The 72,089-nt window shown below is 36.5% G+C and overlaps 1 protein-coding gene across 1 annotated transcript; it reads right to left on the bottom strand.

The window, feature by feature from the left end:
- Positions 1–26,021: 26,021 nt before the first annotated feature.
- Positions 26,022–53,176, bottom strand: LOC145164378 (putative protein phosphatase 2C 12). Its single transcript, XM_079083103.1, has 9 exons — positions 52,835–53,176; positions 28,001–28,057; positions 27,515–27,703; positions 27,266–27,306; positions 27,077–27,195; positions 26,818–26,983; positions 26,669–26,732; positions 26,448–26,555; positions 26,022–26,141 (listed from the first exon to the last, which is right to left on the bottom strand). Exons 1-9 carry the CDS (start codon positions 53,174–53,176, stop codon positions 26,022–26,024), a joined length of 1,206 nt encoding a protein of 401 aa, XP_078939229.1.
- Between the last annotated feature and the right edge of the window lie 18,913 nt (positions 53,177–72,089).

Below are 72,089 nucleotides of genomic sequence, written 5' to 3'. Positions count from 1 at the left end.
CTAACTGGCCATAATATTTCTTTTCCATTCTCACCCATCGCTAGAACCCTTGAGTTTTGTGTTTTGCGTTGTGCATCACGACTAAGTACCATAAACCGAACACCATTGACTATTCATGCAGTGTAAGTATAAACATCCATTTGTGAACCCATTGAAAGGGTCAGCAACTCTTTGTGGAATTCTACAGAGTTTCTTTTTCCATCTGAAAAAACGTATAAACATATGTTAATGTGCTATGTATTCTTGATTCGTTATATTGATCAAACATATTTGGTTGTTAATTATTATTACCTTTTCAAGAAACCAATTGGGAAATTCGGTATGTTCATCACTTTCAGGATGTTCAGATTTGAATTTTCTATATTGAGTAAGTGTTCTTATATTTATCTTTCATTATTTATTGCTACTTTTTTCAATTCATCAATTATATATATATATATATATATATATATATATATATATATATATATATATATATATATATATATAATTGATGAATCGAAAAAAGTAACAATAAATAATGAAAGATAAAGATAAGAACACTTACTCGATGTATTGTGTGAGTTCTTGACAGATATTAAATTAAACCATTCTATATTATGTTTTTCCCTTATATCAAGATGTTTGATTTGCGTTGTGTTGGCCGGTCGACACTTTGTGACAACCCGAAAGATATTCCGTTAACGTAGCCCATTCCGTTAATAAAAGTTATTTTATTTTGGGTTTTCCGTTAACTTTCAAATTAAATAATTCATTTAAAATTATTACTATTATTTCCTATGTGTTGAAACGAAATATTTATTTGAGTGAAAACACTCTAAATAATCTTTTGAGAATTTCTAGACTACGACTAATACGGGTAATGGTTATTTACCCGGGTAGAATATTAAGCTCCGTTTAATGTCCGTATTGGGTGTATTCCCACCGGGTCACCAACTCTAGTCATATACATAAAAGGGTGGAGTGACCACCATTTGAGCTTTTCCCACACTTGAACTTTCTCTCTCTACTCTCTCTCTAAAATCGGATTTCTCTCAAGGATCTTCACTTTCAAGCTCCAATTTGGTAAGTGATCCTTCCTAACTAGTTGGTTATCCTAACATGCATACAAATCGATGCCTTAAACTCTCAAATGCATCACAAACTCGTGTTTACGGTTTTGGGGAGCCTCCCAAAAACCGTAAACTCCTTCAATGGGGGGGGGGGGTTTGAAGCCCCAAAACCCTTCCAAACCTCTTCTAATGCTTAGATCCTTACATGCATGGAGTTAGAACCACAAGATCATGAGTTTTTGGCCATGAACATGAGTTTACGGTCCTTGAATGTTCAAGAACCGTAAACACCCTTTAATGGGGTTTTGATGCTCCTTAACCCTTCCAATGCATGTCTAATGGCCTTGAAACTTGTTTGAATGATCTTAGAACCCTAAAACATGTCCAAAGAAGTGTAAACATGAGTTTACGGTTTGGGAACGTCTCCCAAAACCGTAAACACCTTCCAAGGGTGTTTTAATGCTCCAAACACCTTGCATGGCTTGTAATTGAGTCTAGAACTTGCATGAATGGCCTACAAACCACCAAAACACATGGAAAATGGACAAACATGGACAAAGGTGGGTTTACGGCCGTAAACCCATGTGTTTACGACCGTAAACTCCCCAAGGGTGGTCCCACGACCGTAAACCCTTGAGTTTACGACCGTAAACTCCCCAAGGGTGGTCCAAGGACCGTAAACCCTATTTCCAAGGCCATTTCATGTCCCGATCACTTTCTAAGCCATAGAATCAACCTTAGAACCTTCCTGTGTGCAAGATGAGACCTTGGATCACTCAAACCACCACACCCATGAGTTTACGGCCGTAAACTCATGGGGGATATGGTCTTTGGACCGTAAACTCCCCTAAGGGTTTACACTTGAAGAGTAAACACCTTATCTAGGCCCTACACTCCTTAGATACAACCCGTATCATTCCTAACACTTGAATTGAAGTGTTTTCGTGCCTCGAAGTGTATTATCCTACTATCTTGATAAATCAAAGTCTAATTAGATACAATTATGTATCTCTTCATGTTACATAGGAACCTCACGCGTGTTCAAGCCCTAAACGAATACTTAGCATCTAAATCGGCATATTCTCGTCAGGTGAGTTCATACCCCTACACCATTTTCTGTGTTTTTCATGTTTTCAGGGGGGGAATACAAGCAAAAAGTACAAGGAAACTTGTACTCAAACCTGTTATTTCGTATAACATAACTACATGTTCAATATGTTTTAAACATTGAAAATCCGTTTTAACCAACAGTCTAACTCGTGGAGTTAGTTTTCAAAACCAATTGTGAAACTCATTATAAAATGTTACATTTTTACATTTCACAAGGATTTCATGTCATTTCATAAACCGGGATTTTCTATACTATTACTTGTAAAGCTCATTATTCTTATGATTGGAGACACGTCCTCGGTAACACTCCACACGGATTACGAGAGTGGAGGACTACTCCCGTAACCAGAATCTCTTGGAGGGAGAGCGTGACTTGAGTGTATAGATCTATACGGGACTGACTACCCCGCACCCTGCTGCTAGCTACAGTTGGATCGTCAGGTCCATGGGTGACAAAAGTCATAAAACGACGATGGACTTCTTATTGCCATGTCTAGTCTATCGTATGGTTATGGAACTCGCAACTTAGATAATGGAGATTTACTGATAAAGTAATAACGAACCTAGTGAACTAACCTTCTAGTAATAACTGTTTTTGATTACTACCAGTTCACTACTTACTTATTAGTTTTGTGTACGTGTCAAAACTAATATGCTTACTACGGGATACTAGTCATTCAGTATGTTTCACTCAAACGATACAAGTATGGTAGATACTTGTACACATCATTTCAGAATCGATAACCAACGAATGTTTTACATAAGAAAACACAGGGTTTTCTTGGGATAACGAAACTTTTCATAAACAAGGTTGTATGGTACATCGAACGAGAAATCAAACCTTATTTTCATAAGGAAATTTGCAGGATTTTCTTAATTCAAATTGTGTAACAAAGGGATAACCAAACTACTTTTATAAGAAAATACGGGATTTTCTTGGATATCAACTGTTCATGAAACAAAAGGAAACTGAATCTTTTTCCAGAAAACAAACCGCTTATGAACTCACCAGCTTTATGCTGATATTTTAAAACTGCTTGTATTCTCAGGGCATCCATAGACAGGTACTCCTGCTAACCTTTTGAAGAAGACGGAGCATATAGAAGACTCGTCTTTACTTTTGTTCTAACCTATGTATCTAAGAAAACTTGTAGTACTTTATTTTCAAACAAATGTAAAACTTTCTTATGTAATGTAATGGTTGTGTTTACTATGCTTGCTATGTACATTGGTTGTGATACTCTACATGACGTCACCCCGCCCCGGAACGTTTCCGCCATCGGTTTCGGGGTGTGACAGATTGGTATCAGAGCTCTTGTTTATAGTGAACAAAGTATACCGAACCTTACATGGTATACAACTATAAACACTAAGGGGCCTAAGTGCTCTAAACTAAAAGTATGCTTTTAAAATATAAGTATTTTTATAAAAGTATACAAGTATACCCGAGTACCGAAATCCGTATCGCGAAGAGAACAAAGCATAAGTAATTTGGATGTTGTGCACTGTAGTTAAACCTGGGCAGTTATGTAGTCATGTCTAGGGTCAATATAGCCTGATCAACTATATTCATTCGAGACACGGCCAACATGTGCTTGGGAGTGACTGTGGTGTATAGCAGGCCTATAACTTACCTAATATCCATTCAACATAAAATACTATGGGAGTATTTTAGTCCGAACCAAATACCTCATGGAAATCCGTTCCGAGTGTTACTACTCATTCCTCCCTTAGCGATAGATTACTTACTTTAAGTAATGTTCCTATCCTATCGCTTAGTAGAACACTCTAAAAATCATTATGAGATATATCCTTGTTTCATATCTCTAAATTCCATCCTCCTGTTTCTTGGTCATTTCAGATCAAGATGCCTCCCCGAAGGAGATCTACCAGGAGAAACAACGACACTCCTCCACCACCGCCTTCTCCCCAATTTGATCCTGTCATGTTTCAGGCAGCTGTTACTTCTGCAGTGGCTGCTGCCATGTCGCAAATAAATTCTGGTGGATCTGGTGGTCAGGGAGGTGGTATGCATTCTTAATTTCAGGAAGGTGGTCAGGGACGCCAGAAAGAATGCTCTTATAAAGATTTCATGAACGCGAAAACCCACATCTTTCGACGGCAAAGGAGGTGTTATTGCTCTGACTCAATGGTTCGAAAAGATTGAGTCCATATTCGAAATTTGCGCAGTCTCTGAGACTAACAAAGTGAAGTACGCCGCTTGCACTTTCCTCAACAAAGCATTAACCTGGTGGAATGGCCGGGTCAAGTCCTTAACCCTGCCAGTGGCAAATGCCATGGGTTGGGACAAACTGAAGGAACTCATGATAGCCCAGTATTGCCCACGGGGCGAGATGCAGAAACTCGAACACGAACTCTGGACCCTAAAGATGAAGGGTTCTGACATTGCCTCCTACACTTCTAGGTTCGAGGACCTAGCACTCCTTTGTCTGGGAATGGTATCCCCGGAAAGCAAAAAGATCGAACGATTCATTTGGGGGCTGACCTAGCCAACCAAGGGAAATGTTTTGTCTGCGAACCCGGAAACCTTCGATAGCGCCAAGTGTTTGGCACAAATTCTGATTGATCATAGCGACGATCCCGAGGGAATAACCACCGCCTCTGATCCGGCTAAAGGGAGCGGTGAAAACAAGAAGAAATCCTGGAACAAACGAAAGGGTCAGGGTTTGCAAGGATCCTCAAAGAAACAACAAACTGTAGCGGTCCACGCTGCTACTACCCCTGTTGTTACTCCTGCCACTCAGACTCCTACCAGCAGGTACACTGGCACCCTTCCTTGGTGTGACAAGTGTAACTACCACCATAATCCCGGCCCGTGCCGGGAGATGTCATGCACAAGCTGTGGTAAAAGGGGGCACACGATGCGATTTTGTAGAACCCCAGCCCAACCAACAAATCAAGCCTCTGGAGCGGGTGTTGGTCGAGCCTGCTACAGCTGTGGGGAGGTCGGACATTTCAAGAGGGACTGTCCCAAAGCAGCAACAACCAACAACACCGGGAGAGTTCTAACCATGGGACAAGAAGAGGCAGTCGCTGACCCTACCGTTGTCACGGGTACGTTCCTCCTCGACAACTCTTATGCATGCATTCTTTTCGATTCTGGTGCTGAAAGGAGCTTTGTTAGTCATGCATTCAAACAATTTCTTAAACAAAAATCCCAACCATTAACCGAAAAGTTTACCGTCGAAATGGCTAACGGTGAGAAAGAGAGCACTAACGAGATATACGTAGGTTGTACCCTATCCTTAAACGACCGCTCATTTCTCATTGACCTTATGCCAGTCTCCATAAAAAGCTTTGATGTCATCATTGGCATGGATTGGTTGAGCCTCAATCGTGCAGACATCCTTTGTTTCGAAAAAGCTATCCGTCTCAATCTTCCTTCGGATGAAACTCTTGTAATCTACGGGGATAAACTCAGTTCAAATCTTCGCATCATTTCGTGCATCAAAGCCCAGAAACTTCTGCGGAAGGAGTATCATGCATTCTTAGCCCATGTCGTTAACGAAAAGCAGGAAGTTAAAGGCCTCGAGAGCATCCCCGAAGTCTGCAACTTTCCTGATGTCTTCCCAGAGGATCTCCCAGGAATTCCTCCTGAACGCCAAGTGGAGTTTCGTATCGACTTAATCCCCGGAGCTACCCCCGTAGCCAAATCTCCTTATCGATTAGCTCCGGCAGAAATGCAGGAGTTATCTAGTCAACTCAATGAGCTACTCAGTAAAGGATTCATCAGACCGAGTTCCTCGCCGTGGGGAGCCCCGATCTTATTCGTGAAAAAGAAAGATGGATCTTTTCGAATGTGTATCGATTACCGAGAGCTGAACAAGCTCACGATCAAAAACCGCTATCCTCTTCCTCGAATAGACGACCTCTTCGATCAACTTCAAGGAGCTAGCTACTTTTCCAAAATCGATTTAAGATCAGGGTACCATCAGCTGCGAGTCCATGAGGGTGATGTTCCCAAAACAGCCTTTCGGACTCGATATGGTCACTACGAATTCGTAGTTATGCCCTTCGGTCTAAGCAACGCGCCGGCGGTGTTCATGGATTTGATGAACCGGGTGTGTCGTCCATTTCTGGACAAGTTTGTTATCGTGTTCATCGACGACATAGTTGTCTATTCCAAAAGCGAAGAGGATCACAAACAACACTTGAGGCTAGTGTTGGAAACTCTTAGATCGGAGCAACTGTACGCGAAATTCTCCAAATGTGAATTCTGGATCCGGAAGATTACTTTCCTTGGTCACGTGGTAAGCAAGGAGGGCATACACGTGGATCCTTCAAAGATCAAAGTGATAGAAAACTGGTCAGCACCGAAGACACCAACCGAAATCCGTCAATTCTTGGGCCTCGCTGGCTACTATCGCAGATTTATCCAAAATTTCTCCAAAATTGCCAAACCCTTAACCACTCTAACTCAGAAAGGTGTACCCTTTTGTTGGAGCGAAAAGCAAGACACTGCGTTCCAAACACTGAAGCGAGCCTTGTGCAGCGCACCTATCCTGTCCCTTCCCGATGGGACGGAAGACTTCGTTGTCTACTGCGATGCGTCCAATCAAGGTCTCGGTTGTGTCCTAATGCAACGAGGCAAGGTCATCGCCTATGCTTCCAGGCAACTGAAGGTACACGAAGTCAACTACACGACTCACGACCTAGAATTGGGAGCAGTAGTCTTCGCATTAAAAATCTGGAGACATAACCTCTACGGAACTAAGTGCACTATCTTCACCGACCATAAAAGTCTACAGGACATCCTCGACCAAAAGGAGCTGAACATGAGACAACGGCGATGGGTTGAACTACTCAACGACTACGAGTGTGAAATCCGCTACCATCCCGGCAAGGCCAATGTGGTGGCAGATGCCCTCAGCCGGAAAGAATACTCAGGTCGTAAGGTGAAGGCACTGACTGTGACTATCCATTCCCACTTATCCGCGCAAATCAAAGAGGCTCAGCTGGAAGCCTTAAGACCAGAAAACGTATCAGGCGAAGCCCTGAGAGGAATGGATAAGAATCTTGAGATCAGAAACGACGGAGTCTATTGTTTCATGGACCGGATCTGGACCCTAATTTTCGGAGGCTTCAGAGAGGTTGTCATGAACGAAGCTCATAATACAAAATACTCCGTACACCCAGGTTCGGATAAGATGTACTTGGATCTCAAGAAACTATACTGGTGGCCAAATATGGAGGCCGAAATCGCTACCTTCGTGGGCAAGTGCCTGACTTGCGCCAAGGTGAAGGTCGAATATCAAAAACCCTCCGGCCTACTCCAACAACCTGAAATACCTGAATGGAAATGGGAAATGATTACTATGGATTTCATTACCAAGTTACCCAAAATATCCGAGTGGGTACGACACCATTTGGGTCATTGTCGACCGACTGACCAAATCTGCTCACTTCCTTCCTATCAAGGAAAACTTCAAAATGGAAAGACTCACGCGAATCTACATCCAAGAGGTGGTCCGACTGCACGGTGTACCTGTGTCCATCATTTCCGATCGGGATAGCAGGTTCACTTCTAGGTTCTGGCAGTCACTATAGAAGGCTCTTGGAACTAAGCTGGATATGAGCATAGCTTACCATCCTCAAACAGATGGACAGAGTGAGAGAACCATCCAAACCTTGGAAGACATGCTGAGAGCCTGCGTCATCGACTTTGGCGCGTCATGGGATACTCATCTTCCTTTGGTTGAATTTTCTTATAACAACAGCTACCATACCAGCATCAAGGCTGCGCCGTTCGAAGCCCTCTACGGCCGCAAGTGCAGATCCCCTCTGTGCTGGGCTGAGGTGGGTGACACGCAGCTGGTCAAGGGACAAGTCCCTGACAGCACTCTCACTGGTCCAGAAATCATCCGCGAAACCACTGAAAAGATCGTACAAATCCGAGAACGACTTAAAGCCTCCCGAGATAGACAAAAGTGCTACGCCGATAAACGACGAAAACCCTTGGAATTCCAGGTTGGAGACCGCGTCTTGTTGAAAGTCTCACCCTGGAAGGGCATGATACGCTTCGGAAAGCGTGGAAAACTTAACCCAAGGTACATAGGACCTTTCGAAATCCTAGCCAGGATTGGTCCCGTAGCTTACAAACTCCGTCTACCTCATGAGCTTAGCAATATTCACCATGTCTTCCACGTCTCAAACCTTAAAAAGTGTCTTTCTGATGAGACCCTTGTGATTCCTTTGGATGAGATCGAAATCAACGAAAACCTGAACTTTGTGGAACAGCCCATCGAAATCATGGATAGAGAGATCAAACGAACGAAACAAAGCCGCATCCCGATAGTGAAGGTTCGCTGGAATGCCAAGCGGGGACCCGAATTCACTTGGGAACGCGAAGACTCGATGAAAACGAAATACCCGCATCTCTTTCCAATTCCATGATTTGTACCTAAATTCTAAATTTCGGGACGAAATTTCCTCTAACAGGGGGATAATGTGACAACCCGAAAGATATTCCGTTCACGTAGCCCATTCCGTTAATAAAAGTTATTTTATTTTGGGTTTTCCGTTAACTTTCAAATTAAATAATTCATTTAAAATTATTACTATTATTTCCTATGTGTTGAAACGAAATATTTATTTGAGTGAAAACACTCTAAATAATCTTTTGAGAATTTCTAGAATACGACTAATACGGGTAATGGTTATTTACCCGGGTAGAATATTAAGCTCCGTTTAATGTCCGTATTGGGTGTATTCCCACCGGGTCACCAACTCTAGTCATATACATAAAAGGGTGGAGTGACCACCATTTGAGCTTTTCCCACACTTGAACTTTCTCTCTCTACTCTCTCTCTAAAATCGGATTTCTCTCAAGGATCTTCACTTTCAAGCTCCAATTTGGTAAGTGATCCTTCCTAACTAGTTGGTTATCCTAACATGCATGCAAATCGATGCCTTAAACTCTCAAATGCATCACAAACTCGTGTTTACGGTTTTGGGGAGCCTCCCAAAAACTGTAAACTCCTTCAATGGGGGGGGGGGGGTTTTGAAGCCCCAAAACCCTTCCAAACCTCTTCTAATGCTTAGATCCTTACATGCATGGAGTTAGAACCACAAGATCATGAGTTTTTGGCCATGAACATGAGTTTACGGTCCTTGAATGTTCAAGAACCGTAAACACCCTTTAATGGGGTTTTGATGCTCCTTAACCCTTCCAATGCATGTCGAATGGCCTTGAAACTTGTTTGAATGATCTTAGAACCCTAAAACATGTCCAAAGAAGTGTAAACATGAGTTTACGGTTTGGGAACGTCTCCCAAAACCGTAAACACCTTCCAAGGGTGTTTTAATGCTCCAAACACCTTGCATGGCTTGTAATTGAGTCTAGAACTTGCATGAATGGCCTACAAACCACCAAAACACATGGAAAATGGACAAACATGGACAAAGGTGGGTTTACGGCCGTAAACCCATGTGTTTACGACCGTAAACTCCCCAAGGGTGGTCCCAGGACCGTAAACCCTTGAGTTTACGACCGTAAACTCCCCAAGGGTGGTCCAGGGACCGTAAACCCTATTTCCAAGGCCATTTCATGTCCCGATCACTTTCTAAGCCATAGAATCAACCTTAGAACCTTCCCGTGTGCAAGATGAGACCTTGGATCACTCAAACCACCACACCCATGAGTTTACGGCCGTAAACTCATGGGGGATATGGTCTTTGGACCGTAAACTCCCCTAAGGGTTTACACTTGAAGAGTAAACACCTTATCTAGGCCCTACACTCCTTAGATACAACCCGTATCATTCCTAACACTTGAATTGAAGTGTTTTCGTGCCTCGGAGTGTATTATCCTACTATCTTGGTAAATCAAAGTCTAATTAGATACAATTATGTATCTCTTCATGTTACATAGGAACCTCACGCGTGTTCAAGCCCTAAACGAATACTTAGCATCTAAATCGGCATATTCTCGTCAGGTGAGTTCATACCCCTACACCATTTTCTGTGTTTTTCATGTTTTCAGGGGGGGGGGGGGGAATACAAGCAAAAAGTACAAGGAAACTTGTACTCAAACCTGTTATTTCGTATAACATAACTACATGTTCAATATGTTTTAAACATTGAAAATCCGTTTTAACCAACAGTCTAACTCGTGGAGTTAGTTTTCAAAACCAATTGTGAAACTCATTATAAAATGTTACATTTTTACATTTCACAAGGATTTCATGTCATTTCATAAACCGGGATTTTCTATACTATTACTTGTAAAGCTCATTATTCTTATGATTGGAGACACGTCCTCGGTAACACTCCACACGGATTACGAGAGTGGAGGACTACTCCCGTAACCAGAATCTCTTGGAGGGAGAGCGTGACTTGAGTGTATAGATCTATACGGGACTGACTACCCCGCACCCTGCTGCTAGCTACAGTTGGATCGTCAGGTCCATGGGTGACAAAAGTCATAAAACGACGATGGACTTCTTATTGCCATGTCTAGTCTATCGTATGGTTATGGAACTCGCAACTTAGATAATGGAGATTTACTGATAAAGTAATAACGAACCTAGTGAACTAACCTTCTAGTAATAACTGTTTTTGATTACTACCAGTTCACTACTTACTTATTAGTTTTGTGTACGTGTCAAAACTAATATGCTTACTACGGGATACTAGTCATTCAGTATGTTTCACTCAAACGATACAAGTATGGTAGATACTTGTACACATCATTTCAGAATCGATAACCAACGAATGTTTTACATAAGAAAACACAGGGTTTTCTTGGGATAACGAAACTTTTCATAAACAAGGTTCTATGGTACATCAAACGAGAAATCAAACCATATTTTCATAAGGAAATTTGCAGGATTTTCTTAATTCAAATTGTGTAACAAAGGGATAACCAAACTACTTTTATAAGAAAATATGGGATTTTCTTGGATATCAACTGTTCATGAAACAAAAGGAAACTGAATCTTTTTCCAGAAAACAAACCGCTTATGAACTCACCAGCTTTATGCTGATATTTTAAAACTGCTTGTATTCTCAGGGCATCCATAGACAGGTACTCCTGCTAACCTTTTGAAGAAGACGGAGCATATAGAAGACTCGTCTTTACTTTTGTTCTAACCTATGTATCTAAGAAAACTTGTAGTACTTTATTTTCAAACAAATGTAAAACTTTCTTATGTAATGTAATGGTTGTGTTTACTATGCTTGCTATGTACATTGGTTGTGATACTCTACATGACGTCACCCCGCCCCAGAACGTTTCCGCCATCGGTTTCGGGGTGTGACACACTTGGACTCAAATATCCAAAACTTTGTTTTCTCAATGACAACATCTTTGTTTCTTTCAGGGCGATTGAATTGAGTCTGCACATCTCGAATGTACATCAAACAAAATGATAAAGCTTCTTTAGCAACATAACCTCTCCTTATTTCTAACATAGTTTTTTAGTTTTTTCATATACCTTTCAAACGGATACATCTATATCATACATATTTGATGGGTTTTGAGCATAACAACAAACTTATGTGTTCATGCAACCCTAATTGCTTTGGATCTAGGTTTTTCACTCGTTTAACATGCAATCTTGAAAACCGAAGCAAAAACCCTAGATCTATTACATAATTCGAAATTTTCACAATGAAAGGGTTTAGATGTTTACCTTACTTGTTATGTAGTAATAACAAGAACACCTTTGAAGATCTTTGACTCTTGAAAAGCAAGTGCCTCAAGTGTGACACCTCTAATGGCTTACAAATACTCTTTGCAAGAGGATGAGAGGAAAGAGGAGGGAATACTCTTAGAAATCGGGTCCACTAGGGTTAAAGGAAAGTGTAGGCCAAAACTCCAAGAGGTGGGGTCTTTATATAGTCGAGGGCTGCTAGGGTTTGTTGGAAGAAACCCTAATTTCCTGCTTAAGGTTTAAGCAACCCATGGACCATCATTAAGGAGTCTTGGACGAAAACTTATAGGGCCTCCCTATAATCTTCGTCCACTCCTCTCTAAGGAGTCCAGTAGCCCAGTTTCACAACTATCAGTGATTTGCAAAACAACCCATGTTCCTTTAATCCTAAAATTAATTCAAAATTAATTTATGATTAAATACTAATTAAATAACATGATTTATAATTAATATATTATTCTCATAATACATTATTAAATCATTTATCAACCTCTCTCTCCAAAAGTCATCATGTCAAGTTGCTAGAGTGAAGGAAACCCAAAAGGACCATGCTACTATTAAATCAAGTACATACCAACTATAGTTATGGGCTTCGACACCAAATCCAACAGTCTCCCACTTGGATAAGACTAATAACTATGATTACAAGAATAACCTAAAATTTTGACTAGCAATCGTAGCTTTCAAAAGCTGTTGTCGAACTCTAACCTAGTCATTTACATGTCCTAAGATAAGGGATCATATATTCCTCCGTTCTACAAGATATCGTATGGACATAAGACATGGATTATAATCATTCTCTCTGTCCCAGTACTAGAAAAACAGCCTTTTACGACGCACAATGCATGTCGTAAAACGCTCAGACGACACACAAATGTGTGTCGAGGAAGGCCCTGTCATAACGAAAGACGACATGCTTTTGCGCGTCGTCTATTTACAACACACATTTATGACGCGCAGTTACGACACGTATTTAGGACGCTCATTTACGACACGCAATGAGTATCAAGGAAGGCCTTGTCATAAAGGAAAACAACACGCATTTGCGTGTCGTAACCTTACGACATGTGTCTAGGACACGCATTGCGTATCATTAAAACCCTGTCATAAATGAAGATGACACGTATTCGCGTGTCATAAACTTTAGCAACATTTACAATATGCATATACGACGTGCCTTTACGATACTCTTTTACACATAATACAAAAATATTGAAACAAATATATACCAAAACAATCATTTTCATCCAATAACATCATGTTAAAAAATTGTAATACGTTGATTTTAAAGGGATCTGATTGTACATTGTTATTAAGAGGTTTTCCTTAACTATATAACCTAATTCTACATTGCTATAAAGGGGCACCTTCTTGTTTCAATAACTCATCATTAAGCTGTCTTAAGAAGCTCTGAAACCGTTCATGTATCCAACCAATCATCATGTCTCTTAGTTTCAATATCAATCCCAACTCTTGATCAAGAACACAGAAATCCTACACAATAATCATGTCAGTTGTACAATATCAATATCAACTAATAAATAATACACATGGTATGTATGTATCTATGAGAGTGGGATCAAAATGATCTACCAATAAGAGTTTTGTACTACCTTGAATCAAAGTATTTTTGGTGGCCTCAAGAGCAGCTCCTAAAGGATACTCCTTGCCTGTGTCTGGCAGTTCAAATCAGAAAAGAAAACCATCCAAACCATTACACTTTTATCCTTGTTCATATTAAAATATTCCTTTCTATACATATACATATACATATCTAGAGACTGACAATTAATTAGCACAAAACATACCACCAAACCTGGAAGCCATCCCTGGCACAACCAGTGTAAGGATCATGGAATGATGAATCAAGAATGAAATCTTTTTGTCCTGGATTTTGTAATATAAACTGAAGGACCCTGGAAATGGTTTGGTCTAGGCTTTCATTGTTTTGTGTTCAGAATGAGTCTGTTATAGTGTTTATGGGTTGTTTGTTGATTGTTGAACTTTTTGTGTGTTTACGACCGTAAACTGTGTTTACGGCCGTAAACACGTTTACGACTGTAAACTCTGTTTACGGTCGCAAACCCAGTTTATGGTCGTGTCTTGTATATATAGAGGAGGTGTTAGTCTTTTAGTGGTTGTTGATGCCATAGAGTCCTATCGAGTTGTACCAGACGATTTTTTCAATATAATCGTGTGCAAGCTTGATTTCTTTTCATCTTATTCTTATTCTGTGATTGATTGTTGCTTAACTACTGGTAAAGATCCATATTCGGACCTTACAATTGGTATCAGAGCTAAAACCGGTGTTAAAGCTTCTTTCAATCGATTTTTGGGCTATTTCAACCGATATCTTTGAAGTTCGAACCTGCTGTTAGTGTTTACGTAGTGAAGGGAATCGTTTCTACTGAAAAATCGTGTCATAAGGGTTTTCTGGGAGTTTGCTGTAAACCGTAAACTCCATTTACGGTTGTTGAATCAAAAACATCAAGAATCGTAAACACTGAATCTTCATAAACCGTAAACCAAGTTTCGAGAACCGTAAACACATAAACCGGAAACTCACAAACCGTAAACTGTTCAACCGTAAACACAGTTTACGGTCGTAAGCTCAGAACCGTAAACTCCGTTTACGGTCGAAATCATCTGGACCGTAAACTCGGTTTACGGTCGTAAACCCTTTCAACTGTAAACTCAAATTTTGAACTTAATTTGCTTAATTTGCTTAATCTCAAATGGATTCTCAAGGTCAAAATCATTTCCATGAACTTGACGCTGTTATGGGCACCACCACACGAATTCCAAGATTGATGTCTGCGGATGGTTTCCCCGAATGGAAGTATAGAATTGAAAAGTACATCAAAATGAAGGACTTTAAGGTATGGAGAAGCATTCTTAGAGGCCCTATTAGAATCACTACGACAGTTGCAGGCCAAGTGATTGACAAAGAGGTTGAAAACTACACTGATGAGGAGTTTGAGAAAATAGAAGAGCAAGAAAGAGCTTTAGCCACTTTAACCATGGCATTATCTCCTGATATTGCTCAAGGTTTTCGTGAGTACACTTCAGCTAAAGATCTATGGGAAGCCCTAATTGAAGTTTATGAGGGCAATGAGGATATGAAGAAGAGTCGCCAGGACATGTTGAGGCAAAAGTTCAACATGTTCAACTACATTCCAGGAGAGACTCTTGAGGCTCAATTGCAGAGGTTCACAACTCTCACAACGGATATGAACATATCTGGGATTTACTTGACCAAGTCAAAAATCAACAAAAAGCTTCTCAATGCTCTTCCCAGATCATGGGATATGAATGTTGCTGTGATCAAGAAGACTAAGGATCTAAACCGCCTCACTCTTGCTGAAACCATGGCAATCATCAAATCTTGTGATATTGATGACAAACAGAGAGAGATCAATCACGTGAGCTCATACTCTACTACAAATCTTGGGATCTCATCCAACAATGCTCTTTCCTCAATCATGTCCTCTTCGGGTCAAGGGTTTACTGCTAAACCACCTCAAATTCAGACCTTCGCTGCTGCATCACCTATTCCTCATCCTCAGAATCAACCATTTATCTCCCCACAAGTTGTTCCTTCCCCAAATGTACCTACTGTAGCCTCTTCCTCAAACCCTAAGGATACTGATGAAAATCTGGCTCTAGCTACTGGGCTTGTTAACTGCTATAATGCTTTTGTAGCTGGAGAGCTTCCACCTCAGCTGTCATTTGCTGACCTGGACCAGATTCATCCTGAAGATGTAGAAGAGATGGACATCACATGGCAGATTGCTATGGCTGTTTTCAGGGCCAAGCAGTTTGCTAAGAAGACTGGGAAGAGCAATTGGGGCATGAATGCTGACAAGAAGGTGGGATTCAACAAGAGCACGCTGAGATGTTTCAACTGCCACGAGTCGGGTCACTTTGCTCGTGAATGTCCTAAACTAGATCGCAGGGTCAACAACAACAAAATGATGGTAGCAGTGGGAAACAACCGTGCAGGTGCTGCAGCTAATGGTGAGACCACTATGGTCGCTCAGTCTTTTGACTGGGAGGACCAGATTCAGGCTTTGAACATTTCAGGGCCAGAAAATGCTCACCTTGCTCAGATCGATGATGCCTCATTAAAGACTGATGAAGCTGATCCCGAGGCAGAAATGATGGAGCTACAGTTTGCTTTCATGGCGTCTACTTCTTCTGAGCCCAAGAGAAGCGAAGTAACCCTACCATCCTGTTCTTATGCATGTAAAGAATATGTTAAAGTTCTTCGTGATGAAGTCCAATTATTGCGTAGAGAAGTAGAGGACCTTAGATATGAGGGCTACCAACTTAGGAAAGGACAAAAGCCTCTTAAAGTCCAATTAGAAGCTAAGATAAACGATTTTAGAAGAATCCAGGCAGAGTACAGTGAGAAATGTGAACTGTATAATTATGTTAAAAGACAATATGATGTGCTAACTGCCGAGCTTGATACATTAAAGGAAAGGTTTAGGATATGATAGCGTGCCTCCTCCATATAATCATACCTATCAGTATCAACCCTTGTCCAAAGATGAGATTGCCAATGAATCTTTTATGGTTTATGGCAATCCATCTGGCTTCGTTTCAGGAGGATTTATAAATGTTGGAAGTACTGACGCTTCTTCTTCCTCTGCAGATCATCCTTTAGATCAGGCAAAGCATGGAGTTGGTGTTTCTGTTTCTGTTCCTATTTCTGATGTTTCTATTCCTATTTGTGATTCTGATGTTAAGACTGATAGTATTTTGTGTGATGTTCCTATTTCTGATTCTGTTGAATTTAATTTCTTTGATATGTTTGATGAACTTTTTGGTAATTCTGATGCTGGCAATTCTCATGAAAAACCATCAATTCCACATGTCATACCTTCTGAGGCACCCTCACTTATATCACAATTTGTCTTTCATGTATGCTCCTCTGAGAAAAGTAAGAGTGTCCATCAAGAAAATAAATCTGATAAATGTAGCACAAGTTCGAATAATAAACAGACTTGTTTTAATTGTGGCGTTGGTGGTCACATAGCTAGGAATTGCCATAACAGGATCTTTGTGAACTATCTGTCACCAAGAGGAGAGAACGAATCTCGAGGAAGGTCTTTAATTAGAAAATCCTCAAGAAATTGTTCTCGAATTGATGATTGGAAAGATGACCGAAGTAGAAAAAGAGCTGTTTTTCAAAAGAATAAAAAGGTTTTTATCAACAAAACTCAAAAGAGCTTGCCAAAACCGAACAAGGCTCCGCCAAGATCGGTTTCGTCAAAAAGCAATTCTAGATCTTCAACCACTTCTGGTAGAACATCCAGAAGCTTTGTGCAAATTCCTAAGAAATCTATTTCAAAACCACAAGAGAATGTTGTAAAACCTAAACTTCAATGGAAGCCTAAATCACTTTCTAATCCATCTTTGCCACCCTCTGAAGTAATTACGAATGAGGATCCTAGTTTGAAATCTTTAAATGTTAATTCATAGAAAGTAAAAAGGAAATCCAGGACTGTAATGACCTGGGTTCCTAAATCTAAATGATTCCGCTCATTTTGCAGGGACAGTTGCGGAGGAATGTCGTTCGTCCCTGGTACGTCGACAGTGGCTGCTCCCGGCATATGACTGGAGACATATCCCAATTGAGCGAAATTCAATCCTTTAATGGGGGGTATGTTTCCTTTGCGGGCGGAGATGGAGGAAAGATCATGCAAAGAGGAACTATTACAAATGGAGTGTTAAGCTTTGAGAATGTCAACTTCGCTCCCGAGTTAAAGCACAGCTTGTTGAGCGTTTCCCAAATTTGCGACAAAGGCTACTCCACCCACTTTACCGACAAGGAATGTATGATCTTAAAGCCAGGCATTGTCATCCCGGAAGAATGGATCCTCGTCAAATCTAAGCGGGATGGGAATGCTTACATTATTGACATGAACACCAATCTCCCTGAACAAGTCACTTGCCTCTTCTCAAAAGTCGCCGAACAAAACGCAATGTTGTGGCACCGAAGGCTCGGTCATGCTAACGCGAAAAACTTGAATCGTCTTGCCAAGAATGAGATGGTTCGAGGCCTACCCGTCAGAGAATTTATTACATTTGAAAAGTGCGTTTCCTGTGCTCAAGGCAAACACCATCGGAAACCACACCTGCCCAAGCATGTCAACTCAATCAGTCAAGTGCTCCAATTGTTACACATGGACCTATTTGGTCCGGTCAACGTCCTGAGCATCAACAGAAGCTCATACTGCCTCGTTGTGATCGACGATTTCTCTCGGTTTACGTGGGTTTTCTTCTTATCCAACAAAGCGGAGGTTGCTGACCTGATAAAGAAGTTTGTGGTGCTGATTGAGAAACAGACCAACAATCAAGTGAAACCGCTTCGTACTGACAATGGAACTGAGTTCAAGAACTCTGTTCTTGACCATTTTTGCGCAGAAAAGGGGATAGTGCGTCAATATAGCTCTGCTCACATGCCTCAACAGAACGGTGTTGCTGAAAGGAGAAATAGAACAATGAAAGACGCCGCAAGGACGATGCTTTGTGATTCCAAACTACCTGTTTTCTTCTGGGCCGAGGCGATTAATACTGCTTGCTACGTGCAGAATCGTGTTCTAATCAACAAAGCACAGATGAAGACACCGTATGAAATTCTCTATGGACACAAGCCATCTGTCAGCCATTTCCGTGTATTTGGCTGCCCCTGCACCCTTCTTCATTTGGAATCCAACCCTAAATTCCACGCCAAAGCCGATGATTGTTACTTTGTAGGGTATGTTGCGCGCACCGCGTATAGGGTTTACAACAAGAAGACTAAGCAGATAGTCGAATCCTATGACGTACGCTGGCTGGAGGAGAATGAAACAGACGCTCGAGTGGGTCCTGACTGGTTATTTGATTACACATCGCTTTTCAAATCTTTAAATGTGTCTTCAAATAGTTCAAGTGGATCCTCTTCTGGTTCGAAGATCGTGTATGAAGACGAAGACGAAGAAGTTGTCTACAGACCTCCAACGGTTGAGGGGGAGTCCTCTGCTCCATCTGGGGAGGAGTCCTCTGCTCCACCTGAGGGGGATCCATCTGATCAACCTAATAGTCCAGAGTCTAAAGTTCAAGATGGAACTCCTAATACTGATGCTACACCTCTTACACCCGTTGAAAGAGAGTTCATGTCCAGAGACGCTTCCGCTGTCAATCCAACGTTTATGGAACTCCTCTTTCCCAAAGAAATCGCAAATGAGTTCGAAGCAGATTCATCTAATGTGAATCAATCAGTAAATGATGGAAGTTTCAATATTCACACTCTTCCTGTTTCTATCAATGATATCAGCCAAGACATTCCCTCACGTATTCAACGCAATCATCTGATCGATAACGTCATTGGCCAGCTGGGAGATAGAGTTAAAACCAGAAGTTAGAGTGGAGACGTTAATGCATGTCTCTACTCTTGCTTTATATCTCAAATAGAGCCGAAGAATGTTGACATGGCTTTGAATGATCCCAGCTGGGTGGATGCAATGCATGAAGAGCTGAATCAGTTTGAAAAGCTCGGGGTTTGGAAGTTGGTTGACTTACCGAAGGGCAAAAGGGCTCTTGACACGCGTTGGGTCTATCGTAATAAGCAAGATGATTCGGGTGTGATCGTGCGAAATAAAGCAAGGCTGGTGGTTCGCGGGTTTCGACAAATTGAGGGTCTTGACTATACTGAGGTATTTGCTCCCGTGGCTCGGTTGGAGGCTATTCGCATCTTTCTCGCATATGCTTCCTACATGAATTTCACGGTCTACCAAATGGATGTCAAGACTGCCTTCTTGTATGGCAAGGTGAAGGAAGAAATTTATGTTGATCAACCCCTTGGGTTTGTTGACTCAAAGTTCCCTAATCGTGTCTACAAGTTGGACAAAGCATTGTATGGGTTACATAAAGCTCCTCGAGCATGGTATGCGACTCTAACAAAGCATTTGCTCGAGCATGGATACTCTCGCGGCACCATTGATCAAACTTTGTTTATCAAGCATGTGGGTAATGATCAGATACTAGTTCAAATCTATGTTGACGACATTATCTTCGGGTCAACCTGTCCACAGCTTTGCAAGGAATTTGAAGGTGTGATGAAGAAAAGGTTTGAGATGAGTTCTCTTGGGGAGATGACCATGTTTCTGGGGCTTCAGGTCAAACAATCTTCTACCGGAATCCTAATTCACCAAGCGAAGTATGTGGATGATATGCTGGAGAAGTTCGGGTTCCAAGACGCGAAACCTGCTCTTACACCCATGGCGGAGAGACCTTTACTGACTCCTGATCTTGAAGGCGAATCCGTAGATCAGACGTATTATCGATCAATGATCGGATCGCTTATGTATCTGACTGCCAGCCGCCCAGATGTAATGTTTGCGGTCTGTCAATGCGCACGCTACCAGGCCAATCCTAAACTCTCTCATCTAATTGCTGTTAAACGGATTTTTCGGTATCTCAAAGGTTGCCCAAAACTGGGACTTTGGTATCCGAAAAATCCCGAATTTGACCTTTATGCTTTTGCAGACAGCAACTATGGCGGGTGTGAGCTTGATAGAAAATCGACTTCAGGAGGATGCCAGTTTCTTGGAGATAGACTGGTCTCATGGCAGTGCAAGAAGCAACATACGGTCTCAACCTCAACAGCAGAAGCGGAATATGTAGCTGCGTCTGCCTGTTGTTCTCAAGTCATATGGATCCAACATCAGCTGTTGGACTACGGTTTGAATTATCTAGAAACCCCAATTTTTTGTGATAATGAGGCTGCTATTCAAATCGCTAAAAATCATGTCCAACATTCCAAAACCAAGCACATTGACATCAAAATTCATTTTATTAGAGATTGCTATGAGCGTTCGCTCATTAGGCTAGAACATGTTCACACTGATAATAATGTGGCGGACTTGTTCACAAAGCCTTTTCACAAAGCTCGATTCGATGTGCTTGTGGGATTTTTAAAAATGATTCGTTTTGAGGATTGTTTTTTAGGTTTTTCTTAGTTTAAATTTGAGCATTTCAGTCATTTCATTCTCTTCCATGCACAAATTTAGGGGGAGAAATAAACAAAAATCCAAAAACATTAAAAATTTCAGAAAAATCAAAAATATTGTCTCTAACAGTTTTGCTTGTTGATAAAAGACTGGGAAGTGATATTATCAAGTGATAACAGGCAATCTGAGTCTGCGTAACGTACCCAAAATTGAAGGGTCTTTACTCTGGGCTGATGCGTTGGTAGGCACGAAAGATTATAAATGGACTTGACTAGGCAGAGTTGAACTTAAGAAATTCTTAGACTTAACAAATCTTGACCTAGTTAGATCCGTTCAGCCTGACAATACGATGCTTGGATAGGTTGAGCAGGGAGATATATATGGGAATCGACTCGTCACATTAAATGAACCCGTACTTGGAACCGTGGATTAACTTCTCCTCGATGTGCGGATTCTGTCCTTAAATCCGGTATTGATGGGGCGACTGGTAAATTCCGATAAGTTAGGTCTGTAGAAAATTGTTTTCTTTCTCTTCCTATCTGTCAGTCATATGTTGCCTCCTCTGCGTGATTGGAAGAGATCCGACCTGGACCGCAACATATGCAAATCTATCTCTTTGCATATTAAATCTATGAAATTCTTCCCATCTGTTAGCCATATACTGTCTCCTTTGCGTGACTCATAATCCGAACTGGTACACAGTATATGCACCCTTCTACATCTTAATCCCTCTAAAAACTATAACTAATAATAGTCTGAATTCATCCTCTCTCTTAATGATTGTCTTCTCACCCGATGTAAGGAGTACTCTGGAAGTTCTTAATTACGGGGGCATATCAGGAAGCGGGAAACATGTTCCGGTACAATTAACAATTGAACTCTCAAAGATTGTCTATAGATCTCGCTGCTCAATTTAGGTGGACAACAATATCCCTGGTCGTCGTCAGCTGAATGGTCCTTAAGATATAGTATCTAGGAACTTAAGCTCACCTGTCTTGTAACAAATAGTAATGTCCAAAATCTGTCACGATTTTTCGTGTTTAAGTAGACCACAATACTGGCGATCGACCAGATAAAGATGTGAAGATGAAAGGTACCGACAAGCGGATTAAGGTTGTCTAACAACTTTGATCCCAGTGTCACAAGATCTTGTTAGTAGTGTTGAAATAAATTTTGTTTGTTCAAAATTTAAATTTTCCTTTGTTTTATTTTATTTTTAATTTTTATTCTAATTTTATTTTATTTTTTATAATTGTCAAAATTTATTTTTTAAATCCTTTAATTCTTAAATTTTAGAAATTAGTTTATTTTTAGTTTAATTTTAATTTTATTTTATTTTTATTTTTATTTTTATTTTTATTTTATTTTTATTTTAAATAAATCCTCAAGAGATTTATTCTTAAAAATTTTATCGGGATAAAAGACTGGGTTTTACATTGTGTGGGAGACTGGTTATTTCGAGGAAGTATAAAACAAAGAGTTTACTTCCGTAAACCCTTTTCCACCTCCTCCTCTCCCTTTACAGCCGCAATCACATTCTCTCTCTCTACTCTCTCTCATCGAAATTTTTGTTGAAGTTTTTGAGAAATCGGCCTAGTACATCTCGAAGGTATGATGAATCCGACCAAGGATATGCTCTCTATTCGCCATTCCGACCAAAAACGAAGGAGTAATCGAAGTTTAAAGTTCCGTCGGCGTTTACTGTTCACGAGGAGTTTACGGTTTCGGATCATTCAAGAACCGTAAACCTAAAGTGGTCTTACGACCGTAAACCCGAGTTTTGGTCTTACGACCGTAAACCCGAGTTTTGATCTTACGACCGTAAACCCATGCTTGACTTCCTTTGACCGTAAACTCCAATGTTTGACTATTTTGACCATAAACTCCAATATTTTGTAGTCAAACTAATTTTTAAAAGCCAAAATAAATTGTCTAATTGAGAAAACTAAATGATTTAACTTGTTAAAATCCTGTGTTTTCTTACTTGGCTTGTTTAGTGCAAAAAAAAATGGCCAATCTTAAGTTCGCGGATATGCACAATTTGGCGATCGTGTTGGATGATCCTCCAATCGCTCATGCGGAGTTCAAATCCATGATCTACAGGCTAAGGGAGTGTTGCTTATCCTATGCCATCACAGTAAATCCCGTCATTTATCAAAACATCATCCGGGAATTTTGGCAAACTGTAAAAATGGAAAAGGTCAACGGAGAGATAACAATTGAAGCCATAGTCAAAGGTTGCAAGATCACTATTACGGAGGAATACATCAGAAATACTTTGCTTGTCGTTGATGAATCTAATTTCCCTACTGAAATTGGAATTGAAGATGTACAAAGGGTTCTTGAGAGGATGGGATACGAGGGTATCTACCCTCCCACAGTGAAGAAGCTCCTGCCTCCTTACTGGCGATTCCTGGCACACGTGTTCGTGAGCTGCATTTCTGGCAGGAGATCAGGAGCCGATGAGATCTCTCTCAGAAACACCGGGGCAATTGTCTCCTTGGCTGCTGGCATAAAGTTTAATTTCTCAAAGTTCATTCTTGATGAGTTCTCGGTGAACATTAATGCCATTACCCGGGGGACCAGAGATGCATTTCTTCTTTATCCAAGGCTTATCCAAGTGTTTGTCAACGATCAGTTTCCAGAAATGGTCAAGGATGGTGACAAGTTGGATATCAAATCCTTCGGCCCTCACACAGTTCGTCTTATCAAGCAAAATAGAAAGGGCAAAGTCGTTTTTCAAGGATTGCATCCTCTGGTCAAATTTGGAAAATTTGCTGAAATTGACGAGTCTTCTGAGTCGCATGGAACGTCAGAGAAAATGTCATCTGAGCCAACTTCCTCCGAGAGGGTCATTTCTGAAAATGTCATCACTGTCTCATATCATGAAGAAGAAGAAGATCCAGCTGTTAATGCTGATGTAGCTTCGGAACATGAATTGACATCCGCTTGGGTTCAAGAAGATTCTCACAGGGGGTCGGGGTCAGAAACTGACTTGTATGAAGACCTGGATCTCACAGGTTTTGACAATGATGAAATTCCTGTTAATTTTGGGAGTAACGAGGATTTCCTGACAGGGGTAAACCTCAATGAGTTGCTCGACAATGTCAATGAAGTTGCTAAACCGGCAACTGAGACAAGGGAAGAAGAAGATGTTCTTGAAGCTACACCTCCACCAACCAAAACATCGGCGGAAATAGCAATTCCTATGGTGGTGACGTCAGGGATTCCTCCCCTTGATGTTGTCTTACCTACATCTGCGCCGATGGAAAGTGATCCTCCAGTCACTCAAACTACACCTTCTCCTAGCAAAAGACGAAGACTTAACCCAAGACTGGTGACTCAAAGTGCTTCAGCTCCACCAACAACAACCCCAGTCATAGTCTCAGCTGAGCCAATCAGTGAAGGTCCCAGTACCTTCTACGAAACCGGTGGCTCGTCCTTCCCAACGGACTTCTCTCTCCGAGGCCAGAGCACGACGCTACCTCTGTCAAGTTAGCAACGCTCTTGGCCAGAGAACCATTTTCAACATCACCCTTGCGTGGCAAAGGAATTTATATAGGGGGTGATAACACAGGAGAAGAAGGTCTTACACTTTTTGGTCTTCAGAAGCAGGTCGATGCTCTGAGTCAGAAAAATGTTGAGTTGGATCAGAGGAATATTGAGCTTGACATTAAGGTCGCAGGCCTTCAAGCTGAAAACACACAGCTCAGTATTCAAATGGCAGAACTTAATGAAGAAAATGCTGCGAAGACCAAACAAATTACAGATCTCTAGACTCATTTTGGCTTTCTGACCGCCAGTTACTATGACTTGAAGAAAAAGCTGGAAGATAAGTTTGGGGGCGAATTCAAGTCATCTGTTGAAGAGCCACAGATTTATCTTCCTAATCAAGATGCTCCCATTGCTCCTACAACTATCAGAACCACCACCGTCGTAGACCGCTTTGAAAAGGAACCAGAGCAAGCTCCACGTGGAAAGGCCTTAAAACGCAAGAAGTCGACCCAGGAATCTGAAAAGGGTCAACTTCTATTCAAACGAAGCGCAGATCATAAGGCGCCCTGGGATAAACAACAGGTTACTGTTACGGATCTGGGCGAAAATCGCTTCAGAGACATTTATGGTGACAGGTCTGGAATCATCTCATGGGGATTCCATGACACGATGAACATGTTCATGGTAAGGAGAAAGAGCGGCAAAAATGAACTATACAAAGACGCTCACGACTTTGACTCTTTTACCAAGATTGATCTTATTGAGCTGTCTAAGGCTCCTTTCTCCAATCCTTCAAATAATCCCAGGGCGAGCCAGTTTAAATCGTTTTTGGAAGATCAAGTTGCCAAAGGATTTCCTTCGATGAAGACTGCTCAGTCAATCGTCAAGGTTCACCCCAATGTGCTTGATCCCAAGACTGATCAGCCACTTAAACAAGTGATGTGGCCAGCTACCGCACAAGTGAAACAAGTCCCTGTTCTTCAAAACTACCCTGATGGTTCTCTTGCATCCATGCTGTATTGGGTATATGATGAATTAACAGATGTCGCTGTCATCAAGCTTAAAGATGATTGCATCCGTCTTTATGAGACAAGGGACTTGCTTCAATTTCACAAATGGGACATTCATCATCTTGCTACTCAGCAGATTAAGGTGGCTGAAACAATATTCGAGCCCGCGGCGAAAGAATACACGGCGATGGTGGCTGAGATTATTGAAAATAAGATGTGGAATGGAGCGATGGGAACGTCGGATGTTCTGGTGGTCGACAAGGATTGAGTCTAAGCTAGAACCAAACCAAGGGGGAGATTGAAGGACCCTGGAAATGGTTTTGTCTAGGCTTTCATTGTTTTGTGTTCAGAATGAGTCTGTTATAGTGTTTATGGGTTGTTTGTTGATTGTTGAACTTTTTGTGTGTTTACGACCGTAAACTCTGTTTACGGCCGTAAACACGTTTACGACCGTAAACTCTGTTTACGGTCGCAAACCCAGTTTATGGTCGTGTCTTGTATATATAGAGGAGGTGTTAGTCTTTTAGTGGTTGTTGATGCCATAGAGTCCTATCGAGTTGTACCAGACGATTTTCTCAATATAATTGTGTGCAAGCTTGATTTCTTTTCATCTTATTCTTATTCTGTGATTGATTGTTGCTTAACTACTGGTAAAGATCCATATTTGGACCTTACATAAACTCAACCACTTATTGACAGATTCTCTTTCAGAAGCCACTTATCAGTTGTGTCATATGCATTATCTGTAAACACACAATAACCATCACCCCACCACCTTTTCTCCAAAATCCACATCAAACACTAATTTACAAGTTTTTGTGGTATCAGTAGAGAAGAATAAAAAAAAGAAGTCAATCTCATTCTTCCTTTGTTTACTAAAAAGACTAAAATACCCTTATTATAAATACATGGAAATAAATAAAAATAGAAAATTTATTTAAAAGTGAAACTTTCAAAGCTATTTAGTTTTTGTTATTGAATTTCATTTGTATTTCTGCCAACACAACACGTGACATGTTATGATTCCTTCAGATTCCGATTCCAATTCCAATTCCCTCGGATTCCAATTCTCTTGATGGATTCCATTCCTTCAAAAATACAACTGACCTTCACTTGTTTAACATAAGGAACATGAACAATGAATTTCCCAACATCCAGATCTCCAATTGATCTTGACAAACACAAGCCACCACGCCAACATCTCAAAGGACCAATCTACTAAAAAATAAGTTTAAATAAGTTATATTTTTCTTTAAATATAAAAACTAAATAAACCCATTTTTCAATAACATTAAATATGTTATGTGAGTACAAGAGCCACATCATACATGTGCACCACCACCGGCATTAAGCCGACCAACTTCACCACCACTAGCAGTGACACGCTCTCTCCTACAAAAATAAATAAAAAAATATAAAATTATCAGATACTGAAATAGGACTCAAAAAAAGCATAATATAAGATCTGATAACTTACTCTTCTTCACTGCATTCAAGTCTTTGATCTGCTGATAGATAATATAAGCCTCCTTCTGCAGACTCAAGTATGCAACGTGAATCACCAACAGAAGCTACAGTCATAACTGATTCTTCAACAATCACAAATTTCAAAGTTGTTCCTGATGATTGAATTGAATTCGTAACAATCCATAAGGAAGGAATCAACCCAACTAGTTGCTTATAACTTTGTGCTACTACATGCATTCAATATAAAATCACCGAAACAGCAAAAAGGAAATCTTTATGTATTTTCACAAATCCTGCCACCAAAGCCCTGGGCAACACTGCAATCCATTCATCTCGGTTAAGGTCTGTAGGAATAGATTTCAAGACATTGTTTAATAGGTTGTCCTTAGTATATATATATATATATATATATATATATATATATATATATATATATATATATATATATATATATATATATATATATAGCTTCTGAAGACCCATTATGCCCATCAACTATCTGCAAAGTTCAAGTTTGGTAAGACAACTATAACTGAAGAGAAATGTAAGGGGATAAACAGATGTTTAGAACAAAAAAAAACTCAACTACTTATCCATCTATTTTTTTCTGCCATATTCAAATGAAAAATCCACCATCGTGTGCAAAGAAAGCATGCAGCTAATCAACTATTCATGCAATGCAAATTGGATAGAAGAGCATAACAAACCCCAAAAACAGAATAGGTGGCGACACCATCTCCTAAAACTCGTTGGCAATCACTTTTGAGTAGCGTGAAGTCCTCCCCTTTCTTGGACTGATTAGCTTGACCAGTAGTAATCTCCGATCTGTCAGTCTTCTCACTCGCCAATTCACGCTTCAACAACACAGATAACGGGATCGTGTGATGATCACCATTCTCGTTACCATGGATTTACCAAAAAAATTATTAAAATTACCACAAGAGAAGAAAAGGAAATTATGATGCCAGATACTAAAACTCCATTAACTGTCCCAATAACTCGCTGGCTACATCAAAATATAAAAAGGGTGAGCTTTTTTTGCATATCTTTTGTATAACCATTTCATGAAAGCATGTTGTTATTTTTGCATTTAACCATATTATATGAAAGCTAAATGAAAAGGTTTAAATCAAATATGATTTGTTTGTATAGATATGGTAAAAGAAGAGAGATGAATATAAGGCAATAACCACCTTCCAAAGTAGGAAATGCTTCCCAAGAGAATTGAAAACGGAGATGCACATTCCCATCTGCAGTGCAATCATAATGGTACTCATTAAAAATCAAACAACATACAGGAAGGACGTCTTTATATTATTTCATAGAATTTAATGTCACCCACAAATGGGAAAGCATGATGATATAATTGTTGTATTAGATGTCTAATCCCATAACTATTATTGGTATGTACTCGACCCGAGAGTAGCATGGTCCATTTGGGTTGCATATCATCAGGACACTTTGTTAGGATGGACTCTTGAGAGAAGGTTATATGTGATTTATTAATATATTATAAGTTATAATATATTAATATGAAATCATATGTTTTAATTAGTATTGATCAAGAATGAATTTGGAATTAATTTAGTGATCAAAGGAGACTAATTAAATCTATGGGGACTAATTATGGTAATTAGTTATATTTATGTGTTGGGCTTATGATCCATGTTGGACCAAGTTTATGTATGGATACATAAAGAGTTGGGCCACATGAACTATGGATCATAACACCCATGGGTATGGATTTGGGTTATACCCATGACCCTTGGAATCCTACATATAAATATGTCCATTCATAGCCAAAAACGCCTAGACTTGTACTTGGAGTTCATGGAGGTGTTTTTGGTGCATGGAGATTCTCTCTCAAGAGCCACCTTTGTTCATGATGTGTTGTGACTTCATTTGAGGCTTCCACACTATTGGGGCTAAGCTCTTAAGGCCAATGCATCAAGACTTCAAGCTACATGATAGGTATGTTACCCTAACTAGTATCTTGTATGGTATATGACAATTGTATGCTAGTTATAGGCTTAACACCTTGGAAACATCATTGCATGTATAATTAGTGAAAACATAGATTAAAGGTATTTAGGGTTGTATGTGCACCATAGGATGTTATAGTATGGAAAACCCAACAGTGGTATCAAAGTCATGGGTTGTTTTCAAATTATATTTGATGCTACTTGCTGAAATAAGCTGAAAAAATCAAATCTTTTGCTGTTTGGACAGGGGACTCGATGACTCCATTGAGGGACTCGACGAGTCCATGTGTAAACTCATCCAACTCGTCGAGTTGGTTGTTGCACTCGGCGAGTTGGAGCCCCTGACAGCATATATTTGAGTTTTTTGGCCCGTTTTGGATTAGAATCATTACCATAAAGTTTTTTTGTTTATAAAATTTGATTTTGATGTTATGGTAATGCTTATTCTCATCCAAAATTAAAAGATAATTGTCATAATTTCAAGATTTGTATTAGTTTATATGTTTATGCTAATTTCTTGAAGATTGATGATATAAATTATCTTGTTCTTATGAGTTAGTTTAGATTAATAAAAAAATTATGTGATAACTGGTTTTCGATTCAAATTGATCAAAAAGTTGTTTATAACATGAGTTTTTGTAACTTGTCCTCAAGTTATATGAAAAGTCTCATTTATGAATTTTAAAACTCATCAAATTTCCATAAGTTATGAAAATGAAGAGTCTCATTTTTAAATGTTTTTAAAGTCTTCCATAACTTGTCCTCAAGTTATGGAACTTGAAGAGTTTTTTCATTAAACTACTTTAAACTCATAAGTTATGGAAACCAAAAGTTTTTGAATTGTTCAAAACTTGCCTCAAGTTTTCGACATTGTAAAGTTTCCCCCCATGAATACTTTAATTCCAAATTAAACCCTTGGAATTTTAAAAGTTTTAAATTCAACCCTTATACTATTATAATATTATAGGTTTAGTATTTATATATATATATATATATATATATATATATATATATATATATATATATATATATATATATAAGAACAAAGTCAGTTTTACCGTTAGTAGGCCTCATTCACGAAACAGGTCTATAAGGGGGGTATAAGGTTACTGCCTATAAAATGGCAGTTTAATGGGTGTCCACTCTCACCCACCGCTTCCTTGACTGGTGGAGGGTCGTTAGCCAAACGTGTAGGACAAGAAATTAATTTTCCCTTCATTAAAAGTATAATGATAAATACTAAGTAACTAAACTCTTATAAATTCTCAATCTTAGTTACTTAGGAAAATGCGAATTTGGTGCTAACCCATGAAATTGCACTTTGCACCTTGTTAAGTCGTTAGTGGAGAGTGTGTTGTTAACCGGTACACTAATTTGGGACTGACAATGTGTGGCAAAGGGTAGCTTGATGTTAATCATAGATCAATGGAGCATGTGTGGTTAACCGGCACATAGATTAGGTGGTTGTAACATTAAGTGTACCAAGTTAATTTGCATGGTTATTCACTCCTTGTTTGTGATCCTCGGCATCCCAGTCACAAACTTGAAGGGAACAATCGAGATTTAAACATGCCATTGAATAGTTCAATGAATCTCAAAAGATCTAGGAGTTTCAATTCATTTAAAACCTAATGTTAAATTTCGTTTTTCATGGTGGAAATTGGTAAATCGTCATTTACCTACCTTCAAATATTTTGTAGCTTGGATTGTCATACATGTCGGTCTTCTTCTTGATGATCCATTTACACCCAACTGTCTTTCGACCTGGTACATTGTCAACCAAGTTCCAAACTTGATTGTCATACATGGACTGGATCTCGATGTCCATTGCCTCTTTCCACTTGGCCGACTCAGGGACAGTCATGGCTTCCTTGTAGTTATTAGGTTCATCCAAATTTATCAGTGCACTATCACTGATAAACGTATCACCTTCTGCAGTTATATGGAAACCATATAATACAGGTGGATCGCTAACTCTACTAGAATGTCTAAGAGGTAATGACTCGTCAACCGGTTCAACATGAATTTGTTCCTCAGGTTGATCGCTAGTGTTTGAGGATCCTTCACCACTTGATTGTTAAATTACTTCAAGGTCAATTGTCCTCCCACTTTCTCCTTGGCATATGAGTTCCCTCTCACAGAAAACTCCTTCCTTGCTACGAAGACCACGTTGTCACTAGGTCTGTAGAAGATATATCTGAAGGATTTCTGTGGGTAACCGATGAAAATACACTGCTCACTTTGAGGTTCAAGCTTGTTGTGAGTCTCTCGTCTTATGAAAGCTTCACAACCCCAAACCTTAATATGTACCAACGAGGGAACCTTCCCTATCCACATCTCGTGAGGTGTTTTGGCAACCTTCTTAGTTGGGAACAAATTAAGGATATGGATGGAAGTCTCTAAGGCATACCCCCAGAATGAGATTGGTAGCGAAGCTCGACTCATCATGGAACGAACCATGTCCAACAAGGTTCAATTGCGCCTATCAGTGTGACACCAGTCAAATTTTGTTCAAAAATAAATTGATCAATAATCGTAATTGGGATGAACAAAGTGGTAGAGATTGTAACAAGGTTTCAAAAAAATATAAAGAACACTGAAATCCGAGTTATAACGAAGAAGTTATGACCAATCGAAAATCCACGACAAACCGGCAAAACACTGTTCAGTGTAAAAAGTGAATTTTCGATAAAAGGCGTTTTAGCCTTAACAATCTAAATGAAAGTTGTAGAATATGTTAAACCGAGAACGTTCATAAAAAGAACGTAAAAATCCGACTTCGTATGAGGAAGTTATGATTTTTCTAAGTTTCGGTTTACCAGTAGACAGCTAAAAATTCGAAATATAAATCGATCGATATTTAGCCGATGCAACTTAAACGAGAATCGAAGGTCTCGTCAAAAGTAGCACAACGGTAAAAAGACAGACGAAAACGGACGTCGGATGAAGAAGTTATGAATTTTTAACGGATTTCCTGTCCCGGTCTGTTAAGAAAAATAATATTAAAAATAAAGTCAAAATCAGCCGACGAAGTCTAAACGAAAGTCGTAGAGTATAATTTTACCTACGCGTGCATATAAAGAACGCCAAAAACGGAGCTCGTATGCGAAAGGTATGATTTTCGCAAGTTTTTGGCACAAAAATCAAGAAAATCTTGAAAACCGGGCAATTTCGCATAGGTGGCCTTCGGACACGTCACCCTCGCATACAGCCTCCACGTGGCGTCTTCTGATTGGAAAGCAGGCTCGCGTGTCACCTGTTGATTGGTCCGAAGTCGTCATGCTCCCGTCCCATTGGACCGAAGTTCGGTCCACTTAGAAGCCAACACGCGCCTCGCACCGGGTCCGAGCTTCGCAACCGCCTTAGACTTCGCCCCCGTGGCCTTCGCTGCTGATAACGTGTGTCTTGCTGACTCCTCGCCCTCGCCACCTATCCGATGAGTCACCCCTCGGCCGAACCCTCGCACCCCTATATAAAGGGTGCGAGACTTCTCGGATTTGAGAGGTTTTTCACCCCATTTTTCACCCTTTTTCACCTTTTCACCCCCTAGACTTTCTCACAATCCCCCAATGTGACAACCGTCAAAATTCGAGTCGGTTCTAGATTTGAATAAACTTAGTTGCACATATAGGCACGACACATATTGGACTTAGTGACTAGAAGCTCAGTTATAACCTACTAGAAACTTGGAAGCAACTAGAAACAATGGATAATGTACTTAGATTTCACATTGATATGTGAATTCTACAACTTCTTAACTGTAGAGGCTATCCATATTCGGGTCACTCTTTGACTCGAACACCTTTTCATGAATCATATACACACATCATGCACTTGACCTAGAAGTAGAAATTAGGTCAAAGTCTCATAGAAACTTAAGTCAAAGTTGAAGACTAGGACTAGTATACTTGATTCCTCAATTTCGTTTGAATCTCGGAATCACTACATAGAATGCCAATAAACCGATAAAAATAAATTACAAACATTATTTATAACTATAAAAGAGTTATAATACCATAAGATAATTTAAAGTCTCAAATATTCTATTTATTTTGATATCCAAATTTTTACAAACTCTCAAAAACCCTAAAAACCCTAAAACTTAAATTTTATAAAGTTTAACATCAAGAATTCTATAAAAATAGTTATGAAACTTATAATATTATCTTAAAACAATTAAATTCAGGGAAATATAATCAAGGAAAATAAAAATTTAAGTCATTAACATTCATCCTTAATTTATAAGTCAAAAATCAAGGTTTCATGAATAAAAACTTGATTTTAGTGCACATTTTATATAAAATTTAGATATTTTATAAAATAACTTAAATTTTATAAAACAAAATGAATGAGAAAGGGTTATTATACTCAAAATTTCGGACCCCTTTCTTCCCATATCTCTCTCTCTCACTCTCATTCTCCAACACACACACATCTCTCTTCTTTCTCTCTCTAGAAAACTCTCTCTACCTTCTCTCTAATTTTTTTTCTCCAAACACCACAACCACAGCCTCTTAACCACGAAATTATGGAGATTCATAAGGGTTTTTCAAGCCACAAATAAATTTAAGGTAAAGAACATACATCTCTTGAAGATCCACAACAATGATTTAAGCCATGCATGTGCATTTTACTTCAAAAACCGACTTCTACTTCTTCATATTCTTCAAACTTGTTTTCTTTTTGTTAAAATGGTTTTTAGAACATCATGGAAGTGTTTTAACACCATGCATGTATGATAAACAAGGTTGCATGTTCATGATCTTAGTGCAAAAATCGATTTTAAGGATTAAAACATCAAACTCAAGTTAAGAGTTTTTGAGAAACAAAATTTTGTTCATAAATGAATGTATACATTTTGATAAGTTTTAATCTTTTGATCTCTGGAAACATGACTAGAATATAAGTTTATCATGATATCTTTTAAAATATTTCAAAAGATTTACTCAAAGAAATGATGAAAACTCATTTTTCTAACCAATCACCATGCATGCAATCTGCCAGATTTCTTTACCTGACTTTAAACTGTCATATCTCACTCATTTCTTAAGAAAAATTCGGGATTCTTTTTCTGAAATATAATGTTTTGAGTTAGCTTTCAAACTCATCTAACCTCACTGGAAAATTCAAATATTTCGATTTTTAGCAATTTTTACAAAACTGTTGCTCAATCAGCACCTTTTTGTGAATACTAGTTTTGTATTGCATGTTCAAAGATCTTATTCATCATTAAAAATAAGGAAAAATTAATTTGAGCACTTAACATCATGTATTCAGAGGTATAAAAATATCTTGATTCAAAAGCCTTTGGAACATGTTGCAAAAATTCTCAAAGTAACATCAATAATTTTTACCAAAATCACAAGAATCAAGTTTTCTCTATAATTGTTTGAGCCTTTAGGCATGTTTTTCGACATCAAAAATAAGAAAACAATTTTTCATTGTTATTAAATTGTTTGAAGTTGCATTCTGGAAATTTTCAGCTCAATATATATTTTCTTTATTTTTACATGAAAATAATAATAAAATAGAGTGTTAAAGCATATAAAATACTTAAACTTGTAAATAAATTCTGGAAATATTTGTGGATGACCCTTTAAGTTAATAAACATCTCCCATGAAGTTTCATCGATTTTTGTTACTGTTTAGTATGGTTTTTAATTTTCTTTTTATTTAGCTCTAATAAATCATAAAACCACTTTAGGAAATGTGAAAATATTATTTCTTATTTTTCGTAGCTTGTACCTTATACTTAAGACTTCGAAAAATATTTTGGGAATTTTTGAAAATGTATATCTATTTTTCTTGAATTTTTGTGTTTATAATGGACTAAAAACAGGAAAAATAGTTTTACTCATCCAAAATTCATGAAAATTTACCAGAAACTCTTAAAATATGTTAGGATAATACATAAAATTTTTGATGATTTTTATCTTCTGTATGCTATTTTGCTTCTATTTTCCCAAGATTTAATACACTTAAATGTACAAAAATCAGAAAAATTGTGTTAAACTTTTTGAAAACACATATTAATATTTTTCCTAGATTATGTACACTGTAAAATAGTTACACAAAAATTACAAGAAATTTTCATGATAATTTACTATTTTTCCATCATTTTATGATTATTCATCGAATTAAATGGTGAAAAATAGTTAGACAAATCAAAAATTCAAGATTTACTATTTTTCCATCATTCGTGGAAACTTTTATCAAAATTTTTATTTCGATTTATGAAACCAATATTATTTTTAAATATGTGAGTACTCACCAACTATTTTTGTAGTTGACGCTCGTTTTACATGCTTTTTCAGGAATCATCTAGTAAGAGGCACGTAGAGACACAACACTTGTAGGAGCATTTGCATGTGTTGACTTTTAAATACATTGTAATCTCTTTTAAAAAGTTGTTCAAACTAATTGTAAATTTGTAATGATTTTTACTACTATGGTTGGTGTTGTCTTTTAACTTTTGCTATGAGACCCTTTGTACTGCCACGCCCCGTATTTCCGCTTTAGCGGGGTGTGACAGGAAATGGTATCAGAGCCGAAGGTTATAGAGAATACCGGTTTTCCTTTGGAGAACCACAACTATAGCCAAAAATTTTCAAAATGTTTTTAAAATACCGAACATACTACTAGTATAACTAATTCGAGTACGCATTATTGGACTTGAACTAAGTATAGCCTGGCCAACTATGCTTAATTAAGGAAACTTAATGCGAGGCTTGAAACGGTTATAGTAGAATTATGTTCAAAACAATTTTCAACTTAAACTTTTGAAAAACAAAATTTTTTTGGTGTGCGTACGGGCATTGCATATTATAGGCATTCATCTAGGTACACTTAGAAACTAAGTGCACTTTTATAACAATGCCTTTATTCAGAAATATTCTTATCCCTTATCAAGTGCTAGGTTAACCACTTAGGTTATATCACTTGCCACTCTAGGAGCAATGCACTTAGTACTGAGAATGAGTATTCCTCGGTAGATTTTGACTTTAGATGTAAGGTTAGCAGCTAGATACACACTACTAATAATCTTAAGTCGAAACCTATATCAATTATTCCTCGATACCACTTCATCGTCTTCGTACTAGAGTTACAACTAGGAAAAAGCGTTTCGATACCGACACGAATGATAATTGGAACATCGCGTAAGGATGTAGATGAGTCACCACTAAGTAATCACTTGGATACCATTGGCGGGCATTCCGGATTCGACTCACAAGGAGACACAAAGGTTTAACCTATTGCTACTAATACGTGAGACCTTATTACTACGCTACGATTTAGCTTTAGGTTGTTTCCACCTTCAGGTTAAAACTTAACATAGGATATCCCTTTGACCTCTATAAAAGGTCGTAAACTGCATTGACGCCATAAAACGTTTTTCAAACAATTCTTCTTGTCCTTTATCTTGGGGAAAAAGACATCGGTACTCGCCTTATACTCGCCTTATACTCGCCTTGTACTCGCCTTAGTATTTAGGTACAATCAGCTACACTAACATACTTATTCCTTATTTCTTAATCTTCCATCGAAAAGTTATTTTGTTTCATCGGTTTTATTTATCATCAATAAAATATTTTATAACCACTTCATTCAACTTAGTAGACATTTCCTAACAGTGTAATCCATATTCTCGCTAAAAATCTTTTGACAACTTGCTTTAACTTAACACCTTTCTTCAAAACTCAATTTAACCAATATTGGTTTTAACATTGCTATTTCAAATCCATTTCAATGGATAGATGTGCTTTTAAGGGCATATAAACCATTTTCAACCTTGCTTACCATTTTGACACGTTTTCGAAAAACATAGAAACATTTTCTTTTATAAAAGTGTTTAAACGCTATGCTAGAAAACTTAAACATACGACATTGAAGTTCATATTATATGAATAAGTTTCATCGGATCTTTCGAACCAGTTTTGTTTTGGCTTTTTTGGCCACTTTCTCATTTAGGCATTGTACTTTACTTAAATGTGTTTTCTTGAAACCCAACATGGTATTTTTACAACCTTTCACTTCAGAATTTTTTTACAAGACATCACTAATGCCTACATCTTAAAACTTACCATATTTGTATATTTTATTACAAATTATTTATATAATCTATAAAGTTTCTAGATGTTTACTACATTGCAAAACATATTGTTCAATGTTAAATTTCTAGTGATTCACTCTCAACAATGTATAATTACTCTTCTAAATATATTGATTCTTTACCTTATCCGTTTTAACTACGGTTGAACTTCAGTCTAAAAGGTCAAAGTTGTCAGATTTTTCAATTACAAGTTTTAGTGTTTCTTCTTATTCACAAATGGAGTTTAACTTAATAGATAACTCATAAATATTTAGGAAACACCTTAAAACTCCCACATGTCTATTTAATCATCAACATACATCAAATATTTAAGTTTGAAATATATCTCAACCTGATTTTAAATCTACCTATATGTATTGTTCTTATAATTTTAACAATAACAATCATTGCCGCCGCTACCTTCCTTTTTCTTTCCCCCACACTTGATTTCTTGCTCTCCTTATGATTTTAGATCTCGCACACCCATAATAGTAACATAATACATTGTCTAACTTTGTTTATGTCTATTTTGCTTCTCCTGGTATCATGTTTGTACACATACATACTAGAAGTCTATCCTTTCGTTTTGAGCGATTAATACATGTATAGCCGTGAGGAATAATTTTTATTTAGTCAACTTTAATATATTCAATTACGCCTTTTATCATATACATCTTGTTTTTATTTTGAAATCTACAGTAAACAAGTAATCCTTATTTGCATTTGCTCTTTCATTCCAAATTCGGAAATTTGATTTAAAATGTAAGTTTCATTGTATTTTTCCTTATAATTAATACACAAGATGAATACTCTTATGCTTATAATTTTTCTATATCCGGAACATATATGTGAAGGATATATTTCCTTATGTTTCTTCTTTTCTTTAAATACATCAAAAGTTTTGAATTTTACGATTATCTATTCTCTAAATAATTGTTTTTGTAGAAACACTAAACTATGAATGCACTATTTTCAAAGATTAACATTTTTACACCTTTCTTAAAATAGTATTTTACTTTGCAGTTTTCAGTGAGTTCCTAAACTCTCAAACTTGTTTTCATAAGTATTCTGACTCCTCGTAAACTTGAATTTGTCCTGACTTAGACAATTGGATAATTTCTCAAAAGTTTAATACAAATATTTCTATACAAATTCCTTTAATGACGACTTAAACCTTTAACCTTAATTAATCTCTATATTATTTTACTACTTTGTTGGATCGCCACATATGTATCTTCACTATCTTGAAATTATTACACATTTTCATAATAGTGAGATTAATTATCATTTCTAAACACACATTTTGATAACAGTGAGATTTTTATCACTTCTAAGCACTTAAAATGCTATCTACACAATGTGATTTAATTTCTCATAAACTTTCATCGCCTCGATTTGCAAAAATGACTCTCTAAATATATTTATTTTTCGAATAAGGTTTTATTATTGTAAGAGTAACCGTAGTAGTAATTATAGCCTCGGAGATGCTCAATCATTCGTAATTTATTTTGTCGACGACACTTAATTAGCCTTTACATTTGAGATGTACCAAAACTTCGTTGCCTACCCTTAGTACGTATTTTTAGGAACTTACCCTCAATCGCTTCTCTTTCATTCGTGCTACCCCTTCTTATTTCAAAATATATCCTTTCCAGATGTAGTAGCCAACCCGGAAGTGAACAAATTGTTCCTAATCTCTTCTTTATTAGGCGGCGAATTTACACTTAGTGCTAATTTAGAACGCGACTTAAGGATCAATGCGGATTTAACGCTCACTGCAGTTAGTGCTTCAGCAAAACTTATAGCTCTCTTAATTCAGATAATATCTAACTAGATGATCTTTTTCGACTAGGTCGCCATGTTTGGATCATGATTTCCATGATCCTAATTTCTCGCAATCTAAATTGTAGAACTCGAATTAAGGAAACATTAATTTGACTATAGCTAAAGAATTGGGCTTTTCCCTTGAGGAAATAAACCCGAAATAATCAAAGAACATTGCAAGTCACCACCTCTCCAACTATATAATTCTATTCGACTGAGTTCTAACAGAATACGTCACGAATTGAATTTCGGGGCGAAATTCTTTCAACCGGGGGAGAATGTGACCACCGTCAAAATTCGAGTCGGTTCTAGATTTGAATAAACTTAGTTGCACATATAGGCACGACACATATTGGACTTAGTGACCAGAAGCTCAGTTATAACCTACTAGAAACTTGGAAGCAACTAGAAACAATGGATAATGTACTTAGATTTCACATTGATATGTGAATTCTACAACTACTTAACTGTAGAGGCTATCCATATTCGGGTCACTCTTTGACTCGAACACCTTTTCATGAATCATATACACACATCATGCACTTGACTTAGAAGTAGAAATTAGGTCAAAGTCTCATAGAAACTTTAGTCAAAGTTAAAGACTAGGACTAGTATACTTGATTCCTCAATTTCGCTTGAATCTCGGAATCACTACATAGAATGCCAATAAACTGATAAAAATAAATTACATATATTATTTATAACTATAAAAGAGTTATAATACCATAAGATAATTTAAAGTCTCAAATATTCTATTTATTTTGATATCCAAATTTTTACAAACTCTCAAAAACCCTAAAAACCCTAAAACTTAAATTTTATAAAGTTTAACATCAAGAATTCTATAAAAATAGTTATGAAACTTATAATATTATCTTAAAATAATTAAATTCAGGGAAATATAATCAAGGAAAATAAAAATTTAAGTCATTAACATTCATCCTTAATTTATAAGTCAAAAATCAAGGTTTCATGAATAAAAACTTGATTTTAGTGCACATTTTATATAAAATTTAGATATTTTATAAAATAACTTAAATTTTATAAAACAAAATGAATGAGAAAGGGTTATTATACTCAAAATTTCGGACCCCTTTCTTCCCATATCTCTCTCTCTCACTCTCATTCTCCAACACACACACATCTCTCTTCTTTCTCTCTCTAGAAAACTCTCTCTACCTTCTCTCTAATTTTTTTTCTCCAAACACCACAACCACAGCCTCTTAACCACGAAATTATGGAGATTCATAAGGGTTTTTCAAGCCAAAAATAAATTTAAGGTAAAGAACATACATCTCTTGAAGATCCACAACAATGATTTAAGCCATGCATGTGCATTTTACTTCAAAAACCGACTTCTACTTCTTCATCTTCTTCAAACTTGTTTTCTTTTTGTTAAAATGGTTTTTAGAACATCATGGATGTGTTTTAACATCATTAATGTATGATAAACAAGGTTGCATGTTCATGATCTTAGTGCAAAAATCGATTTTAAGGATTAAAACATCAAACTCAAGTTAAGAGTTTTTGAGAAACAAAATTTTGTTCATAAATGAATGTATACATTTTGATAAGTTTTAATCTTTTGATCTCTGGAAACATGACTAGAATATAAGTTTATCATGATATCTTTTAAAATATTTCAAAAGATTTACTCAAAGAAATGATGAAAACTCATTTTTCTAACCAATCACCATGCATGCAATCTGCCAGATTTCTTTACCTGACTTTAAGCTGTCATATCTCACTCATTTCTTAAGCAAAATTCGGGATTCTTTTTCTGAAATATAATATTTTTAGTTAGCTTTCAAACCCATCTGACCTCACTGGAAAATTCAAATATTTCGATTTTTAGCAATTTTTACAAAACTGTTGCTCAATCAGCACCTTTTTGTGAATACTAGTTTTGTATTGCATGTTGAAAGATCTTATTCATCATTAAAAATCAAGGAAACATTAATTTGAGCACTTAACATCATGTATTAAGCGGTATAAAAATATCTTGATTCAAAAGCCTTTGGAACATGTTGCAAAAATTCTCAAAGTAACATCAATAATTTTTACCAAAATCACAAGAATCAAGTTTTCTCTATAATTGTTTGAGCCTTTAGGCATGTTTTTCGACATCAAAAATAAGAAAACAATTTTTCATTGTTATTAAATTGTTTGAAGTTGCATTCTGGAAATTTTCAGCTCAATATATATTTTCTTTATTTTTACATGAAAATAATAATAAAATAGAGTGTTAAAGCATATAAAATACTTAAACTTGTAAATAAATTCAGGAAATATTTGTGGATGACCCTTTAAGTTAATAAACATCTCCCATGAAGTTTCATCGATTTTTGTTACTGTTTAGTATGGTTTTTAGGTTTCTTTTTATTTAGCTCTATAAATCATAAAACCACTTTAGGAAATGTGAAAATATTATTTCTTATTTTTCGCAGCTTGTACCTTATACTTAAGACTCCGAAAAATATTTTGGGAATTTTTGAAAATGTATATCTATTTTTCTTGAATTTTTGTGTTTATAATGGACTAAAAACAGGAACAATAGTTTTACTCATCCAAAATTCATGAAAATTTACCAGAAACTCTTAAAATATGTTAGGATGATACATAAAATTTTTGATGATTTTTATCTTCCGTATGCTAGTTTTTTCTATTTTCCCAAGATTTAATACACTTAAATGTACAAAAATCAGAAAAATTGTGTTAAACTTTTTGAAAACACATATTAATATTTTTCCTAGATTATGTACACTGTAAAATAGTACACAAAAATTACAAGAATTTTTCATGATAACTTACTATTTTTCCATGATTTTATGATTATTCATGGAATTAAATGGTGAAAAATAGTTAGACAAATCAAAAATTCAAGAAAATTTATCTTAAGGTCTTTGACTTCAATTAAAAATAAAATACAAAGTTTGGGAAAGTTTAGAACTAAATTGATTTCGTTTTGAATATTTAATCATTGGAACACCTCTAAAATGTTAAATATTAACATTTCAATAATGGAAATTTTCCACTTAAATTGTTATATAACAATTGATTCTTTGAAACTTAACTTCCACAGAAAAATGTTTGTAACTTATCAATATTAAATTTTGACACAATATTGGCATAATTCTATTGTAGTAGTAAGTATACTAGTGTTAGATTTTGATTAGAGACTCACTAGCGAATACCATTATTGTAGAAATCGGGAGTGGTACACGTGGAACGTAGTTCAAGGCACTAATAGCATCATCTCAATGTATTGTGAGTATTCACGACTCCCCTATTTTCGGTTTCTTTTAAATGTTTTGGGGGTGGGAAAGCATGTCTTAAACTATCTATGTTCATTGTATTTATTTGACTCGTATAAACTTGGTTGCTATATTTTGCATATTGTGAGTATTCATAGCCCATATTTTACCTTTTTAATGTTTTGGGGTGGAAAGCATGCTACAATTTCTATGAACATTATTTTATGAACTTGTGCTATGAACTATATGATATGAACTTTGTTGTATGAATCTTGTATTATGAACTTGTACTATGAATTTAGTGTTATGAACTTGTACGATTAAGTCCCCGGAGAACCGATACAACCTATTAACTCATATTCGAGCCGATGGTCTTATGGATAGCGTTATTTGGGGTCGACAGCCCCCACTCGCCCGGAACCGCGAGTGCATATTTCCATGAACTGACATCATGGGAACCATGGACATGATGGAATGGGGGCAAGAACGGTCATTAGGCTTGGGTTGTGAACTCATGAATGGAAACTTGATGCATATACGAATCTTATATCGTATTTTAGTAACGAAACTTGTATACTCATTTTATCAACGAAACTTATATACTCATTTTAGCAATGAAACTTGTTTACTCGTTTTAGTAACGAACTTTATTTCTCATGAGAATATGAACATTGCATCTCATTTGAGCAACATACTTTATCTCTCATGATGACAACGAACTTTGTTTATGCAAACTTATTTACTTATTTTGGCAATATATTTTTATTCGTGGAAACTTTTATCAAAATTTTTATTTCGATTTATGAAACCAATATTATTTTTAAATATGTGAGTACTCACCAACTATTATTGTAGTTGACGCTCGTTTTACATGCTTTTTCAGGAATCATCTAGTAAGAAGCACGTAGAGACACAACACTTGTAGGAGCATTTGCATGTGTTGACTTTTAAATACATTGTAATCTCTTTTAAAAAGTTGTTCAAACTCATTGTAAATTTGTAATGATTTTTACTACTATGGTTGGTGTTGTCTTTTAAATTTTGCTATGAGACCCTTTGTACTGCCACGCCCCGTATTTCCGCTTTAGCGGGGTGTGACACCCAAGGCCCCCGGTATCGTGTCTAACACCCGAAGCAAGCCCCGGAGCCCCGGAATTCTCGAGAAGATAACCTCTTTCCAGTCGAAGTGCTGCCCGCATAAAGCCGGTTTTTACTCAAAAACTCGCGGTTTTCCTCGAGAAAGATCATCAATAGAAACGAAACGCTGCCCGAATCACCACTCATCAAACTGAGTTCATACCTCTATAATATACCTTTTTAAATGGTTTTATATGCTTTTTAGGGGGGAATACAAGTTGAACACAATTTAAAATTGTGGTAATAATTGTATGTGATAATAATCACACAAAGGCTTTCCATATGTTTTTAAGGATTACCAAATATTTCCAAAATGACTTAAAGCCATGTTAAATCTTTAAAGTCATGTAAACTCCGTTAAATTCTTTGAAAAATGTTTTATAAACTATTTCAAATTATAAATGCCAAAATCATGTTTATATATGTATAAATATATAAATAAGATTTGAAGGACTTAGGACTAATGAATTATCTTATTTCCTTTTCCTTGTTTGGATGTGGAATTCAGGTTGTGTTATTTGTCCGAAGGTCGTTTCCTTCTTAATTATATATATATATATATATATATATATATATATATATATATATATATATATATATATTATACATATATGAGTATAAAAGGTTACTCCTTTCGGTATCATTACCTTTGTATCATGCTGAGCAAAGGTGTTCATCCATGAGAAATCATGCTAATCAGATAGAACATATAAATTATAATAGGTATAATTTATGATTCAAAACTAAATATACAAGTATGATTCACGATTGTATACTTTCCAAGGAAATTACCAAAATCCATTTAACTATACCAGGATATGTATAATACCTTTAATATATGAACAACATATTAAAGAAGTAATAATACATCACACCGGGTTTGCATTAACAAAGGTACTATACAGAGTACCAGGGTTAGCAAACACGGGATAATAATACATCATACTGGGTTTGCATTAACAAAGGTACTATACAGAGTACCAGGGTTAGCAATCACGGGGTAATAATACATCATACCGGGTTTGCATTAACAAAGGTACGACACAGAGTACCAGGGTTAGCAATCACGGGGTAATAATACATCGTAAATCTCGTTAAAACAATAAATTTGTGAGACTCTTCATGGTGTACTTATCTAAGTACGACTTTAAGTCCTGACTTATTAACCAGAATCTCTTGTAGGGAGAGCGTGAATTTGTGTATAAATATATATGGGACTGACAATCCCGCACCTTTACTGTTCGCTACAGTTTGGCGGGCAGGCCTAGGGTGTCAAATATCATATCATTTCCGACGCCTGAAAAACGTCGCGGCAGGCATATCTGTCATATTAGTATGGTTAATAGAACTCACATGGATAAAACAACGAGTAAATTACTAAGTATTATACTTCTCTTAAAACAGTAAGAAAAGATAATTACATCCTGACCAAATATACCTTCTGTTAGTTTTTACTTACAGTAAAAACTATGTATCATGAAATCAAGTTTCGTAAATATACTTGTACTTCTGGTTTTGAACATTTAAAACCACAAGGCAGTATTATGGATAATATAATATTTTCCAGGATTAATACTAATGTTTTACTGTAGAACATATATAACTAACAAATACTTTTACAAAGGAAACGGTTTATGGGATTAAACCACTTTTACAAAGGAAACGGTTTATGGGATTAAACCACTTTTACAAATGAAACGGTTTATGGAATTAAACCACTTTTACAAATGAAACGGTTTATGGGATTAAACCACTTTTACAAATGAAACGGTTTATGGAATTAAACCACTTTTACAAATGAAACGGTTTATGGGATTAAACCACTTTTACAAATGAAACGGTTTATGGAATTAAACTACTTATCAAATGGAACTTAGTCATTAAATCTCTTTAATGTAGTATAACACAAAGGACCTTTAGTGGTTAATTCTATAATTCCTTAGTTTCTACATCATAGTTATACATAAGTGATATCCGATTGACAGTGAAATGTGTGACTTCCGCCTTACTTCCGGTTCCTTGTTTGGCTGTGGGCTTAGGGCAGATACACCCAATTAACTGTCCGTTCGATATTAGGTTATATATAATTAGTATAAACTAAGTAATTACAGAGGGAAACTATTGAGGTTATCAATCTATCACCTCAGGAAATATAGGATTTTCTGGAGGAACCAGTGAACTTATCCAAAGAACTTAGGGTATACTTAACAGAACTAAAATACTTATGAACTCACCAGCTTAAATGTTGATCTACTCTTTCCAAATAACTTGTATTCTCAGGAATCCAGTCGACAGGTACACTCCCGAAGCTTTTGAGAAGACTACCTAGTACCGTACCACGACTCTTGTCTTCTACTGTACCTACTTTGGTGTTTGAATATGTAATGTTTAAACACTTATGTAAAACTTATACATATTAATGCAATGGTTGTTTGTACTTTGATTACTATATTGCATGTGTTGTGATACTTACCTGAAGTCCTCCGCCCCCGAACGTTTCCGCCGTTCTGGTTTGGGGGTGTGACAGATTGGTATCAGAGCAGTGTTTATAGTGAACTCAGTATATATCAGTCATAAAAGATATACAACTATAAACCCATTGGGATAAAAACACTCTGGCCAAGAGTTATACTTTAAAAATATAACAATATTTTATAAAAGTATAAGTACATGCAGAATATATATACTAGAATGAGTATCACAAGAAGAACAAAACAAAAGTATTTGGATGTTAGACATTACAGTTAAACCTAGACAGTGACGTAATCATATATGGGATCAATATAGCCTGATCAACTATATTCATTCGAGATATGACCAACATGTGTTTGGGGAGTGATTGTAGTGTTGCAACAGGTCTAAAACTTACCTAAGTACCAGAAGAATTCTAGAACCAAACATAAAGATTAAAATACTATGGGGGTATTTTAGGATGCCATAACAAGAAAACTGAAAACTTGTCAAGTTCTTATATCTAGAAGTCCAAGAATCAAACTTATAATTAAAATACCATGGAGGTATTTTAGATACCATAAATAACTTTGGGGAAATGATTAAAAAGATCTTTTCTGATAAGTCTATAATTACAAAGTGGATACGTTAAGGTTATATATAGCCGAGATTTTATAGACTTAGAATATGTGATTTTCACTCTACTTCCTTTTCCTTGATTGGATGTGGTTTTAGAGTAGGATTACTTATTTGAAGGCCTATTTGATCTGGATTATATATAATCGGTACACACCTTAGAATATGTGATTTTCACTCTACTTCCTTTTCCTTGTTTGGATGTGGTTTTAGAGTAGGATTACTTATTCGAAGGCCTATTTGATCTGGATTATATATAATCGGTACACACCATGTGATTATAGAAGGACCAGAAAGAATCACCTTCATAAAAATTTAAATTTTCTCATAGATTCTTTAGACATTCCCATTCTCGTATAAACCCCTTAGATAAATGTAGTCACTCCATCAATCAATAGAAGAGTCAAGGAGGATCCAACAGAATTTCATTAGGAGAATTCCAAGAAAGAAACAGATGATAAGTAAATAAACTATATAAATCATTTAGTGCCCTTACCCTATTAAGGACATCAATGAGAGATTCGCATGAACTTCCGAGATTAAAAATCTTCATTACGAAGTAATGGGGATCAGTGTCAGAATCAGAAGTAAGACAGCTCGGGAATTCAATATACCTACAGAGGAGAAGGACACCCTATAGATCCCAGGAGGAAACAAATCATTACCACCCAGAATAGAATAGAGAACAAAAGAAAACCACGTGTGATTCATGTGAAGTGTTTGAGCACCTTTTCATCTAAGTAATAACTAGTAAATCGATTCAACCTAGTGAGTTAGTGATTTCATTACTCACATTAGGTTTTGAGCTTATCCTCTTTTCCTGTCACGGCTAATATCAATAAATCAGATCACGAAATCTTAATTGATAGTGATTACTTCTCAAATTCATAAGTCTATTTTATGTAGACACCATTATAAATTGTTTTCGAATATTTTCGAAAATTGGAAAACGATATCCACGAAACGAAGGTAACTTAGTTCGGATGATACTCGGTTCATAACTTAGTTCGCATCATAGGGATGCAGGTCGAATCATTAAGAACAATATAAGAAAATGAAAGATTTATACATAGATATAAATGGTTAGAATACATCTAGAGACAACGATAGTCGCTCACAAACTCATTTTCTTATCATGAAACAGAATCATGCCTCCGAAGGAATATAGCCAACCCACCGGCAAAATACCAATCCTTCAAATAGATGCGGCTACGTTTCAAGCTGCGGTCACAGCAGTTGTAGCAGCTGTCATGGCACACTTTAATGCTAACAATGCAAATGCTAGTAGTAATGCTATCGGTAACTCCGATCGTGGTGATGGCCAAGTACAGCAACGAGTACCTATTTGTAAGGACACTTTGAACCTTAAGCCTAATATCCTGAAATGAAAGTTCGAAAACAAGAAAGGGAGTTGTTCAACTCACGAACCTAACAGAGGGCAACGAACTGGGGCAGTCAATACCCCCATCAGCCCTGTTATTCTAGCACCGACCACGCCGTACTTAGGAAACCTCCCACACTGCAGCAAGTGCAACTACCATCATCATGGAGTTTGCCGAGAGCTGCATTGCAATAGATGCAACATAAAGGGGCATACCGCCCGCATCTGTAGAACTCCGGTTGAGTTCATCACTTCAACTACCAACGTTGGAACCATTCTCATATGTCACCTTTGTGGTGAAATAGGACATTACAATAGGGACTGTCCAACAGAGAAGAACGACGGGGGAGCAGGAGGAGTTTGCCCCCAATACATGGGAAGGCATCAAAGAACCCTGCTATTTTTTGGTACGCTTCCAAACCCCGATAATTATCTATAATTATGATTACTCTCTCGTTCAAATTAAATCACAACATTCGTATAAAATTTGAAACCCTAATAGGTAAGCTATGATGACTTAGTGTATACATAAGGGTTATTTATAATTAAGATTTGTAAACTTAGAGTGAGTAATCCCGCCTCATTTCCTGTTCCTTGTTTGGTTGTGAATTTAGGGCAGGGTTGCTCAGTCAAAGGTCTTACCAATCTTAATTATACATTACTTGTATACACCAAGCGATTATAGAGAGACCTAGTAAGGATCGTTTCATGAAAGTTTATAATTTCAAATTATCAGAACCCTCGTATTGGTAGTACCCGCAAGGTGTGAATAACCCTGCAAATTAGCTTGGTACTCTCGATGTCATTTACCACCCAATCAATGTGTCGGTTAACCACACACGCTCCATTGATCTATGACAATTTACGAGCTACCCATTGCCACTCTTTGTTAGTCCAAGTTAGTATGTTGGTTAACCACACACGCTCCACTAACGACTTGGCAAAGTGCAATGTGCAATTTCATGGATTAGCATCAAATTCACATTTTCCTAAAGTAACTAAGATTTAGAATTTATAAAAACATTTAGTTACTTTATATTTATCATTATACTTATTAATGAGGATTAATGTCTTATCCTACCTGTTCGGCTAACAACCCTCCACTAGTCAAGAGTGCGGTGGGTAAGAATGGATACCCAATGGCGGTCATTTTATAGGTTGCTTCCTTAAACACCCTTATAGACCAGCTTCATGAATGGGGCCTACTAACGGTAAGACTAACTTTTCTTATACATAGATAGTATTAAACTTTTAATTATATATAGTATAAGGATGTATTTTAAACATTTCAAAATACTAGGGTTTTTAATTCAATTTAAAATTTTCGAAATTAATACCTTTTAATTGAAAATCTTAAATATCAAAAACATTGATTTAATAATTATTCAAAATCAAACAATTAATTTAAATTTTTAAATCTCATAGGATTATCCATTAAAATAATTTAACCCAATCCATTTATCCCCTAGATTTCGAAAATTTGGGAAAGGGATATTTCAAAATCTTTAATGATCCACTTAAACAATTAATAAGAGAATTACCAAAGATAATATTATCTAAATCCCTAGAATTTTGAAATCTAAATTTGGGAAAGAAGATATTTTCGAAAACCCTAGGGTTAACCAACCCTAAAATCGAAAATATGGGGCCAAAGGAAAGGGTTCAGGAAACCCTAAACAAATTTCGAAACTAGGGTTGTGAAACCCTAATTTCGAAAATCCAAGCCCTAGGGTTTATTTGCTATAAAACCTACTTTGTCAAGTTCAAACTATTGTATCAAATCTAATTGAAAACAACAACCAAAAGCTCTGATACCACTGAAGGGTTTTATACAAACAATCCTATGTGTGCATGCAACCCTTGATTGGATCTATGTTTTCTCTATTAGACATACAGCTATTGAACACAAAAAGAAAACCCTAATATGCATCTAATAAATCGAAAATCAACATATGAAAGATTAGATTACATACCTTTGTTGCTATATAGTAATAACAACAAAAACTTGAGGATTCTTGCTTTTAAGAACAAGTACCACAAGCGTAGTACCTCTAATGGCTCACAAACACACTAGGGAAAGAGGGTGAATATGAGAGAGAGAGTAAAGTAAGTGACTTGATCCAAAAATCGGCTCCTTCTATGGTTTCACAAGTTGTGGCTGAATGTTAAGGGCTATATTTATATTTGAGGCTAGCTAGGGTTTCAGGGTGGAAACCCTAATTCGTTAGCTTGGGGCCTAAGCAAGTCCATGGACTCCCTTACCTTAGGGATTGGACGAAAATACCTAGAACCTTCTAGGGATTTTCGGCCCTCCCCAATAAGGGTGATCCAATGGCCCAAAGTCTGAACTATCAAATAATTACAAAACAGTCCCTACACTTTCAGTCCGTTCCTTTAATCCCAAAATTAATTCCAAATTAATTTCTGATTAAATATTTATTAACAATATGCTTTCTAATTAATATATTATTCTTATAATATATTAATAAATCATATTTATGCATCAATTTATTATTCTTAATAATAAAATCAGCCTCTCTCTCCAATAGTCATCCTATCTAGTTGTCAGCGTGAAGGCAACCCAAAAAGACCATGCTACCATCAAATCAAGTACATACCAATTATAGTTATGGGCTTAGACACCTAATCCAACAAACATAAGGGTGTATTTTAAACTTTTAAAATACTAGGGTTCTTAAATTTAAGATTTCAATATTAAACTATTTAATTAAAATTTTAAATTGTAAAACAATAGGGTGTATTTTTAAAACTATTCAAAAATACTAGATCAAATTTTAAATAATTAAATTAATAAATTAATTTTGTCTTTATCTAAAAATTTGACCAAAGCATTTATTTTGATAAGGATATACCATTACCTTTTCAGAAAATTCAATTGTAAGCAATAAAAACGAATGAAGGTAATTATCCAAATCATATCAAGCTATGAAAATCGAAAAATAGGAATCTGACGATTCAACTCGTCGAGTTATGGGCAGTGAACTCGTCGAGTTGGACCAACTCGTAGAGTTCTATGAACAGATTGATGAATTTGTACCCTCCTCCTTTGGACAATTCACATATGCATCTAATTCAACTGAAAAACATCCTAGGCTTTGATACCACTGATGAGTTTTGAGCATAACAACAAACCTATGTGTTCATGCTACCCTAATTTCTTTGGATCTAGGTTTTTCACTTGTTGAACATGCAAACTTGAAAACCAAAGAAAAAACCCTAGATCTAGTACCTAATTCGAAATTTGCATAATGAAAGGGTTTAGATGTTTACCTTACTTCTTATGTAGTAATAACAAGAACACCTTTAAATATCTTTGACTCTTGAGAATCAAGTGCCTCAAGTGTGACACCTCTAATGGCTTACAAACACTCTTTGCAAGAGGATGAGCGTAGAAAGGAGGGAATACTCTTAGAAATCGGCTCTACTAGCGTTAGAGGCAAGTGTAGGCCGAAACTCCAAGAGGTGGGGTCTTTATATAGCTGAGGGCTGCTAGGGTTAGCTGGAAGAAACCCTAATATCCTGCTTAAGGATTAAGCAAACCATGGACCCTCATTAAGGAGCCTTGGATGAAAACTTATAGGGCCTCCCTATAATTTTCGTCCACTCCTCTCTAAGGAGTCCAGTAGCCCAGTTTCACAACTATCAGTGATTTGCAAAACAACCCCTGTTCCTTTCATCCTAAAAATAATTCCAAATTTATTTCTGATTAAATACTAATTAAATAACATGATTTCTAATTAATATAGTATTCTCATCATACATTAATAAATCATGTATCAACCTCTCTCTCCAAAAGTCATCCTGTCAAGTTGCTAAAGTGAAGGAAACTAAAAAGGATCATGCTACTATCAAATCAAGTACATACCAATTATTGTTATGGGCTTAGACACCAAATCCAACAATATTGGGCCTCCTACAATCACTTCATCAGGTAAATTCAAAACTAAATGAATCATAATGTCAAAAATGTTTTAGGATAAATCAACTCTAACTTGCACAAGATTCTAATAATGTGTTCTTTTGCTTTCCTCATATCGTCCACCTTTAGTGTTCTAGAGCAAATTTGCTTGAAAAACGTACAAATATCTACAATTGGTGTAGAAGTTTCTTTGTCCAATAACGCTCTAACTCCAATCAGTGTCAAACGTTGCATAAGAATGTGATAGTCATGAGATTTTAACCCAATAATGTTAGTATCATTATCTACCACTTTCTTACTGATGTTGGATCCAAAACCATCTGGCATTTTAACATCTCTTATAAATTGACAAAAGATTTTGCGGTGAGGTTTCTTGAATGAGTAGCTTGCATGTGGTCTAGTGAACTTGTTACCTTTTTTTTTGCAACCATTGATTAGGCCAGATATTTATATTTCTCAAGTCCTCACGTGCATTTGATGTGTCTTTACTCTTATCATTCATCATAGAAGTACCCAAAATACTCTCACCCACATTTTTCTCGACATGCATCACATCTATGATGTTCTTGTATATCTTCATCAGTAAAGTGTCTCGGAGCGGGTCTTATCTCGGGTTGCCCGTTAAATTTCAAACTCATCCTTAATGGATAATCAACATATAAGAACCGAAAATGACCGACATAAATGACTTTATTTAATGCACGCTACGAGGAAGTGTCTTCATTGCAAGTCGGGCATGCTATATACCCTTGTCCGCTCCAATTCGATAAACTACTACAAGCTGGAAAGTCGTTTATTGTCCATAACAACATAGCTTTCATCATGAAGAATGTGTTTATCGCTGCGTCTATAATGCGTATGCCTGAGTGCCACAAAAACTTAAGTTCTTCCACCAACATGAATGATGAGTCTTTCATACAAAGCCATGGTGGCAGATTGTATGTGGTGAGTATGACCGCCCACATACTATGCGGATTACACATGTTACCAAATGGCTTAAAGCCATCAGCTACCAGCCCTATGCGTACGTTGCGAGGTTCACTCGAGAAGTCAGAGTAATCTACATCAAATTTTTGCAAAGACTCTCCATCAATGGTATGATGCATCACACTATCTTCTGATCTCTCGGTACTATGTCATATCATATTTTTGGAAGTGTACCTTGAACAATAAAAACATCGTAGTCCAGGGGTCACTAGAAAGTACCGTAACACCTTATGAGCACCTTCTTACCCTTGGTGTTTTTATCAATCTACCGACTCTCTTTACAAACGGAACAAATTTGCAATGACTTGTATTCCTGCTAGAAGAGAAAAAAATCGTTTTTGCATACATGTATTGACTCATACCCCAAACCTATCTTCTTTAGTTTCTTTTTGGCTAGATAATATGAACGGGGAACCTTGTTGTCTTGTGGAAATGATGACTGCAACAGCTCAAGGAGTTGATCAGATGAAATATCAGTCCATTTTTTGTTGACCTTGATATGCATCAGCTTTGCTAAAAAATCAAGGAAAGAAAACGTACAACCAGGATATAACTTGGTTTCGACTGCCTCTAACAACTGTACAAAATCATCATCCACACCGCTACCCCCTATATTTGAGGTTCCTTCATCGAGGTTGGTATAATTTGCTCTCGACTCCCACATAACATCATTAATAACATCAACCATCTCATTACTTAGCGTTACGACATCTACAACCAGAGGAATTAAAGGTTCACCGTTATATGTTCACGTTTGGTATGATTGACTGAACCCATATATACAAACATGACATCTCATTGCTTTCGGATCCACGAAGTAACGATTATCACATTGCTCACATGGACATCTGGTTTCACCTTTACAATCTAGGTGTGACATGGATCTCTTGACAAAAGAGTCGAGTCCTAGCTGGAACTCAGAAGATTGAAGATGTGGATTAGTGGTCCAACTTTTATAAATAGACAAGATGCAACTAAACCATAGTTTAGTGTTTAAAGTTTACTCTACGGGAAATAAAATCAAGCAGAGTATTCATAAAGTCAATGATTCAAAATGTATCCCCGACACGGGAACACATGAACAGATAATCAGAAACGGATAGAGTATTCACAAAGGTAGGCTTCTAAACCTACTTTTTGAATACCCAATCTCATATGTGAACATGTATTACATGAGTGTATGTTTAAGAAAAATTAGGTAGCATTTCCCCTTAGCTCCCAAGTGTGTGTGTATATATATATATATATGTATATATATATATATATATATATATATATATATATACCCGAGGAACAAAGAGAAAATAACAACTGCATCATTCTTAAACAAACAATCACATAATACATGTTCACATCATAAATGAGATAAAGTATTCAAAAAGCAGTCCCAAAACGGGGACAGCCCGAAATTATTTTGTAAATCAATTTCGGGCGGGTATTTCTAGGCTCATAATGATTAAAAGAAAACACGCAAACAAATAGAATTTGGAAGAAATTTTTTGTCATTTCTACAATAGCATTGTACTTTAAATATTATATTGTTGATTCTATTTAAGTGTTGTACTTTATAATATCATATTTTATCCTATTATAGCATTTACTTTACAATATTTTTGTTATTTAATAACATTGTACTTTGAATATTATATTGTTTTTTATATGAACATTATACTTTTTGGTATATTTTTTATTTATAGTATCATATTTTATCCTATTATAGCATTGTACTTTACAATATTTATGGAAAGTACAATGCTATAATGGAAAAAAGGAAAAAATAAAAGTTCGTGTATTTGTATGTAATTTGGAAACTACAATGCTATAATGGGAAATAATGAAAAAAAAAGTTTGTGTATTTGTATGTAATTTGGAAAGTACAATGCTATAATGGAAAAAATGAAAAAAAAATAGTTTGTCAAGTACTAACTATCTTTTTCATTTTTTTTCCGTTATAGCATTGTACTTTCCAAGTTTCATGCAAATGCACAAACTTTTTGTTTTGAATTATAGCATTGTACTTTTCAAGTTGCATACAAATACACAAACTCTTTTTTTTAAATTATAGCATTGTACTTTCCAAGTTGCATAAAAGTACACAAACTTTTTTTATTTTTTATTTTTTTCAATTATAGCATTGTACTTTCCAAGTTGCATACAAATACACAGACTTTTTTTCATTTTTTTAAATTATAGCATTGTACTTTCCAAGTTGCATAAAAATGCACAAACTTTTTTTTTCAATTATAGCATTGTACTTTCCAAGTAGCATACAAATACATGTACAAACTTTTTTTTTCAATTATAACATTGTACTTTCCAAGTTGCACACAAGTACACAAACGTTTTTTTTCATTTTCTTCCATTATAGCATTGTACTTTCTACATAAATACATTTAAACATGCTTCCTACACATATTTCATATTCTTTATTGTATCATACATCATACACATTACAATATAGAAAAATGCACTTGAGTAAATTACACGAATGGTTCCTATGGTTTGGGGTAATTTGCGCGCTTGGTCCCTACCTTGTTTTTTTACTCGGGAGGTCCCTAATATTTATTTTTTGTTACGCGCTTGGCCACTACTGTTTTTTTTTTGCGCGCTTGGTCCCTGTCTTACCTAAAAATACTATTATTTACATAGGGAAAAATGGTAGGGTAGATAAGGTTAGGTAAGGGGGGTGGGCTTGGGGAGGTGTTTATTTAAATAGTCTTTTTAGGTAAGACATGGACCTAGCGCGTAACAAAAACAAATAGTAGGAACCTTCCGAGTTACAAAAATAAGTTAGAGACCAAAAGCACAAATTACCCCAAACCATAGGGACCATTCGTATAATTTACTCAATACACTTAAACATACATCCTACACATATTACATATTCATTATAGCATCATATTTTATTTTACTTTTTTTCAACACATTACATACATAAATACACACATTATACATACAAATACACATAAACATGTTTCCTACACATATTACATATTCATTATAGCATAATACTTTTTCTCCATTATAGCAACCTCATTTTTTTCATTTTTTCCATACATACAAATTACATATATAATTTCAAAAGTCATACACATACACATACACAAATAATGCACATACAAATAACACACACACACAAAAAATACTAATGGAAAAACACATACATGCATCATACACGTACAAATACATTCTACATACAAAATGAAATATAAAAAGATGAAAAAGGAACATATAGTGGTGAAATTTCGAAATTTTCCGGAAAGAGTTCCAAAATTCCGGCAACAATTCCAACAGAAAAAGATTTTCCGGAAAGAGTTCCAAATCCTTAAATTAAACGCTTAAAATCAGTAAAAAAAACACCAAAACAGAAAAGGAATAGAAAATAGGGGAGGATTTGGACCTTAAATCGTAGCTTTTGTCGGAGAGAAGGGATGCCGCACAATTGAACGTCGTCGAAAGCAATCGAATGTCGGGGGTGTTTCGTCGCCGGTAATCGCTTCGGAAGAGAACAAAGTAGGTAGACACAGGAAAGAGCTGAAGTCGGGGGGTTATCTGCGATAGCCTTTAGCGGTGACGCGTATTAGCGGCGACACCCCTGGAGGGAAAAGTCAGCGTCTTTTTTACTCATTTCCAACCGTTAAATTAAATGTAGATCGAAGGGCAGTGTTAAATTACATGTACTTTCCAAGTTTCATGCAACGCGTCAATTACATGTCGCCGCTAATGGTTGTTGTAGCCGCTAATGGCGTCACCGCTAATACCCACCTTTCTTGTAGTGAAAATAATAATTTTAAAATATTAAATTCATCTATACAAATTAATTAACATTTCTTAAACTAGACACCGATAATAATGAATTTATATCAAATGTATAGACAAACAATATAAATATAAGTTTTAAACATATTATATATACATATAAATTTTAAACCCCCTTTGTGAACAGTAAAAGGGGTTCTTTTTCATTTTGCCCCCTACAGTTTTTATATTTCTTAAATTTGTGGAATGTAAACCTTGGTCAAACTTTCTTTACAATTTGGTCTGGTCAATGGCGGTCTTAGATTTTATAATTGTTTTATATGCCTGACTTATTGCTTTGGGAATGTCTTGTCATACGTCTATTAATTTCCTTTATCTAATGCATTTTCTTCCTTTACTATATTCTTGCTCGCCCTTTCTCTTCGCTTTCTGTTCTTTCTTTTTCAATTTTGTTGGAGGTAATTTATTGTTGGTTTTTTTTTAATCTTCGTCGTCAGCACTTTATATATATAATCTTAGGTTTTTTTGTGGGGTTTTTTCTTTGCTCTGTATTGGGTTTCGTATAATGCCTAGGCGTGGTAAGCGGAAGCTCTCTGAAATTGGTTCGTCTTCTTCTGTAACGACTGATGGTTTTGTGTGCAAGTCTTCCCGTCGACAACAATTTTATGCTCCTCTGTTGCATGTGCTCTATGATTGTGGTGACTGTAAATGTGTTTGTGAATTTTGTGGTGCATTTTTTTGGTATGTTGAAAGGAGTGTTGGTCATTCTACTGTTAGTCGACCAATTTATAGTCAATGTCGTAAACACGGTTCTGTTATTCATTCCTATACATTGATTCCGCCTGCTGAAATTCGTAACCTGTATATGGATAGTCGTTTTATGGTTGACATTAGGGCATATAATAGCATGTTTTCAATGACTTATTTAGGGGCTGATGTGGACAATGAAATCAATAAAGGTCGTGGTCCATATGTATTTAAGATTTCTGGTCAGATTTGTCATTGGATTGGTTCCTTTTGTCCACAGGATGCCCATGGGCCTAGGTTTTTACAGCTATATGTATATGACACTTACTGATCAGTACTAGCATGCAAGTCTACAAGCTCATACAACAGGCATACAAAGGTATCTCTCCTAGCATTCTATCATGCAAATACTAAGCAGATCCTTAACCCTAACTAGCATGTGATTCACAGATTCACAAATCAAATCATATCAAATACAAATGTATGGCTATTTTGGGAAAACTTACTTGAGCTCGGTCGATTACATGCACAACACCCTTTCTTGTATTAGAAAACCTTTTTCTTTAAAAACGTTTCTTTTTTTCTTTGAAAAATTTACCAAATCCTCAGTTTGAGTTCAGACACACCCAAGAGTATGTTTGAATCCCTCAAACTAAGGATCTGATACCAACTTGTAGCGTCCCAAAAATAAGACCCAAAAAATTCATTTTAATATTTATAAATCGGTCATCCAAAACATTGTCATACAACCAACATGGATCAAATTGTATCACTACATCATAAAATATCAGAGTAAATCACAAAATACGGAATGAGGTGGTGTGTGCTCTGCAATCATCCCGGGCACTTCCCTTTCAAACCAGAAGTACCTGAAACATAAACTGAAAACTTTAAGCACAAAGCTTAGTGAGTTCCCCAAAATACCACATATCATACATAAAAAACACATACTGGGCCCCCGCCCCTCATCGGGCCTCGCCCGACATTGAGTCCCACTAGGCCTCGGGTCCCGCCCGACATCGAGCCTCACTCGGTTTACAGATCTGTCAATCATCACGCTCCGCCTGACATCAGGCCCCACCCGGTACATATATAAACATATAATCATACTAACACATTCGATAATCACAAAGACAATAACATACAATACAGTCATCGGGCCTCGTCCGCATCGATCCCCTCTCCGTATACATACCAATGCATACACATGCAAGATTCACGCATACATCTAGCATCCTAACATAATAAACCATGGGCCGACATTGGTGTCTTCGACCCGCTAAACGTAATGAGGAAGCTCACATCAATCTGCTGAGTCACACAGATAAATCCCTGTCTGTTGGTCCGATAAAATCCTTGCGTTATCATCATAATATAACATCCAAATAATAATTGGATTACGACCGATAACTAAGAGTCTAAACTAGGGTAAAAGACCATTTTACCCTTTACCTAACTTGGACCAAGGCCAAGGCCCAGGCCCAAACCAACTACTCAAAAGGCCCAATTCCAAAATGGTCATCTAAAGCCCAATTATCGCCCAATCTTCCAAATTGGGCCCAAATCCCTTTGTGGGCCTTCATCCAAAAGAACCCAAAATAATAACATCAGCCCAAAAATAGAAATTTGATGTCCCAAAAAGACCCTAATCTCATAAGGTCCAAAACATCCGCCCAAAACCGAGAAGCCCAAATCTAAAGCCCACCTACTGAGTAAGTGGGGCGTACTCAGCTCGTACCCTTACCATACTCCCTCTGGGGCTAGTACGCACAGCGTACCAGCTTGGTACGCCCAACATCCTCCCAAGTTGGCCACCCCACTCCATTAAGCACTTAATCTATTGAGACTTCAAGCCAAACTCTCAGATATGATTATATAAGACCACTTATCATGAACAGTTGGCAACTTTACACACATGCATGGCTTAATGGGGCTCAAGAGCTGAAAAAGAGCTTAACAGAGATCTTAACACATGCATGGTTCAAGATACACCATAAAGCTTGCATTTTTATGAACAAGGGGACCAAAAGAAACCTAGATCTAACACCAATATTTATGGATTGAGTCAAGAAGCTCCTCAATCACTCCAAGGACTCAAAAAGCATAAAATAACAACATAACTAGATCTAGAATTATGGATCATCAAGATGTGAGCTTCTTACCTCAAAAAGCTTGCAAATGATGAGCTAACCCCGAATCTTCAAGCTTAAGACACTTCTCCAAATGGTCAGCTTCTTGTTCTCTTTCACAAACTACCAACAAACACTCTTTAAGGCTCAAAACTCACAAAAGCACACTAGGGTTTCGATTTCTGGACAAAGGAAGGTGGAGGATGGCTAAACATGACCAAATGAGGCTATCATAAGCTTTAAATACGATGCAAACCCTACAAATTAGGGTTTCACTTAAGCTCACGTACGCCATGCATACTCCATGTACACCCAATGTACGTGGATGGGATCTGCGATCATGATATCAGGCTAGAGCGTACGTGAATGGGATCCGCGATCATGATATCAGGCTAGTACGCTAAGTGTACCACCTAGTACGCCCTGCGTACTAGCTTAAGGACCAAAATGCAAAGTTTTTTATTAACAAGGATTAAATGTGAAATTTACCAAACTCGAGTGTTACAGAATTTTTTCAAGTATTTTTTGGACGGTTTTGCTTAGGAAATCCTCGATTTTTGATGAAGTGGTAGATAGGGTTTTTTATTTATTTTTTTTTTATTTTTAATTTCTAGTAGGTTTAGTAAAACTAAGTTAAGTTGGATTTCTTAGTTACAAAACCGATCTATACTTTCTATTTTTTTATAATGAGCCTTTTCTAGCTTCTTGCTAATTTATAAATAAAATTTCACTGTTTCAAAAAAAAATACTAATTAAGAGAGAAGGTTTTGTAGAATATTTTAGATAAAAGGATAAATTAGTTAAACTTTGAAAAATAATATTATTATTAAAAAAGTTAATTATTAGAGATGTCATTTAATTAAAGGGTAAGATTAATAGAATATCCAGATTAAATTAGTTTAAAATTATACTATAGGTTTATTATTGGAGATGATTGTATTATTAGGGTTTTTTTTTTTCTTAAATGTGAGCAAAAATAAGGGCATTTTTATAGAATTAATCTCTTTTATATAAAAATAGGCTTCCACTATTACTTTACTGTTGACTAATTGTAATAGTTAACATATTTTAATATGAAAGGCACGTTCTACAAGTGTATCATATATAGCAACATTTTTATAAGTGTTTTTAAATATAAAAGAGATTATGTCAGATCATATCTTTATATATGATCTAATTTTGTTATGAATGAATCACAACAAAGTTGAATCTACCAATTAAAAAAGATAATGATCTATATTCTGATGTAGTTTGCGAACATAAAACTTATTATTTGATGATTACCAACTACTCATTTACATGTACAGTCAAAGATACCACAGGAGTGGAAGATGATCTTCCGAAGATCTAATGACTTGTGTCCATGTGGTTTGATTGTGCGAATATGAATGAATGGATCGTATCTACATGGTTTAATTGTGGGAATATAAACCATTACTTGTAATGTAATGACTTTTTATGACGATATTTTATTCAAAAGGGCTAATGTAATTGAATAATAACAAATTTGTACATTTTTATTTATTAAGTGCCCCATTATTTTTGGGATTCTTTACTCATGATATCATTAATCTTAATATTTGTGTCCAATTAACCATTTTTAAGACAATGGAAAAACCGCTATATTGTCAAAGTTGACACATCATACAAATCTATCAAAATTTTGCACACAACATTTTAGTCAAAAATAAAAAGTTTTGAAAGCTATAGTAAAAAATTATGCATTCAAAATTAGAACTTATAAAATAAAAATCATGCATACACAAATTAAAACATATAAAATATCATAAATTCACAGTTTAAAATTTATAAAAAAACATACATTCACAACTTAAAACTTATAAAAAAAACATGCGTTTATAACTTAAAACTTATGTTTTTCATTGAAACAAATCATCAAACACATTGTGGGCTAGTAAATAATAGCCAGATCTGTTTAATATGATGTATTTACAGCTTAAAACTTAAAAAAATTCATGCATTCACAACTTAAAAATATAGTTTCTTATTAATAACAGTTAAAACTAACATGAACAAAAATAAACAATAGTTAAAATACTAAAACATCATAGTTCATAGCTTAAAAAAACATAAATTCACATTATTTGAGGAAAAAGCTAAGATAATAATGAATTCTAACTTCAATTCACAATATAACAACCATAATTCATAAACTTTTGTTGGGTTGGAAATATCGAAACTGGTGTTCGCATTTGTAAAGACTGGTTTGAAGACTTTTCTGATGTATTTTATGCTTAGTGGTTGCCTTAGTTTATTTCTCAATGATGTATTTAACCACTATAAATAGTCTTAGTTTAGCTTGTTATAAAGTAAGCTTCCCATAAGTTCCACATTTGCATCAATATCGAATTTGTGAAGAAAAACCCCAAGGTTCTTTATACGTTCCACTCTCATCATAATATACAAGAGCTTTGACCATATTACTTGCAAATCATAATTTGATTCATGATTTTGATTAATATTCCATACATGTCATTTCATATTGGTATTAACAACTGGTATTAGAGCTTAATATTGTAGATTTAAGCGATTTTTGTTGGAAAGGATCAGAAATGACGAATTTCGTTCATGAATGTCACTTTGTTCTTCAAGTTTTGTAAGTTTTCTGAAGTGGAAGTGAAATCTCTCTTGTATTTGCAAAATCCAGTCTAGATTCGAATTTTTGTTCAAATCTGTTCTTCTATTCATGTTCTTTCTCTAGATCTGTTCTTCATTTGTGTTTGAAAAGTGAAGTAGAAGAAGATTTTCGTGTTTTATTCTCAGATTTGTGCTCAAATCCGTTTTCACTCACTCACTCACTCTCTCTCTCTCTCTCTCTCTATCTCTCTCTTAGATTCTGATTTCTAGTTAAAGATTTAATGAATTCATAGAATTTAACGTTTTTAACTTCCATTAAAGCACTAGGATTAAATGTTACGGATACAAATTTTCGTCTTAAAAAAGGATATATGTTGTGGTAAATTTTTGGTATATCTTTTTTGAAGAATGCTATTAAGACGTAGAATCTCTATGCTGGTGAGAAGATTTTTTATTACACATCTTGTAACGGATATGGGAGTTTTTTTTTACAAAATGATGCGATTTTATTAGAGCAATTTCGTATTATCAAAGATCATTTAGGTCAGGAAAATAAACAACGAAATTTAGAGATGTTAGATGTTCATGAAGAGGTTCTTGGTGTTCATGATGATGTTCATGATGTTCTTCACATTTCTTAGAAAATGAGACTCTTGATGCTTTTGTTGCAGGGGAGTCAAGTGTTTCAGCAAAGTCATGTGATTCAGAAGTTTTACACTCCGAATCTGATGGTTCAAATTGTGAATCTTAAAGAAAATCTTCTTAAATTATGAAAGTGAAGGTGGTAAGTGTTGGAAGATACTTGAAGGAACCAGACTGGTGATTTTATATGTTCTAATAATTCCTTTGAAGCTAGGTTCCTTATAGAAATCCTATCATTTACGATGTTAAAAAGTACTGATATTGCCATATTTATATACATTTTAGTCATTATTTTAATACATTTAGAGCTAGATTTTGGTAAAATGCAAAGATATTTGGTACTTATAATGTTAAAATCTATTTTGCAGCCAAAAAGGGCATTCTCAAGGAAAAAGGAGGTGAAGTTGACAAGAGCTAAATACTTGGAGGACTAAAGCTAAAACTAGGAGAAGAAGGATGAAGAAAACGTGCAAAAGGAGGAGAACGGAGCTGCAAAAGGACACAAAGAGGATGTTGTTCGATTCCTTGACCACTCGTCAGTATTATAACCATATCTCATGACTCGTAACTCCAATTGACAAGAATCAAAATGTTCTGGAATGTAGACAAAATTTCAGACGACTTTCCTTTTATGCCAAATACAAGTTTCTAGTCCCCACATCGGGAAAAGGAATTACCACGACGTGGTGAATCAAAAAATCCCAAAAACTCCCCATATCGGTCTACGAATTCGTGTGCGGTAAGGAATCCCACGACCACGACGTTGTGCCTATTCCTCACGTTGTCGCAACCAGAATGTGGAAAGTATACATGTCTCGATCATTAGTTCGAAAGTAAGAGTTTTGGGATAGAAAGCTGCGATTGAAGAGAGAAAAAAATACCTTCTAAGACCCCTTGGAAGGCATAAGAAGATTGGAGATCAAGAGATCAATAGATTAGAGCAAGAAATTCACATCATTCATTTGGTTTTCCTAGATTTATCATGTCTAGCTTAGTTTTCCATGTGTTTATGTGTTTCTTTTCTGTAAATAAGAGCTAAATCATTAGACTTTCGTTTGGTAAGGATGAAACCTAATACTATGTGTTAGCTTCTACTTTTCATCGATCTATGAAGTTGGTTTAGCTTGTATTTGATTTATCAATACCTAGCATGTTAAAAGTTTTAATCTTTATTGCTTAGATTTCAAGTTTGGTGTAGCTGAATGACCATTTTAATTGCATGAACTTGTTTACCTAGTTGTTGATGATCATTAAATTGCTAGACCTAGTGATCAACAAAATCCTAGAATAGGTAGTAACCATAATAACTTTAACCGTGTTAGAAAACATAATTTGATCATAATTGTGTTTGATTATTTGTCTTGATCATAGATAACTAATCTATAATATATCTTACATAGCCTAATAATCTTTAATAATCAATTTAGTGTCCACTTATGTATGACAATTGCGTAGTTGTTCATGAGTTGGTGAATGTGAGGAGATCAGATCAAGACTTCTAATAAATTTTATATTGGTAACCAACTGAATTAACCCATGTCTTAAAAGTAACTATAGGAAAAAGGGAGATTCAAAGTTAAACGAAAGTGTCTTTCTTCTCTTGATTACAATCGTCTTTAGTTAGTTGTTACTTAGTTAATTGAGTAGTTAAGTTAATTTGAACTTACAAAATCAGATAAAAAACCCCCCATTTTAGTTATTATTTTTAGATTAGTTTTCAGTGGTTATTTTATTAGCTAAAAACTATTCCCTGTGATCAATACCCGACTTAATTTTCTATGTTATAAACTGACTAAGTACACTGCCTATAAGTGCATTAGTAGTTTATTTTTGTTATGTTATAAATTTAAAACTGGTAGGTATATATATATATATATATATATATATATATATATATATATATATATATATATATATCTATATATATATATATGCACATCAGATTTTTGGTGCCGTTTTCGGTGAACGACTTATTTTAGTTATAATTTAAGTGATGTAGGTTAATCAATCCTTTTTGTGGGGTAAAAAACCACAAAAAGTTAATTTTCTTCTTACTTTTATTTTTCTATTTTAGCACAATTTGCGACGTTTCGGTCTCACTATCACGACATGAAAACTGTGTTTTTCAGTTTTTCCTTTATTTAGTTTTTGTTCCTTTTACACATGTTTTTCAAGTTTTGTTTTAGTAGGAAATATAGGGACATCACGACCATGACAATGAAAGAATATAATCGGCGGATACAGAATAACAACGAGCCAAACCTTGTTCCACCAAAAATGCACACCACAACAAAGTTTGAGCTCCCGATACACATTCTTACTGTGCTAAAGGATATACCATTTTTTGGGAAGGACCACGAGGATGCCTATGAGCACATAGAAGAGGTGGTGGAGATTTCAAATTATTTTAACGCTCCAAACGTGACTAAAGATGCAGTGATGTTATGACTTTTACCAGTCACACTCAAAGGTGAAGCAAAGGAATGGTTAAAATCACTTCCCTTTGGAGCAATCTCAACTTGGGCAGATTTCATAACTGAATTCGTGCAACAGTTCACCCCTCATTCCAAAGTAGCAAAACGTAAGAGAAATATACAAAATTTCCAACAATTGGATGGTGAATCGCTATACGATGCTTGGCAGCGCTACAACAGATTGTTATGAAATTGACGTCAACATGATTTCAATGTGCAGTAGGAAATTTCATTTTTTTATGATGGAATGAACGTGTGCAATCGCCAAGTTTTAGATTCTCAAGGGCCCAGGACAAAGAAGGATCCAACCACTAACAAGGATTTAATTGAAGAATTCGCCAAGCATTCAAGAGAATATCACAACCAAATGGAGGATATAACTAGAGGGAAATCAAGTAGAGATGGAGGAAAAGATGTTATTGCTTTAATTATTTCAAAACTCGATGTCATGGATAATAGGATCACAAAGATGGGTGAATAAATTTATTCAGTAGAAGATAGATATGGAGCTTGTGGGGGACCCCATTCTACAAAGTATTATAAATACCAGAGGGCTCGAGTATGTTATTCAAGTGGAGATATGATAGAATATCAACAACTAAAGCATGATCTCTACCAAAAAGAGCAAGTCCCATCGGAAAAGATAACTATTATTGAGTCAATTTTGATCACATTCATGGAAGCTAGGGAGAAAAGACATGATGCCACAGATGCAACATTTAGAGATCAACATGCATCTATTTTGAGCATCCAATCACAAGGTGGTCAATTAACGAAGCTTGTGCAAGAAATATTACCGGATAAACCTTCAATAAAAATTAATCAACCCCAATTTCTCATGTCATGACTATATCCATAGAAGAAGAAGAGAAATTTGAACCTATGGTGGTCCTTGAAACAATAGCTAAGGAGTTCAAACATTCGCCCGAAGAAAAACGAAGGGAAGAAATGAATCGTGATGTTGCCCAGGAGCCACAACGTGGAGGAAATATTGCGACGTCTTGGGCACTAAAATAGGGTTATGATTTCTCATGTGTTAAGCCATACCAACCACCTCTTCCTTACCCATCTCGAGCCAAGCAAAATCTCGTGAATCAAGAAAATGCAAAGTTCAAGGAGCAGAACTAACTTGAAGACTTTAAGGAAGAAGAATGGTTAGAATGGGAGGAACATATGCAAAAAGAGCAATCGGGAAAAGAAGTGAATCATTTAAAACCTCGAGTTTCATCTCCATTTGTATTTTAGGTGTTTGCTTTTATGGGACCACCAAATCAAGACATGGAGACAAGTGAAGAAAAAGAAGAAGCGAGCATAAAGTCAAATTTTGACAGAATAAACCCAAAGAGAGATAAGATGAAGGATAGAGAAATTGGGATTAGTGTCAAACTCAAACGCAAGCATGAAAAAAATGACAACCTATTGAAGAAAGAAAACTCTAAAAAGGAATATATGAGAAGGTTGGCAGCTTACAAAAAGTAAAAACTCAAAATGATGGAAAACGAGGAGGTTACACTTCCGCCTGATGCAAAGTACAATGGAAGGAGTCCGGCTCACGACTTCATAAAAAAGAAGTGATTATCCGGAGGCAACCCGAGGTTTTATTTGAGTTTGCATTTTCTTTTAATTTTTATTTTTAGTTTTTCGTTTTTCGTTTTCTTTTTTAAATTTTGTTTTGTTAACCGAATGATGATGTGTTCCTCTAGTTCTTGATCTCATGTTGCAGTACTAAAGTAGGTGAAACCAGCTAAGGAGATTGAACCAGAAAAGCCGTGAGAGTTTTAAAGAAATTGAAGACCACTAGTTTAGATAAGCGTGGGGTACGTGTTTCTTTTGAGAAAGTTTTGTGGAGAGTCCAGGAGAATAAAAAGGATTGCAAAATCTCTATTGCACAAGATATCAATTCACGAATTCCAGAAGTACAATATGGAAGAAAAAGATTTTGAAGCGTCCCAGTAACCACGACATGGCCATCACTATGCCACGTTGTGGCGTTCCTAAGATGCGCCAAACGATTAGTTTAGACTCAACATCACGACATGATATTTACTCTTTCACGTCGTGACATAAGTTCATTGCCTTAAAATTGAAGATTTTCACACCACATTTTTCAAAGAATGGTTCTTTGATTTATTTTATTTCCCACCCAATGAATTCGATCTCGCCACTACTACCCCTAGGGAGTTTGTTCATTTTCTCCTTTTTATTCACTTTCGTGTGTTTAATTATTTTATGCATACAATGAGGGAGTAGTATGAACAACGCGTGGGGTAGGGGGTCGAAAAAGGATTTGCAAGCATGAAAGTAATTAGAAAAATGCTAGAAATTTAAAAATAAATAGGCTTGAAAAATAGTCTAATAAATCTACTCATTTTTAAAATTTTGATATCTTTGCATTTTGAGCTAGTTTGCTACTGGTATGTGGGGTGATGTGATACAAACCCTAAGATGTATTTGAGTCTATATGTTATAGTGTATTTGTGGCTTCCCAGTCCTAGTGAAATCATGAGACAAAGACATAACCTTGTGTAGTTTGAGGGACATAAAAAGTTTATCATCATGTACCATAACTATATATATCCAGAAGAGCTTATATAGCCATTGCACTTTATATAATCACCTTTAACCAATAAGGGTTGAAATTAAGCTTCCTTACTTAAGAATATTTTTTTCATTTTAGGATTTTTAGTTTTGAGAGAAAAAAAAAGTCAGTATGAAAAAAAATAGAAAAGAAAAAAAAGGTTGCAAAGTTTGAGTGAATAAAAGCTTACAAAGCACGAAGATCAAGGATTACGAAAAAAAGTTCAAAATTTCCAATTATTGAAGACTCAAGTTGAAGAAAGTGAAGAATAAGGAAAATTACCAAGTAATTATTTAATGTACTTTTTCTTTCTAGGTTATTTTTCCATATATGTGTTTGGGAGCTTAACCAAAAATTACCTTGAGGTTAAGAAAGTTTTATGGGGATTGATTCAGAGGGATGCATAAAATGAATGTTATTCAAAATAAGTGGGAATCGTTTATGAGGATCGTAAATATTTAGGGCTTGGGATGTAATTAGGATGTAGACATAAATACATGCATTGAGGTGATGCGTAATTAGTGGGTTCAACTCGGATTGTTTTGTGTGATATTGGTGGGCAAGTTTCTTTGTGATATATTAAAATGAAGTTTTGCCTGAGGGGAAGAAAAAGGAAAGTGTGTGATATTTTGACATTGTCATATTTATATACATTTTTAGGCATTATTTTAATACATTTAGAGCTACATTTTGGTAAAATGCAAAGATATTTGGTACTTATAATGTTAAATTCTATTTTGCAAGAAAAATGAGATAAAATTGACAAGAGTTGGATACTTGGAGGACTGAAGCTTGTAAGTTCCAAATAAGGATCTTTACCGGTAGTTGCACAACAATCAATCACAAAATAAGAGTAAGATGAAAGAAATCAAGCTTGCACACGATTATATTGAGAAAATCGTCTGGTACAACTCGATAGGACTTCTTTGGCATCAACCAACCTAAAAGACTAACACCTCCTCTATATATACAAGACACGATCAAGACACAACCGCAAACTGGGTTTGCGACCGTAAACTGAGTTTACGGTCGTAAACTGTGTTTACGGCCGTAAACACAGTTTACGGTCGTAAACGTGTTTACGGCCGTAAACCCAGTTTACGGTCGTAAACAGACAAAATGTTCAACAGACAGCAAACAACCCGTATACACTATAACAGACTCATTCTGAACACAAAAACAGTGAAAGCCTAGACCAAACCATTTCCAGGGTCCTTCAATCTCCCCCTTGGTTTGGATCTAGCCTAGACTCAATCCTTGTCGACCACCAGAACATCCGACTTTCCCATTGCACCATTCCACATTTTCTTCTCAATGATCTCAGCCACCATTGCCGTGTATTCTTTCGCCGCGGGCTCGAATATTGGTTCAGCCACCATAATCTGCTGAGTGGCAAGATGATGAATGTCCCATTGGTGAAATTGAAGCAAGTCCCTTTTCTCGTAAAGACGGATGCAATCATCTTTAAGCTTGATGACAGCAGCATCTGTTAATTCATCATATACCCAATACAGCATGGATGCAAGAGAACCATCAGAGTAGTTTTGAAGAAAAGGGACTTGTTTCACTTGAGCAGTGGCTGGCCACATCACTTGTTTAAGAGGCTGATTAGTTTTGGGATCAAGCACATTGGGGTGAACCTTGACGATTGACTGAGCGGTCTTCATCGAAGGAAATCCTTTAGCAACTTGATCTTCCAAAAACGATTTAAACTGGTTCTCCCTGGGATTATTTGAAGGATTGGAGAAAGGAGCCTTAGACAGCTCAATAAGATCAACCTTGGTAAAAGAGTCAAAGTCGTGAGCATCTTTGTATAGTTCATTTTTGCCGCTCTTTCTCCTTACCATGAACATGTTCATTGTGTCATGGAATCCCCATGAGATGATTCCAGACCTGTCACCATAAATGTCTCTGAAGCGATTTTCGCCCAGATCCGTAACAGTAACCTGTTGTTTATCCCAGGGCGCCTTATGATCTGCGCTTCGTTTGAATAGAAGTTGACCCTTTTCAGATTCCTGGGTCGACTTCTTGCGTTTTAAGGCCTTTCCACGTGGAGCTTGCTCTGGTTCCTTTTCAAAGCGGTCTACGACAGTGGTGGTTCTGATAGTTGAAGGGGCAATGGGAGCATCTTGATTAGGAAGATAAATTTGTGGCTCTTCAATAGATGACTTGAATTCGTCCCCAAACTTATCTTCCAGCTTTTTCTTCAAATCATAGTAACTGGCTGTTAGAAGGCCAAAATGAGTCTGGAGATCTGTAATTTGTTTGGTCTTAGCAGCATTTTCTTCATTAAGTTCTGCCATTTGAATACTGAGCTGTGTGTTTTCAGCTTGAAGGCTTGTGACTTTAATGTCAAGCTCAATATTCCTCTTATCCAACTCTACATTTTTCTGATTCAGAGTATCGATCTGCTTCTGAAGACCAACTAGTGTAAGACCTTCTTCTCCTGTGTTATCACCCCCTATATGAATTCCTTTGCCACGTAAGAGTGATGTTGAAAATGGTTCTCTGGCCAAGAGCGTTGCTAACTTGACAGAGGTAGCGTTGTGCTCTGGCCTCGGAGGAGAGAGGTCCGTTTGGAAGGACGAGCCACCGGCTTCATAAAAGGTACTGGGACCTTCACTGTTTGGCACGGTTGAGACTATGACTGGGGTTGTTGTTGGTGAAGCTGAAGCACTTTGAGTTACCAATCTAGGGTCACGTCTTCGTCTTTTGCTAGAGGGGGGTGTAGATTGGGTGACTGGAGGATCACTTTCTATCGGCGCAAATGTAGGTAAGATAACATCAAGGGGAGGAATCCCTGACGTCACTACCATAGGAATTGCTATTTCTGCCGATGTTTTGGTTGAAGGAGGTGTAGCTTCAAGAACATCTTCTTCTTCCCTTGTCTCAGTTGTTGGTTTAACAACTTCATCGACAGTGTCGAGTAGCTCATTGAGGTTTTCCTCTGTCAAGAAATCCTCGTTACTCCCAAAATTAATAGGAATTTCATCATTGTCAAAACCTGTGAGATCCAGGTCTTCATACAAGTCAGTTTCTGACCCCGACCCCCTGTGAGATTCATCTTGAACCCGAACAGATGTCATTTCATGTTCCGAAGCAACATCAGCATTAACAGCTGGATCTTCTTCTTCTTCATGATCTGAGACAGTGATGACATTTTCTGAAATAACCCTCTCGGAGGAAGTTGGCTCAGATGATATTTTCTCTGACGTTCCATGCGACTCAGAGGACTCGTCAATCTCAGCAAATTTACCAAATTTCACCAGAGGATATTTTCCTTCAAAAATGACCTTTCCCTTTCTATTCTGCTTGATGAGACCAACTGTGTGAGGGCCCAAAGATTTAATATCCAACTTGTCACCACCCTTCACAATTTCTGGAAATTGATCGTCAACGAATACTTGGATAAACCTTGGATAAAGTAGGAATGCGTCTCTGGTCCCCCGGGTAATGGCGTTAATGTTCACCACGAACTCATCAAGGATGAACTTTGAGAAATTAAACTTTATGCCAGCAGCCAAGGAGACAATTGCCCCGGTGTTCCTGAGGGAGATCTCATCGGCTCCTGATCTCCTTCCTGAAATGCAGCTCACGAACACGTGTGCCAAGAATCGCCAGTACGGAGGCAGGAGCTTCTTCACTGTGGGAGGGTAGACACCCTCGTATCCCATTCTCTCAAGAACTCCTTGCACATCATCTATTCCAATCTCAGTGGGGAAAGTGGATTCATCGCTGATCAGCAAGGTATCTCTTATGTATTGCTCTGTGATCATGATCTTGCAACCCTTGACAACAGCATCAATTGTTATCTCTCCGTTGACTTTCTCCATTTTTGCTGTCTCCCAAAATTCCCGGATGATGTTCTGATGAATGACAGGGTTTACTGTGATGGTATAGGATAGGCAGCACTCCCTTAGCCTGTATATCATTGACTTGAACTCCGCATGGGCAACAGGAGGATCATCCAATACAATCGCCAAATTATGCATATCCGCGAACTTTAGATTTGCCATTTTTTTCTGCACTAAACAAGCCAAGTAAGAAAACATAGAATATAATAATTCAAAACATTAAGTTTTCTTAATTTGACAACAAAAATTTTGAGTTTACGGTCAAAATAGTCAAACTGAAGAGTTTACGGTCAAAGAAAGTCAACCAAGGGTTTACGGTCAAAGTTGGTCAACTGACCGTAAACTGAGTTTACGGTCGTAAGACCAAAACTTGGGTTTACGGTCGCAAGACCAAAACCTGAGTTTACGGTCGTAAGACCAAAACCTGAGTTTACGGTCGCAAGACCAAAACCTGAGTTTACGGTCGTAAGACCAAAACTTGGGTTTACGGTCGCAAGACCAAAACCTGAGTTTTCGGCCGTAAGACCACTTTGGGTTTACGGTTCTTGAATGATCTGAAACCGTAAACCCCCGATGAACAGTAACGCCGACGAAACTTCAAACTTCGATTACTCCTTCGTTTATGGTCGGAATGGCGAATAGAAAACAGATCCTTGGTCGGATTCATCATACCTTCGATGTGAACAGGGTCGATTTCTCAAAACTTCACAGAAAAAAAATTCGATGAGAGAGAGTGTAGAGAGAGAGTAAGAGATTGCGGCTGTAAAGGGGAGAAGAGGGAGTGGAAAGGGTTTACGGTAGTAAGCCCTTCCCTTTTATA

The sequence above is a fragment of the Lactuca virosa genome, chromosome 3 (genome assembly GCF_052849685.1).
Source record: "Lactuca virosa cultivar CGN04683 chromosome 3, Lactuca_virosa_CGN04683_v6, whole genome shotgun sequence".
Taxonomy (NCBI): domain Eukaryota; kingdom Viridiplantae; phylum Streptophyta; class Magnoliopsida; order Asterales; family Asteraceae; genus Lactuca; species Lactuca virosa.
Note: the sequence above shows the minus strand (reverse complement) of the source record. Positions and strands in the feature narration are given on the sequence as shown.

Bases quoted from the DNA above. Each gene is read 5' to 3' on its own strand.
- LOC145164378 (XM_079083103.1), bottom strand. From the start codon at position 53,176: ATGGTTGATGTTATTAATGATGTTATGTGGGAGTCGAGAGCAAATTAT. The intron at 26,984-27,076 runs TCCTTTTTGCTG...CCTTATGGATTG, and splicing joins TGTGAAAATACATAAAGATT to TTACGAATTCAATTCAATCA. The intron at 26,733-26,817 runs GTAAGTTATCAG...TTATTTTTGTAG, and splicing joins CTTGAATGCAGTGAAGAAGA to GAGAGAGCGTGTCACTGCTA.